General features: G+C 36.0%; 2 protein-coding genes across 2 annotated transcripts; one reads left to right on the top strand and one right to left on the bottom strand.

Annotated features, from left to right (window-relative positions):
* Nucleotides 1-39,578: 39,578 nt before the first annotated feature.
* Nucleotides 39,579-40,754, bottom strand: LOC131856847 (uncharacterized). Its single transcript, XM_059208784.1, has one exon. It carries the CDS (start codon nucleotides 40,752-40,754, stop codon nucleotides 39,579-39,581), a length of 1,176 nt encoding a protein of 391 aa, XP_059064767.1.
* A 5,106-nt stretch (nucleotides 40,755-45,860) lies between these two features.
* Nucleotides 45,861-49,989, top strand: LOC131031140 (phospholipase A1 PLIP2, chloroplastic). The gene is made up of 6 exons (XM_057962180.2): nucleotides 45,861-46,217; nucleotides 46,472-47,359; nucleotides 47,621-48,289; nucleotides 48,580-48,639; nucleotides 48,832-49,248; nucleotides 49,375-49,989. The coding sequence occupies exons 1-6, from the start codon at nucleotides 46,161-46,163 to the stop codon at nucleotides 49,834-49,836; spliced, it is 2,553 nt and encodes an 850-aa protein (XP_057818163.2). The 5' UTR covers nucleotides 45,861-46,160; the 3' UTR covers nucleotides 49,837-49,989.
* The last annotated feature ends 22,100 nt before the right edge of the window (nucleotides 49,990-72,089 follow it).

The raw sequence follows: 72,089 nt of genomic DNA, 5'->3' as shown, positions 1-72,089 counted from the left end.
ATACTATGGAATATAAACTCACGACACCTTAGTATTATATTTTGTGAACATACAATTCTTATAATTTTTTTATAGGTGGATATCACCCATACCAACAACAATAATACTAATGTAAGACACACGAGTCATGTCCTCCATCTCAATAAAAAAATTAAAACACTTTTATATAGATATATTAGTCCCCACTAAAATATGGACACCACAATATAAGTTATCATGTTAAATCTCTCCAATGCTAAGATCACAAATAGATGCTTCAACCCAACTAGAACAAGATTTCATTGTATCTCTTTTGATTTTGATTTCCAACATATATCTGGAAATCCCTATGTCCATCTCAAACTATACTAAAATTTGAGACTTCAAATTATAAATAACATCCTAACTATTATTTCAAGTAACATATCATCAATGAAACATGAAATTTAATTGAACCAATCATCATCCACCTTTGATAAATATAGTGATCTAATTTGGACTTAAAAAATTCCAAACCCAACAAAAATGAGTCAAACTTATGATACCACATCCGAGGAGACTATTTGAGACCATACAAAAAAAATTCTTACAAACCAAAGTTTCTTTACCTCTTCCCACATAGTGCTCAATAAATGTCATGTAGATCTCTTCCTCTCATTCATCATGCAAGATTGTTGTATTCAAATCCAAATGTTCTATCTCTAAATCAAAAAAGTTGTTATAAATAATAGGAACCTAATAGAATTTAGCTTAGCAATTGAGAAAAAATATCACTAAACTCTATCCCCTCAATCTAGAAATAAATTTTCATAACTAACCTTTCCTTCTACTTCTCAATATTGTTATTTGAACCAATCTTTCATTTGAACATCCATTTACAACCAATAACTTTTTATCCATCAAGAAAAGGTACTAAGTCCCAAGTGCCATTTTTCTTCAATGCAACCATCTCATCGTTGATAATCATCCTTCAAGACTCACAATCATCCATACTCATCATATCCTTCATAGCTCTAGACTAATCTATATTAGTAATCAAAGAAAAATTGTATCTCCAACCAAGAGGATTATTCCTATTTGTCTGTATCTATGATATCTCCTCACACTATATCATATTATCCACTAGAGATAAACAACATACACACCCATATCATTCAAATTTCTTAGTCATAATACATTTAGTGTCAAACAAAGGATATGTATAACAACATTGATCCCCTATACATGTCCAACTAGTAGTCCAATAAGAATTCTTCAATGGAAAATAATTCAAGTGAGAACCATCTCCAAGTTACATCTTCTCACCATCAAATTATTTGTAGAGAACCATTTTTTATGGGAGGACATTTGGAAGGAATCACCCGATTCAATCAACTACAAGCCTTTTGATGAAATTATTACCAAGGCCATGACAAAGGCATCTGTTGGATATTAGAGTTGTTGGGATATGTTGTTGTCATTGATGTCAACGTATTCCTGTGTTGCAGAGAATTGGTTTATTGCAAAGAGTTGTTTTGGTGATCTACTGCAAATGTGTTGATGTAGTTTAATGAGTTTTGAGATACTTATCTCTAGTTGATTCAATATGAGTTTCATGATGCTATGAGTTGATCTGGTTGAGTTATGAGGTCTAGTATGTAAACTGGTTTTTCAGTATTCTATGTTGCAGAATTGTAGTATTTGATCCATATTACTTCAGAATGATTATATCTTGTGTTGTATATTTTGGAGAGTGTTTGGGACATTCATGTGTGTCCTATGATCAGGTGGTTCATGATTTGAAACTTTGCAAGCATATCTTTTAGTTTTTCAATTAGTGTTCTTGAACTCCGGTGATGTAATATTGTTGAATCTCGTTATCTGAGCTATTGTGGTGATTGTGGTGGAATTCATGTTGCTTGTCGATGTTCTCTGATCATGTGTCATGCATTTTGGTGGTCTGTGTTGATCATGGTGCATGTTAATGAAGATTTTATTGGTTCAATGGTATTCTTCATGTTATGCAACATATTCGGTGGTGCAGTGTGTTGCAGATGATCTTGGCGAATTATTCAGTGGTGTAGCATGTCCGAGGATTCAATTTGGGTTCATACTATGTCCTTGTCGATATTGTATTGGTCTGATTATGGATTTATGTATCGTATGATGTAATTTTGTAATTAGGACTTATGTTGTGAGCCAACCTTAAGGGTAAGGTTGATGAATTATATAAATAAGTGTTGTAATCATGTTAGTTGTGTGTCTACGGTTGGTTCTATGATCTGCAAGATATTTGTATGTGTGAATGACTGAATCTATCTTTGGGTGGTGGAGAAGAGAAGAGAAGAGTTATTGTGCAAACAGTGTGTTTAACCGGAACTGTACTCATGCATTTGGAGATGCTATTCTTTCAGTTCATGTAATTTGGATTGTTGTGCGATCTTTGTAAGGTAGTGATTCCTCAGGGTTGTAGCCCTTCTTGTTTTTGAGTAGTGAGATCTAGGAAGTGTGCCTGAATGCATGTGCATTCCCCATTGTAATATTTACACATACTATTGCAAAGTATCATCTTATTGTGTGTAGGTTCCCACCGTGGTTTTTCCTTTAACCAGGTTTTCCACGTCAAAAATCCTTGTGTTATGTGTGCTCTTGATGTGTTTTTCATCTTTGTTGTTGTTGGTCTTAATAAAATCTAAAGTTAAGGTTAATTTGGTTGAGTTTGGTGAAAATTGATTCACCCCCCCTCTCAGTTTTCCTGCATTATTGCTGCCTTGCTATCAACAATTGGTATCAGAAATAGATCCTCTGGAAAGAGCTTGACCGCTCGAGGAGATCCGAGATGGTAGTTGTTGTTTTTAAGAAGGAGAGTTTGAGATTAGATGGAACTAATTACTCTATATGGAAGCATCGGATGGAAGTTCATCTGAACTGTCTTGGAAAAGATTACTGGAAGATTACAAAGAGAGCATACATTGTTCCTGCAAATGGTCTTGTTAAAGCTGATGAGATCAAAGCTATTGAACATAATATAAGAGCTAAGGAAGCATTGTTGAGTGCCCTGATTGATGCAGAGATGACTAATATGATGGGTTTGCAGACTGCAAATGAGATTTGGGTGAAGCTTGAAACCCTGTATTAAGGAGATAAACATGTGAAAGTTGCTAAACTATAGAGCTTGAAAGGAAAGTATGAGATGCTGAAGATGGGAGAAGATGAGAATATTACATCCTTTATGGCTAAAGTGAATGATCTTGTGATGAACACCGGATGTGCCGATGGAGTCCTTGAAGAAGATGAGATTGTGGCGAAATTATTGAGATCCTTGTCTCCTGCTTATAAACATAAAGTTGTCGCTATTGATGAGATCCAGACTATAACAACTATGACAAGAGATATACTGGTTGGTAAGCTTGCTTCTTTTGAGTTGAGTGAACTTGGTGAATCACATGGTAAAGCTAAAACTACATTTAAAGCTACTGTATCTAAGAAGAAGAAGAAGTATGATCCGAGAGAAAGTTCAACTAGGGTATCTAGATATGAAAGAGAAATGAGAGAGATGGAAGAACACGAAAGAGAGCTAGAAGAGCTTGAAGCACTTATTGCCACAAGATTGCCTAAGGGAGCCAGTAAGTATGAAGGGAGGTTATCCTTTGAAATGTTTCTCATGCAATAAAATCGGTCATTTTGCTTCTAGGTGTCCTGGAAGAGCTAAAAAAGTGTCCAAGTATGATAAGCCTTACAAGCCTAACCGAAAGTATAGATATCAGAAGAAATGTTATTATATTGTTGATGAAGGTTTGACAGATGAAGAGTCCGAGAAAGGGAATTTTGAAGATGGATTTGTTTTCATTTCTATCAAGGAAGATGATCCGGTATCTGCTGAATCTACAAGCTATGTTGTTGAAGAGAAAGATTTGGCTACTAAGATTGATGAGAAAGATGAATGGGTGATTGACAGTGGTTGTTCACATCATATGACAGGTGATCTAGGTAAATTTGTGAATATGGAGAAGTATGATGGCGGTGTAGTGAGATTTGGAGACAATAAAGCTTGAGTAATCTATGGTAGGGGTTCTATTTCTCTTGATGGTAAGCATAATATTGATGACATTTTATATATTGAAGGTTTGAAGCATAATATTTTGAGTATTAGATAGATCATTGATAAGGGATATTATTTTCAATTTAAGAATGAGAAACATAAGATCCTAAATATCTTCGGTATAGAGATTACATCAGGTACTAAGACTAAAGGTAATATCTTTCATTTGAATGTTTTTGAGAAAAGTTGTTTGATTGTTCAGATTGATGAGAGTTGGTTGTGGCATAGGATAATGTGTCATGTTAAATTTGACAACATGATTAAGATTAGTTCTACTCAAGTTGTTAGAGATCTACCTAAGATTGTGAAGCCTCTAATCCGGTATGTAAAGAATATTAATTGGGAAAGCAAACAAGAATTTCATTCAAAAGCAAATTGTATACATCTAATGGGTTATTAGATCTTGTGCATACTAATTTATGTGGTCCTTCTAGAGTGAGAAGCTTGCAGGGAGATAGATACTTTATGTTGTTGATTGATGACTATTCTAGGATGATGTGGGTCACTTTTCTAAGGGAGAAATTTGAAGCATTGGAGAAGTTCAAAATATTCAAAACTAAAGTGGAGACAGAGACATGATTGAAGCTAAAGTGTCTGAGGTCTGATAGAGGTGGCGAATTCACCTTCAATGAGTTTAATTCCTTTTGTGAAGGGCATGGAATCAAAAGATAGTTATATGTTCTAAGAACTCCTCAACAGATTGGAGTTGTTGAAAGGAAGAACATAACAATTTTGGATGCTGCTAGAACTATGTTGATTGAAGGAAATGTTTTGCATATCTATTGGAGAGAAGTTGTTAGCACTGGTGTATACATGTTCGACTAGGTGGATATAAAAGGTGATTTTGGTAAGACCTCTTATGAACTATGGTTTGGTCATGTTCCTACAATTAGATATTTCAGAATCTTTGGAAGCAAATGTTATATCAAAACAAATGAGGATATAGGAAAATTTGATGCAAGATGTGATGAAAGAATCTTTTTGGGATATTCTACTAAGAGAAACACCTGCCAGTGTTACAACAAGAGACTGAGAAAGAGAGTGGAAATCACAAATGTGAAGGTTGATGAGAATCATGAGAAGCAAATCAGAGCATGCAGACATGAGTTTGATGATCAGGATGTTAATTCAAAGAAAGTGCAGACTAAGAGCATGAAGTAGAGTGATCTGGTAGAGATGGAGATAGTGAATGCAAATGATGTTGCTGGTGAAGAAGTTCAAGAGCTTGAAAATAAGGATAATCAGAAGACCCTAAGGTATGTAAAGATTAAATCATTCAGAAAAATAGATTATTGGTGATAAAAATAAAGGTGTGATGACTAGGAGAAAGATTGTTGCTGAAGAGACATGTTTGATTTTTAAAATTGAGCCTAAAGATGTTGTTGAAGCATGCAAACATGAAAATTGGGTAAAAGCTATGGAAGAAGAGTTAGATCAGATTGAGAAGAACAAAACATGGGAACTTGTTTTGAGACTTAAGGATAAAAATGTAATTGGTACTAAATGGGTGTTTCGAAATAAGCTAAATGAAGATGGACAAGTTGTTAGAAACAAAGCAAGACTAGTATGTAAGGGATATTCAGAAATGGAATGTATTGATTTTGAGGAGACTTTTTCTCTAGTAGCTAGAATTGAATCTATTAGATTATTTCTTGCATATGTTGCTCACAAGAAATTCAAGGTATATCAGATGGATGTGAAATCAGCCTTTTTGAATGGTGAATTGGAAGAGGAAGTCTACATTGAGCAACCAGATGGATTTTCATCGACAAATGAAAAAGACATGGTATGCAGATTGAAGAGAACATTGTATGGTCTTAAACAAGCCCCTACAACCTAGTATGCTAGATTGGACATGTATTTGATGAAGTTGGGATTCTGTAAAGGTACTGTTAATAGTAATTTACTTGAAGATTGATAATGATGACATTTTGATTGTTGAAGTTTTTGTTGATGACATTATTTTTGAAGGAGATGATGATTTGAGTAAGAAGTTTATTGATGATATGCAAAAAGAATTTTAGATGTCTATGATAGGTGAGATGAAATTATTTCTAGGATTGCAAATTACACAAATTGACAAAGGCATTTTCATATCTCAATCTAAGTATGTGAAGGAATTGTTGAAGAAGTTTGGGTTAAATGATTCTAAACCTGTTTCAACTCCTATGGTGACTGGTTGTAGGATGACAAAAGATGATGAATCTCTAAAGGCTAACTAGACTTTATATAGATCTATGATTGGTAGACTGTTGTATTTGACTCAAACTATATCCGATATTATGAATTTTGTATGCCTTGTTACAAGATTTCAAGTTGATCCTAAGGAGAGTCATGTTACTGTTGTGAAGAGGATATTCAAATATTTGAAAGGGACAGTTGATTATGGTGTGTGGTATCCGAAGGATGATGATTTAACTTTAAATGCATATATCGATGTTGATTGGGCAGGTGATGCTGATGACCAGAAGAGAACTACTGGTGGAGAATTCTTTTTGGGTAAGAAGTTGGTTGCTTGGACAAGTAAAAAACAAGATGCTATTTCTTTATCTATTGTAAAAGCTGAATACATTGTTGTTGCTAGCAACTGTAGTCGGGTTGTTTGGATGAAACAGATGTTGAAGGATATAAGAGTTGTTTCTGATGAGCCTATTGTCATTTATTGTGATAATTCTAGTGCTATCAATATTTCTAAGAATCCAGTGTTGCATTCTAAGACAAAGCATATATCAATTAAGTTTCATTATCTAAGAGAGAAAGTCAGTGATAAGGATGTCAGAGTGGAGTATGTATCTACAAAGGAACAGATTGCAGATATCTTCACTATGCCTTTTCCTACAGAGACATTTGTATATCTGAGAGAGAAGTTAGGGGTGATTGCCCCTCCTGCTATGAACTAGATGCATTGAGTTGCATCAATCTGGTGAACTTCATAGTCTTATCCTATTATCCAGATTGATGAGTTGGTGCTACTGCTCCGGGAAAGTAGTTAGTGTGTGTTTCAGTTGTTCAGATTTGTGAGTTTATCCTAAGGGGGAGAGATTTTCCTTCTTAGAGGGAGAGATGCATAATTTGTATATATCTTTTTCACTATTGTCAAAGGGGGAGAAGAGCATGTGAAAAACCCTGACGCATTTTTTGAATTGTTTGTTAAAGGTGGAGTTGATCCTTATGATCTCAGGGGGAGATTGTTGGTTGTTGATTTCTTTCTTTACATTGATTGTTTTTCACATTCATATGTTTCCATCAATACCAAAGGGGGAGATTGTTGGATATTAGAGTTGTTGGGATATGTTGTTGTCATTGATGTCAAAATATTCCTATGTTGCAGAGAATTGGTTTATTGTAGAGAGTTGTTATAGTGATCTGCTGCAAATGTGTTGATGCGGTTTAATGGGTTTTGAGATACTTATCTCTAGTTGATTCAATATGAGTTGATCTAGTCGAGTTAGGAGGTCCAATATGTGGATTGGTTTTTCAATATTTTGTGTTGCAGAATTGTAGTATTTGATCCATATTGCTCTGGAATGATTATATCTCATGTTGTGGATTTTGGAGAGTGTTTGGGACGTTCACTTGTATCCTCTGATCGGGTGGTTCATGATTTGTAACTTTGCAAGCGTATCTTTCAATTTGTCAGTTGGTGTTTTTGAGCTCCGGTGATGTAATAATATTGAATCGTGTTATTCGAGCTATTGTGGTGATTGCGATGGAATTTTTGTTGCTTGTTGATGTTCTCTAATCGTGTGTTGTGTGTTTTGGTGGTGTGGGTTGATCGTGGTGTGCGTTAATAAATATTTTATTGGTCTGGTGGTATTCTTCATGTCATGCGACATATTCGGTGGTGTAGCATGTTCAAGGATTCAATTTGGGTCCATACTATGTCCTTGTTGACATTGTATTGGTTCGATTATGGATTTATGTATCGTGTGATGTAATTTTGTATTTAGGTCTTATGTGTTGAGATGACCTTAAGGGTAAGGTTGATGAATTGTATAAATAAGTGTTGCGATCATGTTAGTTGCATGTCTGTGGTTGGATCTATGATCTACGAGAGTATTGTATGTGTGAATGAGCGAATCTATCTTTCAGTGGTGGAGAAGAGAAAAGAAGAGTTATTGTGCAAGTAGTGTGCTTAACCAGAACTGTAATCAGGCATTTGGAGATGCTATTTATTAGTTCATGTAATCCAGATTGTTGCTCGATCTTTGTAAGACAGTGAGCCTTCCTTGGGGTTGTAGCCCTTCTTGCTTTTTAGTAGTGAGCTCTAGGTAGTGTGCCTGAATGCATGTGCATTCCCCATTGTAATATTTACACATACTATTGCAGAGTATCATCTTATTATGGGTAGGTTCCCACCATGGTTTTTCCCTTAAGCGGGTTTTCCACATCAAAAATCCTTGTGTTATGTGTGTTATTGATGTGGTGTTCATCTTTGTTGTTGTTGTTGTTCCTAATCAGATCTAAAGTTAAGGTTAATTTGGTTGAGTTTAGTGAAAACCAATTACCCCCCCGCTCTCAGTTTTCCTGTATTGTTGTTTCCCTGCTATCAACAACATCACCATCATCTTGAGAATATTTTATGGACTCATAATTTAGATAATTCTTCTTTTTCTTTTCTCCTCCTTGAAATCTCTTATGAAATACCTCTAGGTTCATCGCAATTCCAATACTTACTTTTCACATTTCTACTATATTTGGATTTGACACAAAATTTGGACTAAGATTTGTCCCTTTTCTTATCCTTACCTTTCTTTTTCAATATTTCATGAACTAATAGGAACTTCTTGGCTGATTTGAATTTTTTTTGTATTTCTTCTAAAAGTATTGATGTCACTACATCTATTGTGAGATTACAGGTAGTGATCTTGATGATCATCACAAGGTGATCCCACAAGTCTAGAAAAGAAAAAGAGATCGTTATGTAATGATTTTCCTCATCCAATTTCACTTCAACAAAGTGAAGTTAGACCACAATCATATTGAACATGTATTCATGTGCTTAGTTATTAAACTACCATCCTCCATCTTGAGGGTATAAAACTTATATCTTATAAAAAAATATTCATTGGGGATGTAACATAATATGTTTCTTCAAACTTGTTTCAAAGGTCTTGTGTGGTGGATTATTCATGAACATTCAACAACACTTAGTCTACCAAATAGAGTCTTATGAGGCTCTTCACTTTTTTAATTGATATGTCCTAGTTAACTGGTGATATTGCAACTAATTTAGATATATATACTAGAACCCATAGATCTTTATCAAGGAGCATATACTCCATCTTAAGCTTCCACTATTCAAAGTTAGTGCTTGAAAAATCTTCTATCTATAACCAGGATGTGCTTGCCATTTTTCTTGAAACAAGATTTTCTTCTACATAACTTCCCCTCAATCAAAGGCTAGTAAAATAATCCCTACCTAGAATCCTAGGTGATCAAGCTTTGATACTAAATGAAAGGAAGCAATATGTACAAAATACTTCATAGGATAATCTTTGAGAAAAAATGTATATATATTTTAAAATATATTTTATAGTTGTATGATATGGTAATCAAGCATTCAAGATGATAGAAAGGTTCTTGTTTAAGGAAAAAAAAAAACTATAGATCCTTTTTCCTAGAGTAAACCCATATATAACTCAACTAAGATCATACAAAGTGATCCTTAGTATTAACAAACTTAGTTACCATAAAAGTCAAGAGATTTGAGGTAAAGCGAGTGCATTAAAATAGCACACGTCAATGGTTTTTGTTGCAAGATTGTAATCTATTCTTTGTTGGATAACAGAAGAAAGTGGATGACTGCTTCTTTGTGGATGTAACCCACATTGGGTGAACCACACTAAATTTGTGTTATTGAGAATCATTATTTTTGTTTTTTATGTTACATTATAATTAATATTGTTTATTGCCCCACTCTACCTAGATCCTAACATAATTGTCATGTATTTTTACCCTAACCATCTAAGGTACATGTAAATAACCATTTGCAAGAAGTTATAGATCACAAACCTCAACAATTCATACAAATTGAAAGAAAAATATAGAATGATGAGCATCAAAGTTGATCCACAATCGTCCAATAGTTTCACCTCAACATCTGACACAAATAGGAATACCAACACATTTTCTAATTATTTAAGATGATCAATGTACAATAGTGTCAAATAGGAATAATAATTTATTGAATATATTTGGTCTTTTTTAATTTTATGATGGCCATAAATTTGGTGAAGGCCATAGAGATATGTGTAGATAAAGGTCAAGTCAACCAAATGATTGTGCACATTATTTAAATATATCATTTAAATCCTTCCCATTCATGGGATGATAATCTAACACCAAGATAGCTACAATTATTCTCTTCATGACTCCATGTGGTATAGCCCATTCTAGGTCCGCCTCTATGAATTGGAATCCATTGATATAAAAATACTTGTTGTAGTGCCCCTCCCTAATTCATCCCTTATGATAGAATGTGATAGATACTTTTGGACTTGTTCATGTTCTTGATGCCTCTTGTTTCATTCTTTATATTGATATTCCCTTTGACATTAGTGGATTCCTTATGATTACTATGACGATGTTGACTCTATACTCTGGTTGATTATTGAAGTTAGGATTATGATTAGTTTCATGATTATTACACTATTTAGGACATGTGCTTCATGTTTATTTCTTATGATGATTTATCTCGTGCTGATCTCGTGCTAGACATTCCATATTAACAGATGAGACATTATAGCGTTATGTTGTTGACAATATATTTAAGACTATCATGATGAGAGACTTAGGATTGGTGATTTATATGCACTCATTATGCATGTGAGGTTTATATTTGCTTATGATGACATGATTGTATCTTGTTAGTGCTAACCCCACTTCATGATTATTGGATATGTTGATGTTATGATTGTTGTGATTGTCTTACAAATATATTCGTGATAAGAGACGATGTTATACGACTCGTCACGAGCATGATATGACATCATGATTCTCTTTCACTTGTCTGATTATATTATTATATATGCAATGTATACGTTATCTTGTGGTAACGGTGGTTGCAGGATTGCAGGTACTAGACATCGACTCCACCTAGTCTCATAGGTTTGAGTGTGTCTTTAAACACAATGGCAAGTTGATCGGAGGTGACATTAGATCCTATTCTACACTCTAGATTTAGCTGGTATCCTTTCAGTTTTTGGTGTCTTGGCTAGTTGCTTTGTTTAGTGTCATGTGGCATTTCATGTTACTCTATGTTGGATTGCCTCAAGGAGTTGTGATTATCAATTAAATTATTAATTAATTAATTGGTTTATATAGATTATTAATATATTAAATTAAATTATTGGATGACATTGATATTTAAATATAATTGTGTATTTAGTTATTGAGGGTTGTTATTTATCAATGTTATTTTGCGAGTTATAATATTTGGCATTTATAATTATGCATGAACAATTATTTATTTATTTATTATATTTTATATGTATGTGGAAGATATTAATGGTATTGAGTTTAAATTATATTGGCTAGAGCATTTATATTTATCCGTACATCTAATTATTTATTTATTTATATTATTTTTGTGGTCTAGCATTTATTGGGATTTTGATTTATTTATTTTATTTATTAGCCATTTCTATTTTATTTATTGGTAATAGATTTATTTATTATTTATTATTGTTTAATCTTTTACCTATTTATTAGCCAATAGGGCCGCTGGAAACGTCAAGTCTCACGCCGTTTTTTCATCTCGGCTAATTTTCCCGTTCTGCGGTGTTTGCACAAATTTTCGGTTCCCCGTACACCACGTTAGGGTTTCGTACTGCTTCATGTGTTTATATCAGTTGTGTTTATGAAACCGTGTCCTACCTGTGCGTTAATCTCGATGCGTGAAAAGTAGTGTCCCACCTCATATAATGGATGCTGAAATACGAAACGTGTTGCAACTCTAGAAAGGAATGACACGAAAAACACATTGGCCCCCATGGACACTTCCGTACTCTTGCTCTCCACAGTCGAATTCCACAACAATGTGATAAAAATCTCTCAGTTGCCTTATGAAATAAGATTGAAAGTTGGGGTACCCAATCCCTTACAACGAAAACTCTTCCATATTTGCTGGCCAATGCTCGAACTCCTGCCATTCTGGCATCATAGACTCGCTACCCAGTTATTACTGTCGGAGCAGATTTTACCCATTAAGAGATCGAGATATGGGTTTAGAAAATCTTCCATGGCTTCAAAGAGGGGAATCAAATGAAGAGGATAAGTGTGACTGATTTTAATGCTGCCAGCATCATTTTTCCCCCATTTAAACTTTTGGATTTGTTTCTTTGAATACATGTCTACCAGGGTAGTTGCAGCTACATCATCTGACAAAAATCCTCTTCCCTTTGTCCTGTGATGGATGTCCACACCCAGTTCCAAAGCTCTGATTTTGGCACAGAGAGGATGTTGGCAAGGATCGTAGAGTCTTGATTTACACCTGCCAATTACATTCGATTTGAAACATTCTAAACCCTCAACAAATGCATTTTGTGAATATCCTGTAATCGAGCACTGTACGAGGCCACATTTCTTTGAGGCATTTTGTCAAACAGTTTAGGTGCCTTGTCTATGCTTCCACATTTTGGATACATGTTTACCAGAACATTTCCAACTATGATATTCTCATAATAATCTTTGTCTATGAAACTTTCATTGGCATGGCTCACATCGGTTTTACCAAGCCAAAATTTGTTTGCGGTCAGCTTATCCTCTCTTCTGGTTCCTCCTCTTTTGTGTGCATGACAGTTTCTGATTTGCAATGACAGTCAAATCCATGGCAATGGTACAAAGAATGCCAAAAGCCTGAATTGGTTGTGTGAGATTTCTGATCAACATAGTAACAATTTATTATCAATTTATATGGTTTCTAACAAGGAAAAAAAATGCAAGGGAAAAAACGTTGTTGTAAGTATTATCATAAAAGCACTTGAATAGAATTTTTTAGTCCCCAAATTTTAGTGAGCTTTGATAACAACTATTTCAATAGAATTTTTACTAAAACTATGCCCTACAAATTTAAATTTGAAACCTGAATGCAGTTCGTCCTCCCAAGAAATAGCAGAACTAGCATAGAAGTAACAGGACATTCAGGGGTTCCTCCCAACCTTGTGCAAATTCCATTTGAGTATCTGTACCACAAAGTTTTACATCCCACCTCTAGCTCCTTGGACATTGCAGAACCACATTTATTCCAATTCCGATCTCATTTATGAATTTTAGGTAAAATGCTGGAGGAATACGTTGTAGTAATGTAATGAAAATAACATATAAATTTATTATTTTATGTGTATATATACAAAGGATAGAGATGGGTGCATGAGCATTGCTCTTACCAGTTTTTGTGCAAAATCTCCGAGCATAAGTTTGAAGAAATAGGAAACCCCATCAAGCCTTTCTTTGTGTTTGCCATGAATTGTAAAGCAATTCTTGGGGTAGAATGTGCAGGGTAGTAAAGATCCCCCACTTCTTCATTCTCCATGGAAAATGTAAATGCAAGGGTGGTAACACATTCCTGTCATTCAAAACCTTTCGAGATAAATCAATGAAGCCAGGAAAAACCCACATAACTATGATCACATATATTTGTCTTGACATGATCATTCCCTCAAGATTTATCATCAGTAAAACAAAATATGCAGTATAAACATAAATCTTGATAAGACATAAAAGCCCATAGAAGACATAAATAAGAATAAGAAAACTTAGTCTGCTAATAGATTGAATTATGAAGAAAACTTACCTGAGGGGGAACTTTCAAGTGTTTGGCAGTAAAAATAAGGGGTGACACTTGCAGAACCAAGGCGCGATGAATCATCAGATACAAATTGGAATTATTCTTAGAAAAGATAAAAGAGAGAGATGGGAATCTCGATTACATTGTGGCTTCTCAAGGCAATGCCACAACTCACAAAGTAATTAGCCAGAGTGCTTCTCACGAGCACAGTTATTTTATAAATTGCAGTCCTCTTTTGTCTACATATTTTAAAATAGATTCATGAGGAGTACAATTTCCAAATTTTTAGTCAATTTTCCAAAACAAATAATTTGATTAAAAAGTAGACTATCTAAATTCCATGATAGTATGTCAAGAAATTTTCACTAGTCGACCATTAGAATTACAAATTCCCTTGTGATCTAGGTGTGTCTGTTTTTTAAAATTATTTTGAATTTTGGGAACTACTTAGACCACACACTAAGCTTATATTTCTAGAATTAAAAAAGTGTTAAATACTCAAAGTCGACTAACATTTTCTAGGCTTAATATGTTATAATGTGTGTTGTCACACTAAGAATACACTTCTAGTCTTAGAAGTGTTAAACACTCAGAGTTGACTAACATTGTCTAGGCTTAATATGTTGCTTAGTATGTGTGGTTTAAGACTGACCTGAATTTTGATCTAGAGGAATTTTGTCAGATGACGTAGTTGCCTCTGCCCTATTTGACATGCTTCCAAAATGTGGAAGCATTAGAGTTTGTTTGAGAAGATGTCTCAAAGAAATGTAGTCTCATAGAATGCCATGATCAAAGGATATGTACAGTGTGGATTTGTTGAAATTGGCAGGTGTAAAGCCAAATTCCACAATCTTTACAAACATCCTTCATGCCCATCCCAAAATGGGAGCCCTGAATTAGGGCATGGACATCCATGAAAGTATAAGAGATCGAATAATTTCGTCAAATGTTGTAGTTGCAACGACCCCGGTTGACATGCTTCCAAAATGTGGAAGCATAGACAAGGCGTTTGAATTGTTTGACAAATTGCTTCAAAGAAATGTGGTTTTATGAATTACAATGGCTGGAAGATTTTATTCAGATACTATAGTTGAAAATGTTCTGATAAGTCACATGTATCGAAAATGTGGGAACTGTTTGACATAATGCCTCAAAGATATTTATTCATTTTTATCATCAATTCTTCTTCTTAATCTTTTACAGATGTTGAAGAATGATGAATATATGTTAATATATGTAAATTATGCACATCAAAGAGAAAAATATATGCTCATTTTTATCATCAATTCTTCTTCTTGATCTTTTACACATGTTGAAGAACGACGAATACATGTTAATATATGTAAATAATGCACATCAAAGAAAAAAAAATATGCTAAAAAATTATAGAGAATAATGTACATTCAAAAGATGTTCAAACTAACATGATTGATTGTTTGAGAAATTTAACACCCTCTCAAGGAGCCCACAACTGTCTAATGGCAGCTCTGCTCTCTCATGGTGGGTCTTCTGAAGAGTTTTTTCCAATGAAAGAAGCCTATTTTTTTCTTGAGTGTATCTCAATTTTATTTGAAAGCATTGAGCATCAACTATTTGTATTAATTATATAATCATATTTGAAATGTAATTTAAATTGTTCTTTGTAATTAAATGTCGGATCAAAATCCAGAGTAAATATTTTTATCACCTAGGAGGTAGATTCTCCATGTTTTCTATTATGATTGTTCAAGATATGCATCTTAGTACATTGGAATGTAGGTTTGTTGTCCTCACTTCACATGATGTATAAACAAATAATAGAGAACATTTAGATAATATGTAGATTCTAAAGGAACTATTTTATTTGAAATGTTTGTGGTACTTAATCATAAGAATAATTCATTTCAATTATTTTAATGATTTCATATTTTAATATTGGATTATATTTTTTTGAAACAAATGACAATATAATGAATTTATATATAAATTAATGATAATATAGTTTAGATTTTTATTATATATTACATTTTTAAAATATGAAAATGTAATATAATTATAAATGAGTAGAGGCAAAAATTTAATATTTTTAAGAGAAAATAATTTAATTATGTGAATATTTTTTTAAAATAATAATATTGATTTTTAATTAAAAATAAATTAATTAATTATACATAGAGTTAAACATAAAAAAGAGGTTTTGATTTAAGTTAGGAAATATAATTATCAAATTAATGTCTTGCTTTGTTCAATATAAATTAATTTTATCAATTTCATATTAAAGCTTTAGGAATAATATATAATATATTTTACATAAATAGTGTTTAAGTAGAGAGTAGTGATTACTTATTTATTTAATAATAACAAATATTTAGATTGCTTAACTGTTAAAAACAATTGGATCAAGAAGTGCTCCACTTATCAAAATTAAAACTTGCTTATTTAATTACATTGAATTCATTTGTTGTTGATTGTGAAATGTCTTCTTTGTTGTTGATGTGGATCTTTTGAAGATGAATTTGTCATTCATTGGAGTTTACATCAGTAGCGGTTCTATCATATTCATACTACATTATTAGGGACACCAATCACTACCATTTTTTATGATCATATTCTTGAAATTAGCACAAAACAAATCTACTTAGTGTAATCAATATTCTAAGTCAATTATTTACATACATCATAAAAGCATTTTGTATTACAAAAACATTAGTTTACCCATTTAAATTAGAAAATGAATCCATTCATTTCTAGTTTATTCTAAATAATTACTCCTAACAAAACAGTGTTCGTTACTTCTAACTTTTACCCGCCCTCGAATTTATCACTCGAAACATATCTTGCTATTGGCGTAACCATTGCACCTTGTTGTGGTGCAAGCGCTAGTTTATTCATCATTTACCTTACCCTCTTTAATTATTGGCTATGAGATTTGGGAATTGAGATAATATTATTTTATATTATCTTTGTATTGATTTTTGAGGTGGTCGGTAGAAATTATTACATTTTGGATTTTTTTGATTGGCTGGGAGATTGTATAGCTTTGAATTCAATTTTATAAATTTGGTTTTCTAAGTATGTTCGGGAGTTCTTTTTTGTTGGAGAAAACAATTTCATTTCCTGAAGATTTTTCTTGGCTTTTAATTTGGATTGGAGCTTGGTTGAATTTTTCGTTGGTTGTGGATTGGATTGCACTTCTTTGAATTCTTTTGTCCATAATTTCAATCTTCCAGGTTGGTGGAAATTCTACCTTCTTCATTTTGCTTCTGAAAGATTGTCTATGGGGATGAATTTGGGTTATGCTATGTGATATATATATATATATATATATATATATATATATATATATAGTTGGGATTAATATAACATTATGATTTTATTTTTGGGAAGGGGATTTTTGGTGTTTTGTTGTGAATGGTTTTTGCTTCTATCTTCTTGTGTATTATCGCGAAGTGATTGCACGACTGTTTTGGGAGTCACCAGTATCCTTGATTTTGTTGTGCCTTTGGATACATTATGTTAAGATTTTTTATTTTTTTTGGAAGGCTTGTTGCCTTGCTACTTGTTCAGTTGAGGAGTTTGTATTTGTGGATTGTCGGAAGAGCTTCATGTATTGTATTGGGGGATATATGTGTTGATTGGTTTGTTACTTCATAGTTCTGAATTATTCATTTGATTTTTGGCAGTATTGCGCTTGTTTGGGTTGGCCTTGGTGTCGTTTTTATGTACTTAATGTATTTTGGACTTAATCGTGAATTTTTTATCTTCGTTTTTTAGTATTTTATCGCCTTGTTGTGAATGTGCTAAAGCATTTGGCATAAGCGCTATTTTATCTAGCAAATGCACTACCTTATCGAGTATATGCGCTAGCCTATATTGTACAAGCGCTACAGGACTGGGTATATGCGCTAGTCTGGTTATTATAAACGTTGTTTTGATTAGTATGGGCATTGAAATGTGTGTTAGATGCATTAAATTATTGAGCATAAGCATTAGTATAGTTATTATAAGCGTTGTTTTGATTAGTATATGCGTTGAACTATCCTGTGAATGAGCTGATTTATTTGGCAAATGTGCTAGTCTGTTGTCTTTTCATTTCTAGGTCATTTTTGGCTTTCTGAGGTGTTTTTTTTAGTCTATATTTTGTACCAGAGGTTGTTTTTGCATCCTTATAATTTCCTAAGATGGCTTATTTGATCTAAAATGGATATTTGGGTATTTTTAATGGTTCCAGCAAGATGGATTTGCCTTGTTGTGTATGATTGTAATACCGTATGGTTGAGCAAGAGGGATCATTCCTTGCTCATGATTATTGATTACTATGAGGCTCTTAGTTACATTATGTGATTTGGCATACAACATTTTGGTTATTGATTCAGATACTATTTTTATGTGGATGTTCTTATGTGGATTTGGAAGAGCCTCCTTGTTATTGTTGTTGTTTACCCTAAGGTCTTGGAACATGATTAGGGGGAGTGGGATTTCATTTGATGATCGGGGTCATGAGAGATGGGTTGCCAAGAGGCTCCTTCTAAGGATGCTTGGAGTCTACACCACTAGGAACACATTGAAAGTTTTCTTATTTAAACAAGTGATAACCATAATATTTAATTAGGATTCATCTAAACAAGACGATAAAATGGTTTTTGGTGCTCCATTTCATAGCTATGGAGTGGAGACTTAGGATGAGCTTGGGAAGACCATGGAGACAATAAACCGAACTCCCTTGATTCTCTCATAGGTTGAGACAGTTTTGCATGACTATCAGGGGTAACAGGTGGAGATCCTTTAATCAGGTGGAGATCCCATATTTCTTCCTTCTATGTGAGAATAGTATGCGATGTCACTCTTCCCTACATGTCTCCTTGTTCCTTATGCCTTGTTTGTTGGATAGCCTCTAGGATTTTTATGGTTTTGATTTATCCTTGTGATACGATTTGGACTATTTCTCATGTGGTTATTTTCCAGTTGTGGTTATTGTTATGTTATGTCCTTGGTTGGCAAGTGTCAGCCCAGGTCTAGAGTGTGTGGGACCTTGTTTCATTCTCTAGAGCATGGGGGGTGGTTCCTTATTAGTTCCACATGGTTGGGTGGTTTGATGCCTTCTTCTATTGGGATGTTCTCTTCATTGGATGTTTGTGTGCATGGATGAGGATTCTTTATCTCTTCAGCTTGTACTTGGAATCTTGGAGCAAATTATTATGTATATTTGTGAATGGAAAACATCATTGTAATCTTATGTACTTTAGATATTATTGATGAGGCTTGAGACTATGATTCATAATTGGCTTTGAGCAAGACATGTAATGTAATTGAGATAATGATTCTTGTAATTAGAGAATATGGTTTCATGATGGATTAATTGATGTTGTTAATTGTAATAGGAGTTGTGTATATGTAAATATTGATGTGGTTGTCCCTATTGAGAAATGGATTATGATAATGCTTAGAATGGTTATGGATGTCTAGCGGTTGAGATTATTGAGTAGGAACATTTGGATTTGGTGCATTAAAATGAATCTTCATAATAGTTGTTTACTGTGCTATAGTTCTATAAGAAAAAGATAATGTGGACAATGGATATTTTTAATGAGTTATATTCCATGAGAGCATAACGGTTTAGCTAAAAGGTTACTTTCTTATGATCTTAGTTGAAATGAATATTAGGATTAATGTAGGAAAAGATGTGGTCATAGAGTTCTATGATATTGTTTATTTTGTTATGCTAAGTAATGACATTGGGATACCCTAGGGAATGTGAATCTATGTGATGTAAGTTATTTCCACTTGCGTTTTTATGTTCATACTTAACTAAATGTAAATGGTTGTCAAGAGTTACATGTGTTGTATTAGTTCTTTAAAAAAAAAATCTCTATTTTCTTGGATAGTTGTTTATTTTCTCTAGGGTATTTTGGCGGGCATTACACTTGCCATATTGGATAATGCACCACCCATGCAAAAAATTGACTTTGATAAAAATATTGAATTTGCCAAAAAAATATGATGCATTTAATAATAAGTTAATGAGATCTCACAACAAATCAATAAGGTGCAAGTATGAACTAAGTAATAGGGGAAGAGTACCAATAGATAACATAGTTCCAATAACCGTCACCTTATTGCCATGTTGACCCCCCAAAACATAAAAAAAAATTGTCAGTACATAAATATAAAAATATCAGTAAATATTTATTTTAACACCAATACATGTTCACAAATGAATTAGTAGTTGACAACAAAAAAATAAAAAAATAAACAACTACTGGTACATTTCCTATTTTAATACAAAACAACTTGCACAAATAATAAACATTTTTTATTTTTTTAAAAACTTAATGTTTACATTTGCCACTTTATGCAAGTGGCTAAAAAGTAAAAATGTACTCGAATTACAATTACATAAGCATAGCTATTGGTGCATTACACATGACATAAAACAATCAAATTTAGACTTCTTAGACACTCAAGTGTACATTCTTCCAATTATCACTTCACAACTCCATGCATTAAATAGATCTGCATTTGGTACCTTCATTTTCAACAACTGGTGTAAGGCTCCCCACTATCCAAGAATTTTCATAAAATCAAATTAAAAAAACCAAGTTTCATTCAAAGCATAGAAGAAAATTGAACAATTCAAAGCAATGGAGGACTGCATATTTAATATGACATGACCGACAGTTTCCCACAAAAATTCAAATTTGAAAATAGCTAGCTACCACAATCGAATGCATTGCACATTTGAATTATATTATAAGACATAATTTTCCATGTCACTTTCATTACAATCCAATTCATTGCATATTCCTGAGCTCTGCAAATACCCTCTGCACATTCCTTATTCAAGGGTGCACATTCAGGTTGGTACACACATAATAACTAAATTCCCTCTGCAATCAACGTTAAATGTTATAATTCTTTCAATTGAAATTACATTGTTTTCAATAAACCAACATTTCTTTCAATATAGTCACTGTAAAATATATTAATAGCCATATCGTATGTCCACTGATGGTTTATCTCCTTCGTAGCTGCATTATGCTTTGTCTATTGATGATTTATTTGTGTGTGGTTTACAGTTTCATTTCAATGCTCTCTTACAGTTTAATAATGCCAAAATCCTCACAGAGAATGACAAAACAATTGAATATCTCTTCCTTTTCTTTGAAACCCCTTCATTATTTATCATTTCATTTTATGGGTGCACTGTTAAATGGTGTCTCTCTATTTATAATGCCAAAATCATTACAGAGAATGCAAAAAAAAATGATTATTGTTCATAATTGTTCGAAACCCCTTCATTATTTATCATTACAATAATGTGTATGTCTGATACTATTACTTACACTGACTATATATTGGCTATAAGGTTGTTGTCTACATATAAATATGTGTGTGTGTGTGTGCCAACTACATTGCCCTTAAAACTTTGGGAAATGAAGATTTTTTGAGGCATTTTCATTGTTTGCTCTGCCTTCAATTTGTTAATATATTCACTATAAATAATATTATCAGGCATATAATATATTACTTCCAATAAATTTCATATGAGAAATACAACAACATCATTCAATCATTAGTCATTTGAGAAATGAATATGCATCTTAATACTATATCAACAATATCCAGTTTTTAATCACATCACAGTTACATCTTTCACTCATGCATCTCGTGCTTCTAGTTTCTCTCCTTGTTAAATAATGTTTCAATTTTTGTACCTATGTGTGTGTGTGTGTAGACACACACACACACAACACCATTTTATTTTGTTGAAACATGCATGTTCAATGATGTAATTGCTCACTATATAATAGAATATCAACAATATCCAATTTTCAATCACATCACAGTTACATACTTAACTCCTACATGGTTGTTTCGAGTTTGCTGGGTATATGGTTATTGTCTATATTATCAGGCATACAGAAATAGAGACACATTACCATTTTATTTTGTTCAAAGATGTTCAATGATGGATTTGTACTCATTGGTACCTACAGAAATTAATTTGTTTTTTATCATTTATCTCAATGGCATTGAGGGTTTCATTTCAATGATCTGTCTCTCTATATATATTTATATAGGCACACACAGTTGCATTTTTTCGTTGGTACCTTATCATTGCAGGTTCACTAAACATAATGGCACGAGGTAGAAAGGGAAACAAATGTGTTAGACGACAAACAATTAGAGTCACTCCTAGGGTACACTTCCCTGCTAAAGATAGTTTGTCCAAAATGAAGATCCACCGACTCCTATTGTACATGACCATTCACCTAACAATGCAACTAATGTGGAAACTACTAATGTACATGACCATTCTATTGCAAATTGTAATCTTATTCTAGAAACACCACAAGTACAGGTGGCCTCAAAGGTTCCCAAACCAAAATGGAGCATATCTGACATGAAAGAAGCAATATCATGCATAGAAGACAAGAACATTTCTCTTAGAGGCACATCAATAAAGTATGGTATCCCCATTGCCTATTTGAGGGCATGGCTAATGGGAACCACAACCACGACTGTGAGGGGTCCACGCACCATTTTATTAGCAGAGGAGGAAGATGAAGTTGTCCAATGGTGCAAAGACATGGCTGAAATTGGTCACGGTCTCTATATCAATCAACTTCAAGCAATCGTTGCCCAAATTACCGAGAGTAGGCCTAATCCATTCAAAAATGGGATGCCAGGGAGGTCATGGTGGGCAAGTTTTATACGAAGGCACCAAATTGGGCCAAAGGTGTGTACCACACCTAATTTCCAAGAGTAGAGAGTGGATTACTATTATGGCATGTCTGAGTGCATGTGGTTTCAACATTCCTGAATTTTATTTGTTCAAATCTAAGAGGCATATCCAAAACTACATTCAAACTACGAGCCAGGAGCATGCATGACAGTCCAAGAACATGCATGGATGACAAAGGAGTTGTTCTTAAATTGGTTGGAACATTTTGCACGTTCAGTCCCTAGTGGAGTTTCACCCTCACGTAGGGCCCTACTGATCTTCGACGGTCATGGTAGTCATGTAGCCTTCAAGATAATTGAAGAAGCAAGGCAGATAGGTATAGATTTGGTAACCCTTCCTTCTCATACAAGCCACAAATTGTAGCCACTTGATGTTTCTGTATTCTCACCTTTCAAGAATTATTTTAAACAACAAAAGAGTATATGAATGTCAAAGTATCCACAAATTGAAATTGGAAGGGAAGAGTTGTCAAATCTTGTGAGCAAGGCCTTTGCCCAAACATTAACACCGACTAATATAATCAGTGGCTTCTGTAGGATAGGGATTTGGCCACTTAACCGATCCACATTACAGAATGATATGAGGCCAAGTGAGGCATTTGAGGTTGCAGTTAATATACAACCAACTGTTGGAACAAAACATGATACCACTTCAAAGGATGAAGAACCAGAGTATATGGCAGTGGAAGCTTTCTTGTGGTTGGCTAGTTATAATAAGGAAGACATTCAAGATTTTGTAGAACGCCATAGCGGAACATAAGCAACGATTGAGGGTACAAGTTTGACACCACAAACTACCAAATCAGGTCTGCCCCCACAAACCAGCCAACCAAATGAGGGTTTGGAAAGTACATCAACAGACATGTCTTTGCCAACACAAGCTAACATACCAGACTGGACCCAAGAAGCAACCAATTGTGATGATGTAACCCTTTCCATGCCAAGTCTGCCAGAAATTGGTCCAACAGATGTGATACATTACTTGTAATGCCCACCAAAGTACCCCAAAGAAACTAAACAATAACAAGCAAATGAAGATAAGTTTTTTCTTAATTAACATCTTATAACAACTAATGCAACACATAACATCTCCATCTATTTACATTCATTAACCAATTAACCAATATGAACATACATCATTGCTCATTTCATCAAATAATGCAAGCGAAAATAACATAACATCATCGACTTTTCCCTAGGGTACTTCAACATCATTACTTAATTCACCACCATAATAACACACTACACACATGATAGGTATATTTCATCTTCATTTAATGCATCATATTCTAATTCCCTAACCATGAGATATGCAACCTACAACATTACTTATTCCTCATGATATGCATAATTTCCTTTCTACCAATGCATCTATATGAATCATTCATCTTTACTAAATCCAATTAACATCTTCTAACATATTCATCTCTTATCTACGAATATTTCTCTTTCAAGATTAATTTACATTCTGACTTGCTTCCTAACATTCCATGAAATAATTCAACTGAAACATAATGCAAATCCATTCTATTCCAACCATAATCCACTTATATCCATGATTCATAAGATCACATCTCTACAATAGTACAATTCTAATTCTAATGTTTCATTACAAATATGACTTAATTCTAATTCTAACAACAATTCATCTTATAAATACAAGTACATTAAATACATCATGAGCATAGCTCTTTCTACTACAAGAATCCATCTACTATATACAAGAATATTACATTGCATGGATCCCATCTTATCCATTACATAAATATGCTACAAGGTACATCCATAGTCCATCATGAAGAAGAATCCACATCCACCGAAGAAGAATCCAAGAGAACATCCCAATGGCTAAAAAGCACCAACCACCCAACCATGTGGAACCAAAGGAACCACCCCCCGTGCTAGGAGATGACAAAAGGTCCCAACACACACTCTAAACCTAAGCTGGCACTCTAACCAAAGAGACTAACCATATAAGGACTCTCGAGCAAGAACTCACAAAATACAACAAGAATGAACTCCCAGAGGCATAAAACTCGTCAAGACATAAATGCATCCAATAGCATAATCATAAATCATAAAGGGGAAACACATGTAGGAGTGGAGTGTCATCACATGCCATCCTCAAAACATAATAACATAAGGCACTAGCCTGATGGACATGTGGAGCCATCTCAACCTATGAGAGACTAAGGGAGGTTAGTTTACTGTCTTCACAGCCTTCTCATGCTTATCCTAAAACATCCTCCCTAGGACTAAGTCATGAGGCTCAAATCAATTTATCATCTTATTAATTAATCTAGCTACCCAACCCATCAATTATTAGGTTATCACTTATTTACAAATCATGGTAAACTCCAATATGCCCTGGTGGTCTAGACTTCATGCATCCTTACAAGGAAACTCATGCAAGCTTATCTCTCGTGACCTCAGTCATCACAAGGAAGCCCACTCCTCCTAACATGGCCCAACAATAAATCACAAGAGGCTCTAACCAAAATAAACACATAAAAATAACACTCAATGCAGCCAATAACTTCCACACATACTCTCACAACATATGCAAGGCTACAACAACATCAATATAGCAAAAGGAGCCTCTTGGCCAGCAATAAACAAAGGCATATCAAGCCATCAAAAGCTTCCATCAAGTCAAAGATACTATCACATCAAGGCCAACTCACTTGCTAGTCCAAAATAGTATTATAATCATCTCAAATAACAATGGATTATCAATATGGAAGAGGATCCATAACATCCACAATGACATAAATAAATAAATGGACTTAAACCATCAAAATACATCAAAACTGATCAAACCCAAAACTGGAAAACATTAGTAGACCTCAAGTAAAGCCTATGGTACAAAAATCAACTCGGGACAATACCTCAAAAATGACCAAAATTGAGAAAACATAGAACACAAACATTTTAGCGCTTTTATCTCATAGAACAACACTTCTGATAGATAGAACAATGCTTTCATCCCATAGGACAGCGCAAACATTTCCAGAATCGTGCATACATATTCTAAGACAACGCATGCATTCCAAGATTCGTTCTTACGCCTTCTGAGACAACGCTTATGTTGTGCAAAACAGTGCAAACACAAAACAGAACAGCGCTTTTACACATTTAAACAACGCTTTCACTGAAACAACGCATTTACATATTTCACATGGAAAACTCAGAAAACTTACGGCAGAAAAATAAATTCCAAACTTAAACCAAGGGGCCCGAAAAACACATGAATAGAGACGCCCAGAAACAAGGAATACATAGGTATAAACAAGGTAAATAAATTCAGACTATAAATCAAGATTCAACCAAAATTTCTTCACGACAATAGGAATACATAACCACTTTAAACTCATAGAGAAACCAATGAAATCAAATCCAAACACTCTCAGACTGAAAGACTCACAAAGGGGAAAAATATCCATTCAAACTCCCATGCAAAACAAGAGATTCAACAACCCAAGCTTATACAAAAATTTGACAAACCACGAAATGGCATTCCCAGACAACTAGAAAATTATTCCTAGCAACTATATAAAATCCCAAATAATATAAGGTTTCCTCCCCAAATATTAATCTCCAAACAATATTTAATATCGTAATATTTCAACCCAAGCCCAATACACTTGCAGACACAATGCATACATAGAGAAACCTTTAAAATCAAAATGCAAAAGTAAAAGAACTCCAACCTGCAACTTGAAGTGATGGAATGAAGCTGAAGAAGAGCTCCCACAAGCCAAACCAAAATCCAACCAAGCTCCAGCCAAAACCAAGAGTAAAAGAAATCCAAAACCAGGGAATAATGCTTGCTGGAAAAATTTCTAGAGAATCGCCAACCCGAAAACCATCACGGTAATGAAAATAAAAAGCAACAATAACCAAAAACCCTAGCCTCAATCTCGGCCAATCAAAATATTCCATTTTTGGAATATATTTTACCAACCCACCATATATTATAATTTATTCTCCCATTTTGAATTTAACCAATGAGAGTAAAGGGTAGGTATAGTAAATATAAAATATACTTATCCAGCTAAGTGGGAATGTTTTATTATCATTTCAATTTAATGTGTTCATACACCCCACTTAGGAAATTAAAGTCAAACTATTAAATAAACATAAGCTATAAATAAATAATCCAAATGGGGATTAAAATTAAATAAACCAAAAGCTAATGAAATAAATTAAAGAACCAAATAAATATAAGATATCAAATAAATACTAAACCATAGAAAGTCAAATAAATAATTAAATGATCAAATACCATTAAAGATTAAATAAAAAATAAAAAATAAATATTAAACAACAATAAGGCTTATCAAATATAAAATAATCATAAAATCAATAAACGTTAATTATCAAATAAATATAAATGTCAAATAAATAAAGATTCAAAACTAATAAATTAAATACATTAAAATAAAAATTACTAAGTATAAAACCACACATCAAGAGCCACATAATTACTCTAACATAATCAAGTAAATTGACCGACATAAACTGAACTCACAACGCCAAGAAGACCAAGCTTACTGACATGGCGAATTATGTCAAGATGCTGACTACTTACAGTGAACAACTTAGACCTAGAGTATGTGAGGCGAACTCATGCCATCTCCGAACCACATAAGCCATTGGAACTAAAGACACGCTCAAACCTGTGAAGCTAGATGGAGTCGATGTCTGGTACCTGCAAAGTTCTTCAACCACAAAACGACAATACCACATATACATATACATATATAAAACAAGCAAGTGATAGAGAATCGTGACAACACATCCTGCTCACATTGAGTGATGTGGAATCATCTCTATCACGAAGACAATCAAACAATAGTTAAACACATCTCATAAACATCTCATCAAATGTAATCATGAAGTAAGGTTAGTGTAATCGTAATCATCATCAAAACCATGATAAATCAAATCTATCGATAATCCATCACATAGTGAGCATATAAAATATATCGAGTACATATATCATCAAATCACATGATCAATCATGATAGTACCAACATCCATATAGATCATCAAAATGGCATATGCCCAATAGTGTTTAACATCAATAATAAGTAACTAAAGCACATGAGTAATCATCATCCAAATCATTAAGTATAGTATAGATAAGTCTATCAAGCATAATATAAAAGTTGACTCTAGTCAAGCTAGGCCAAATCAAGGGTGGACACTACATGTAGTCAACTGGGAGCAACAAGATGGTGCTGATTGTGAAGATGAAGTTCAGATAAGTGAAGACGAACCTGAGTTTGTACCATGTAGACAAGAGGATAGGCAGCAAGTGCCAAGGCAAATCACTAGATTCTTAAGACTTCCAATGCAGAGAATAAATCAATCTTCACATGGAGGTAGAAAAGGGGTGCTACATCTTAGTAGCCAATCACAGATCTTGACATCTGATGAGTACATTCAAAGGGGAAAAGATAAAGAGGCTGAAAGGAAAAGAGATGAGAATTGGTAGAACGAAAGAAAGAACATATGAGACAGAGGAAGGCACAATGTGAAGCAGAAGCGATAGAAAAGGAGGCTACGATGGTGGGAAAATAGGCCAAAAAATTGTAGGATTCCCAAGACAAGTTTATTCAAAGACAAGAGAAGGAAAATAAAGATGCAGAAGCAAAGCTTGAGAAGGCGAGGATGAAAGTTGAAAAGGCAGCCAAGTGTGCAAAGAGGATGAAAGATGTGGCCACAGTCGCAAAACCTCTACCCATCTAACACCCAATTCTCACGGAAATGATGAACCTCTTGTCCCCAGCCTTTGCATCTATTAATACTATGCAAGTTGGGATTGCACCTAGATCCTCAGAAACCATGCAACTTACTTAAGGTGTAAACTAGGAATTGCTTGCACAAATAGCAAGTTGATTACGAACCCCTCCCAACCAAGAAAACACCATTGTTGGGCCAAACCCTAGTAGGCCATAGTCTGTGACACCTCTTCCATTTAATACCCATATGGAGAATTGATCGAGTATGTGATCAATTATATTTTATGATCCCTCCAAAGAGCAGATTTTGATTTTCGATAAAACCTGTGATGTGATTATAGAATGTTAGAGTAATTGGGTCTTTACTTGATTAATTAAACATTATTTGTTTAATTCTTTAAGTTTCCAATTATCTTTTTACACTTAAGCTAACATTAGGTGCATATAATTAATTATTTTAATTAATTATTATGTGCAAACCTAGGGTTTTCCCTTTTTAGGGTTTCTTGACCTATTAGAGGTTACTTTTTCTTTTCATTGTATTATCTTTTCAATATACATTTTTTAGTGAATTGGAGCTCTCTTTTTTGGAGAATATTTTTCCTATGTTTTTCTTGTTCTTCAGATTTTGCTTCATTGCTTCTCCTTGTAACAGGTTATTCGGCTTGCAGAAGATCTTCAGGCTACTGTGGGGTTGTATTTCTCAACTCCTATATGGTATCAGAGCTTAGATCTGTAGCTACCTGTTCCTATTTTTTGAGAATTTTGGATTTGAAGCAGATCTGGGGTTTCAAGCATTTTTTGTGTGCTTAAGGTTAAGGTTTTTTTTCTGAGCACTTTGGGCCTAAATGGACCTTACCATCGTGCTTAGAAGACCCAAAAACTCCTATAGTCATATAAAATTTGTCCATTTTTGACCCCTAAGCATCTGGGTGATTTTTTTCTCCAAGCCAAGCCGTACGACCCTGGCATGCAAATCGAGAAAAAAAATTGCAAAAAAAAATTGCCTTTTTACGGCATGCAGGCCGAATTGTTTTGATTTTAGGGTACCAGACCTGACAGTCCGGCGTCGTACGGACCTGTCAGGCCGGCCCCACTAACGCCGCAGGCCTCTGGCTCAGGCACTAGCCGCTCCTCGCCACCGGTCGTCCGTGACGTCTCCCACCGGCGACTTTCCTCCGCTCCGGCCGGCGCTCCGACCGCTGCTCCCGCACCATCGGCAAGCCACCACCGTCGGGCTACGCCACTTCCACCATGCCACTTAGCCTCTGCACCACCTGCGCCCGGCCCGAGCGCCGCTCCACCTCTGTGCCACCTCTGCCCGGCCCAAGCCCCACCTCCGCCCGTAGCACCACCAGCCCCTCCTCTCTAGTCTTTTTGAGAGGGGGTTGGTTTTTTGGGCCTAGATCGTGCATCTGAAGTCAGATTTTGGCAAACGAATAGGTGTTGGAAAGGCGATTCCGAGTCGGACCTCGTGGTGGTGGATTTTTTTCCTGGATCTATTGTTTGACTATGTTTTTTACTAGTCAAAGTCGGGCTTCTTTTTTGCAATTCCGGGGTCTTAGAATGGGCAAACAGACTCCGTTTTTCGAAAACGAATAGGCGTTGGAAAGCTCTCAGCATGCTCTATTCAGATTTGTGATCTTTTTTCTCAGAATTTTCACCAGGTACATGAGATATCAGTTTGAAGTTTTTTTGCTTATGCACTACTTCCTTCTCAGTACTATGTACTAGGGTTTGGGTTTCTGCATTGTGGGGGGGTGTTTTTTTCTCGCTTTCTGTCATTTATATCAGAAATTAGGAACACATAAACTCTCAAAACAAACAAACCCTTCTGCATCTTCTGTATATTCTGAAAGATCACATAATAAAAACAACCAACAAGCAAGTGCAGGTGCAGAGTTCTTTTCTTTGTTCTCATGGCAGATCCTTCAGTTGAGTTGTTGACTTTACACAACTATCACACCTAGAAGCCTCGCATCACAAGGCTTCTCAGGTCATGAGGGTTGTGGGCTACATTGGATCAGGTTCAGCCAGACCTTCACTGTCCTTATGAGGTTCTTATGTACCGGAACAAGCTGGATGAGGCCATGGGTTTGATCGCTTTGCATGTCTCCGACAGTCTTCTGTTTCACCTTGATGAGTTGCTTACTCCTCAGGATATGTGGTTGAAGTTTGATTCTCTCTTCGAGAGGGTCAATGAGATTCGGGCATTACAGATTGAGGCAGAGTTGACTTCATTGTTACCTGATACCTTTCCCACTATTAAGGATTTTTTGAACAAATTCAAGACTACCAGATCTGTTCTTCAGGGATGTGGAAAGAACAAGACCGATACAGAGTGCATTCATTTGATTCTTTCGAAGCTTCGGGGTCCTTTTCAGTTTTTTGCCTCTGCTTTCTACTCCACCATGGATGGTTTGGGTACTAATTTCACCATGCCTAGCTTTGATGTCTTTTGTGAGCACTTGTCTCGTGAGCAGTCTCATCTTTCTCAGTTGGATACGCTCTCAGGTTCCAAGAACAAAACATTGGTTGCTCAGTCCTCTAAGGAGAAGGACAAATAGAAGCAGAAATCGAAGCAGAAAAAGCCTTCTACAGGTAGTGAGAATTCCTCCAAGCCTGCTCCTAAGTCTGATTCAAAACCAGTTCCTCCTAAACAAGGGAAATCTTCATAGTCCGGTGAGTCTTCCTCCAAGACTAAGAAGAAACATCAGACACTTGCAGTTTTTGTGGAAAGGACGGACATCCAGTTTCCAAGTGTTGGAAATGATTAGAGGCTTTAGAGGAAGCCATGCAGCAGCATCACATTTCCTCACCTCAGGTGTCTTCTCCTTCCACAGGGAAAGGTCATGCTCTCACTGCTAGAGCTTCGACCTCTAGGTCCACTTGGATTCTAGATTTTGCTGCTTCTCACCATATGACACACACTCAGCAGTTGGTTACTTCTCTTGCCTCTTGTGGTATTTCACAGATTGCAGTGGGTGACTCAGTTTAGCTTTCCGTCTTGGGTTCAGGTTCTATCTCTTTGGATGGGGGTACTCTACAGGATGTTCTGGTTGTCCCTGACATCTCGACGAACCTCCTGTCCATTTATCAGATTTGTCACTCTGGCTCTAGTAAGACAGTTGAGTTCTCACCACATGATGTGGTTATTTGGGACCTCCATGACCCTGATTTGGTTGTGGCTTCTGGTAGTGTGGATTCTGCATCTCGTCTCTATAGATTTGACAAATTTGAGCCCTCTTCGGGTATAGGTTCATCTCTCATAGCACATGCAGATTCAGTGAGTAAGATTTGGCATGAGCGATTGGGCCATGTCAATTACAGATATCTTCAGCAGATTAGCACACAGGCACTTACTCTTGGGCTCCCACAGATTTCCTGCATTGATGGTGTTTGTCATGGTTGTGTTCTTGGCAAGCATCACAAAGATCCCTTTCCGAAGGGGAGAGCCTCTCATGCTTTGGCACCCTTGGAGTTGATTCACAGTGATCTCATGTAATTTCCCACTCCTTTTTCAGGGGCCAAGTATGTACTCACGTTTATTGATGACTTCTCTAGATGCACATGGGTGTACTTTCTTAAGTATAAGTCTGATGTCTTTGATTCATTTTGAATCTTCAAGACATTTGTCGAGAAGTAGTCTGGCTGTTCTATTTGGCGGATACGTACAGATAATGGGGGGGAGTATGTGAATCAGGCTTTCAGAGATTTTTGCACTGAGCATGGTTTGCAGCATCAGTTTACTGTTCCCTACACCCCTCAGCAGAATGGTGTCACTGAACGCAAGAACAGAACTTTACGGGAGATGGCGAATTGTATGATTCAGTCCAGGTCCATGGATTCATCTTTTTGGGCTGAGGCAATCGATTGTGCCAACTATATTCAGAATCGGATGCCTCACAAGGCTATTCGACATATGACTCCTGAGGAGGCTTGGTCTCATGACAAGCCTGATGTTTCCTTTTTTCAGGTATTTGGTAGTGAGGCATGGGCCTTTATTCCTGATGCTCAGAGGAAAGCCATGGAGCGGAAGAGCCGACCTCTCATTTTTGTTGGCTAATGTGAGGATGTTAAGGCGTACAGGTTGTTTGATCCTGATTCTAGAGAGGTCCTGTTTCGACGGGATGTTCAGTTTGATGAGCGTCTTCCCACAGTGGATACCCCGACTCCTGTGTCTACTCCTCTGCCTACTCTGGCCACTGCACCACTTCAGGATCTTTTTGAGGATGATTCTGATGATGGTGTTGATGATCCACCATCCCCACCCCCACCATCCCCACCTCCACCTGCTCCACCTCAGATGCCCAAGTGGGCTCGCCTTACTATTGCAGCGGCAAGTCCTCTAGCTGGTGATCCTTCACATACTCGTCGCACTCATTCTCACACAGTGAGTTCTAGTCTTTTGAGTCATGCTATTTCAGATGATCCTCAGAAGTTTTCCAAGGTGACAGGTCACCCTGAGTGGGATTGTGCTATGGAAGAGGAGTATTCTTCTTTGATGAGGAATCATACATGGGATCTCTGTCCTCTTCCTAAGGGCAGAAAGATGGTTAGGTGTCGCTGGTTGTATCACACTAAATATGTTGCTGATGGTTCCATTGATAAGTACAAGGCACGTCTTGTTGCGAAGGGTTTTTCACAGGTTGAGGGTATTGATTACTCCGAGACATTTGCCCCTGTCGCCAAGATGAATTCCATTCGCTTTGTACTCTCTCTTGCAGCTTCTTGATGTTGGCCTGTTTTTCAGATGGATGTGAAGAGTGCCTTCTTGCACGAGGATCTATAGGAGGAAATCTACATGGAACAACCTCAGGGATTTGTGCAGGATAGTTCTTTGGTTTGCAGACTTCGGCGTTCATTGTATGGTCTCAAACAGGCCCCTCAGGCTTGGTATGAGAAGATGGACTCTTTCTTGCTCTCCATTGGGTTCTCCCACAGTCATTCTGATCACACCGTCTACATTCAGCTTCTTGAGGGTGACATTTTGATTCTTGTGATATATGTTGATGATCTTCTCATCACGGGTAGCTCATCCTCTATGATTCAGCATATTCAGCGTGCCTTGATGGATCAGTTTGAGATGACAGATCTCGGTCTCTTGCACTATTTCCTTGGTCTTCAGGTGATTCAGTCTTTTGATGGGATCTCTCTCTACCAGCAGAAGTATGCTCTTGACATGCTTCAGTGCTTCAACATGCTTGATTGCAAGCCTGCTCCCACACCATTTCAGTCAGGGGTTTTGACCACAACTTGTCCCACTCCTTCAGTCGATTCTACACTTTACAGGCAGTTGGTTGGCAGTTTGTTGTACCTGACTCACACCCATCCTGATATTTCCTTTACGGTTGGTCTTGTCTCTCGATTCTCCCATGATCCTCATGAGAGTCATTGGCAAGCTGCCAAACATATTTTGAGGTACATTCAGGGCACTAGTTCTCATGGCATTCATTATACATCAGGGGAACCTCACATTGTTGGCTACACTGACTCAGATTGGGCTGGTGATGTCACTGATCGGAAGTCTACTTCCGGCTTTGTTTTCTATCTTGGCTCTGGTCCTATCACATGGTCTTGCAAGAAGCAGACTGCTCATGCTTTATCATCTACAGAGGCTGAGTACCGCTCTGTTGTGCTCGCTAGTCAGGAGATCTTATGGCTTCAACAGTTGATGACTGAGTTTGGTTTTCCTCCTAATAGTCCCACTATTCTTTGGTGTGACAATCAAAGTGCTATTCATATATCCCGCAACCCGGTAGAGCATCAGTGGACGAAGCACATTGAGCTTCACATGCATTTCATCCATCAGTTGATTCAGGATGGTGTTCTCATTATGGAGTACATTCCCACTTCTGAGCAAGTTGCAGACATCTTCACGAAACCTTTTGCATCGCCGCGCTATCTTCAGTTGCGCTCTATGCTTGGGGTGAAGGAAGTTGTCCTTGGGGGGTCTTTATGAGGCCTTCCTTCCTTCTTCTTCTTTCAACATGTTCTTTTATCTCTTTTTGGAGAGGAGTTTTTTCCCACTGGGTTTTCTGCTTTGTCTCCGTTTCATAGAAATTTCATTGTATTTGGGTACCTGATCAGGCCTTGTTGCCGGGACCCATCTTTCATGCTTTCAGTAGTTGTTCTAGGTTTTAGCTTCTCCCTAAGTCTAGCTTAAGGGTGGGTGTTAGAGTAATTGGGTCTTTACTTGATTAATTAAACATTATTTGTTTAATTCTTTAAGTTTCCAATTATCTTTTTACACTTAAGCTAACATTAGGTGCATATAATTAATTATTTTAATTAATTATTATGTGCAAACCTAGGGTTTTCCCTTTTTAGGGTTTCTTGACCTATTAGAGGTTACTTTTTCTTTTCATTGTATTATCTTTTCAATATACATTTTCTGGTGAATTGGAGCTCTCTTTTTTGGAGAATATTTTTCCTGTATTTTTCTTGTTCTTCAGATTTTGCTTCATTGCTTCTCCTTGTAACAAGTTATTCGGCTTGCAGAAGATCTTCAGGCTACTGTGGGGTTGTATTTCTCAACTTCTATATGGTATCAGAGCTCAGATCTGTAGCTACCTGTTCCTGTTTTTTGAGAATTTTGGATTTGAAGCAGATCTGGGGTTTCAAGCATTTTTTGTGTGCTTAGGGTTAAGGTTTTTTTTCTGAGCACTTTGGGCTTAAACGGACCTCACCATCATGCTTAGAAGACCCGAAAACTCCTATAGTCATATAAAATTTGCCATTTTTGACCCCTGAGCATCTGGGTGATTTTTTTTCTCCAAGCCAAGCCGTACGACCCTGGCACGCAAATCGAGAAAAAAAATTGCAAAAAAAAAAATTGCCTTTTTACGGCATGCAGGCTGAATTGTTTTGATTTTAGGGTACCAGGGCCGTACGACCTGGTACTGGAGAAAAATTACCCCCAGATGCTCAGGAGCCAAAAATGGTCAAGTTCAATATGACTATAGGGGTTTTTGGGCCTTCTGAGCATGATGGTGAGGTCTGTTTAGACTCAAAGTGCTCAGAAAAAAGGCCTATCCCTAACTACATAAAAAAAAATTCCTGAAACCCCAGACCTGCTTCTAATGCAAAAATTATCAAAACAAGAACATATAGCTGCAAATCTAAAGCTCTGATACCATGTGAGAGTTGAGAAACACAACACCACAGGAGCCTAAAGATCTCTACAAGTTGAATAATCTGTTACAAGGAGAAGCAAGGAAGCAAATAACAGAAAAGCAAAACATAGAAAATATGCTCAAAAGAATGAGAGCTCAATATTCACAAAATGTATAATGTGATAATAGAATGATACAAAGGAAAAGAATCCAACCTCTAATAGGTCAAGAAACCCTAACAAAAGAAAACCTAGGCTTGCACATAATAATTAATAAAAGAATTAATTATTATGCACCTAAAGTTAGCTTAAGTGTAAAAGAGATAAAGAGAACTTAAATAATTAAACAAATATTGTTTAATTAATCAAGTAAATACCTGAATAATCTAACACTCCTGCCCATTTCCTGACGATTCCTCTGTATCAAATGCGGAAGAAATGTTATTGGCAGGCTCAAAATACAACTTTAGGATGCTCTCCCTGACTCCTCGCAGTTCAAAAATTGCATCCGCCATGGCATGGATGTTCACTAGGTTAACAAATCCTTGCATCAAACCAACACCTTCCACCCGTGACTCTAGGATATCCACTATGGGAGTGATTATCGCTCCATAAACAAGCCCATCACACCAATGACGATCTAAGCTCAAGGAACAATCCACCAGGGAGATAATTGCCCCACAGATTTCTTCCTCCAACATGAACATGTTGAGGCATTGTCACTCCAGAGAGTTCCCACAGTTAACACAGCTCAAACCCACAAAAGGCGACATTTTGGCTATCCAATCATAATACATCTGTCTCTATCCCGTTCCTCCTTAAATAGAATGCATACTACTGGAGACATCCAAACTCTCATTCCAAATAAATCTTATGGGATCCGCGGATTGCTCTCTTAACTACCATCACATACTTCGATCTACCAGAGGTATGACTAACTCGTACCTGTCACCGCCACTTTCTGCAGACTGGGAATCACGAGGAGCCGAAACACAGTTCTTATTTCCCTTTTAACACTCAACTATGCCACCTATGGTCTGGTTCATGAGAGGCGTTAACATCAATCAATGTCTAACCAACCCCCATACGAGTCAAATCTGGGATCTCATTTAGAATGGCTTCCAAAACTACTTTGTCTGCATCCTCTTTGTCGAATATGATTGCACTAAGATCCTTATCAATCCCAACATTGGGCAAAAGATCTGCCACCTTATTTCCTTCCCTAAATGTATGTTTGAGTTCAAAAGAGTTAATAGATCTCAGAAGCTTATTAATATAAGGTATCCACTTACCTAGTTTCCAATTTTGAAAGCTAGATTTTGAAATACCATTAATAATAATCTGTGAGTCTCCTTCAATGATGACTTTGTCATACCCTTTTTGAACACATAAGTCAAATCTAGCCGCCAATGCCCTTATCTCTGCTTCATTATTTGTGGCAAAGCCCGAACTCCCAAACAAGCCTCCCATTAGTTGTCCCGAGGAATCTCTAATGACCGCACCAATACCTGAAATCCCAGGATTCCCTCTACTCGCAACATCAAAATTCAGCTTCACCCAATCACATTGTGGAGGAATCCATCTAACAAGCTTCCTATTGGTTTTGGGAACTGGAGGGCACCCCAAATCCTAGTCCTTGAGCAACCAATTGCATTCCATATCCCTGTCCCAGCTGCAATACCTGAATGATTTAACTTTGGGGGGCTTTCCATTAATCACTTCTTAAATTGCATCCTTGATTTTGAAAATCACCTCCAACAAAAGACAAGATTCTTTGAATATCCTCTTGTTCCTCTCCTTCCAAATGTGCCAAACTAACAAAATAGGGGTAATCGGCCACAATCCACTCTTCAAATGACCTACTTTGGGCCACATAAGAAGGAAATCTTTAAGGAGCTCATTTTAACTGAAAAGAACTGCAATTTTATCCACAAGCCAATCCCAGCATGCATCCGCGAAGGGACAATGAAAGAGTAAATGATTAGTTGTCTCTTCACTCCCTTTGCACATAACACACCAACTCGGTCCTGAAATCCCAATATGCTTCAATCTATCACCAGTCGGAATTTTGCCATGTAGTGAAATCCACATAAAGGCTCCAGCTTTAGGAAGACCAATGTTGTTCTAGCAAAAGATAATAAGGCCACTTGCTTCCTCTCAATCTATGACGTTGAATCTTGTACCCCAATTTCACACTATACTTACCTGATTTGGAGGCACACCAAAATATGGTGTCCTCCTGGTCTGACTACAAGATGCATCTATTTTTTAGAAGATCTGCCAACTTCAAACACAACATTCTCTCTCCAATATCAATAGTTTTCCACCCCAACAACCCACCATTACTCAAGCTGTCATCAACATAATCTTTAACAAAAAGGCCGACCTTGCTTTCATCCTCTTTGACCCATTCCTGTTCTGCAAATAAGTCACCAAGCACTTGCTCACCTTCCCATGATTCGCACCAGAACATAGCCGTCTAGCCATTGCCAATGTGCCAAGAAATATGATCGGTAATGATGTTCCTGCAGTCCCACACAAAATTTCAAGTCGAAGAACCTCTAGCAGCATTGGCTATGGTAAGGATCCTATTCAGATTCTCCAAATCCAAATATTTCCTTCTAAAGAGTCTACACCATAACTTGTTTGGACGTTCATACATTTTCCAAGTCAATTTCGCCCCCAACACAAGGTTTTAAAGTTCCGTCTTCCTCAGCCCTGCTCCACCTTCTTCCTTGAGAAGGCACATGGTATCCTAGTTGATTAGGGGAATCTTCCTCTAATCTTTGGCACCTTCCCACACAAATTTCTTGAGCAAACCATCCAACTTCCTCCTAGCCACACGTGACATCTTGAAACAAGACATGCTGTAAATCGGAATAGCCGAGAGGACAACTCTGATCATAGTCAAACGTCTCACTTGCGAGAGCCATCTGTCTTCCACTTATCAGACTTCGATTGGCATGAATGAATCACATCTTCCCATATATGACTCTGTCTGTAACTAGAGTTTATCCGAACCCCTAAGTATTTGATGGGGAACACCCCAATTTTAAACTCTAAGAAGTTTGCAATTTTGGTTTGAAGAGGTTTGCTGGTGTTGAAGAAGAAGACCTGCGGTTTGTCCCTATTCATCATCTATCTTGAAGCTTGAGTGTAAATGTCCAAGACATTCTTGATTTCTTTTGCTTCTTTCATGGAAGCTTCACCAAACAAAATTGTGTCATCCGCGAATTGCAAATGCGTGATGGCCTCGAAATTTTCATGCACCCTGATGCCTTTCCAATAACCTTCACTATTTCTCCTTTTGATGAAATTGCCCAACACCTCTGCCATTAGGACAAACAGAGAAGGGGAAAGAGGATCCCCTTGGCGCAGCCCATTTGTGGCCTCAAAGAATCCACCAACCGCTCCATTTACAATCATAGAAAAACTCATCGAATAAATACAAAATTTAATGCAATCAATCCAATCTTTAGGAAAGCCAAATTTATCAAGAACACAGACAAGAAAATCCCAAACCACCTTGTCGTAAGCTTTTGCAACATCAAGTTTAATGGTCATACCTTTTTGTTTGCCTTTCTACATGGAATGCAACACCTTTGCTACCAAAATGATGTTGTTCGCTAACTCTCTACCAGGTGTGAAGCCATTTTGGTTTTTAGAAATTAAATTAGGCATAATTTTATTGAGTCTATTGGCCATAGATTTCGAAATGATTTTGTATATCGTGTTGCACAACAAGATAGGCCTAAAATCCACCATGGTTACACAATCTTCTTTCTTGGGAATCAACACAATCATGGTGTGGTTCAATTCTTTAATAAATTTATGATTTTTCCTGAAGTCTTCAACAATAATCCAAATGTCTCTTCCCATGAACTCCCAATAGTTTTGAAACAAATCTGCAGTCATCCCATCCAAACTAGGGGCTTTGTTTGGATGTAGTCCAAACGTCGCAGCCTTAACTTCTTCCATGGTGTAGGGAGCTACCAACAATTCTGCATCCAAACTGGATATCAGATTATTATTAATATTCGCGTCGACAAGGTGCTCAAAATCAATTCCTCCCAATTCAACATTCCCTAGAACTTTTTGGAAATGATTAAGGGCAGTATGTTGTATCTCCTCGTCTAACATCTTCTAGTGACCATTCTCATCCTTGATGGCATTGATCTTATTATGGATTCTTCTGGCTTTTGAAGATGCATGAAAGAATTTGGTGTTACGGTTGCCCTCTGAAATCCATAGCTCCCTAGACTTATCCCTCCAAAAAACTTCTTCTCTTTTCAAAACTTCATTGTACTCCTCCTTCAAATTATTTTCAAGCAGAAATTCCTCCTTATTCATCCCAGCCAACATCACTTTTTGGTTTAACGCTTCAAGTTCTTCCTTTATTCTCAATTTTTCTGAAAAAATGTTTTTGAAGCTTGATTTATTCCAGGCCTTAATCTTATGTTTTAATGATTGAAGTCTTTTAACAAATCTAAAACTAGGGGTGCCCATGAAAGTGTCTCCTTCCAGCCACCACACCTTGAGTTTTTCTTTAAAACCTGGGTCACACCACCACATACTGAGGAATTTGAAGTAGCTCCTCTTTTTGTGAGTCTCCTTCCCGATTGATAAAGAAATTGGTAAATGATCAGAGCCACATTGGGGAATAATGCAAGTGACCAATAACAAGTCCCCTGTCAACCACCAATCTCTAGCAAAAAACCTATCCAGTCTTTCCGATATTTTAAAGAAGTTCAACCTTCTGTTAGTCCAGGTAAATTTACCATTTTTCGGAATAATATCGATAAGCTTATTGTATTCAATGAAATCTCTTAAATCCTCCATCACTTTTGAGCATTTTCTGAGACCTCCTTCTTTCTCATCCACATCCAGCAGAGCATTGAAATCTCCTACTATGATAGCTTTATCCTTCTCAACTAGAGATGCTGGCACTATAATTTCTCTCCAGACCTTCAATTTCTCTTCGGTCTTCGTCGGGCCATATACATTAAAAATTGGAAAATGAAAATTTGTACCAATGCCTTTGATCTCACACGCCATCCAATTCTCATGGGAGGCAATGGGTAACACCTCGACATTTACTTGATTCCATACCACACCTAGGCCACTAGCAATGCCGATTGCATCTTGAAATAAACCATCCCATTTAGAACAAGAATTAATGAACTGCCTAGTTTTATCTCCACCAAGCTTGGTCTCTTGTAAAAGTAACACATCAAGAGTGTGAATACTCAAAAAATGCTTTACCAAGCATTTCTTGTCAGGGGCTGATAGACCCCTGACATTCCAGGATGTGATTTTCATCTCTTACCAAGGGAGAGCCCTTTTCCCTTGGCTTTATTTATAAAATCCAATACACTGATGATGCTTTTTCCCTTGCTCTCTCCTCTCTTTTCTGACCATTTCTCCTCCTACCTCTAAAACCTTTGGCCTTCCCCAACAATGCATTAGCCGACTGACGGATACACCTTGGATCAATGTTTTCCAATTCATCTTCTTGAAACAAATCATCATCCGAACCCTTTTCAAATTCAAATTCGGTGTCTGAAAGTCCTTTGCACGAAGGGGTGATTCCTGGGGTATTTGGGACCACATCATTCTCCCTCCCTACATTAATATTCAATCTCGAACATTCACCATTATCAACTAGGACCATGATCGAATCTTCCTTTCTTGTTTCCTTCGAATTGCAAGAGGCTGTTTTCAAAGGAGTCAAAGGGTTCGTCTCTTGGTTGTGTGTCTGACCAACATCATCGGATCTCTTCCCTTCTTGATTCGTAACCGTTTTTAATGAGTTCTCCAGCTTCCGTCTCCAAAACTGGGTTGGCTTCCTAAGGACATTCCTGGCCTTCCTCACAAACATCTTGCATTCATCCAATCCATGAAACTTGCTCCCGCATCTAGGGCATTGTTTAATTTCTTTTTCAATTTCCACTTGTTGGCGCCATTCACTGCTTGAAGTTAAAAATGTGATTGACTCAGGAATCTTTTTAACCACTGTAATCCTCAAACGAGCATATTTGCAGAGATCGTCCTCATCATCAAAATCTACTTCCAATAGAGTCCCCAAGGTTCTGTCAATCTTTTCCAAAAGATCCTCACTCCAATATTCAATGGGTAAATTGTATAATAGAATCCATACCGATGTAGAGTATACAACCAACGGTATTGGATCAAAGTTCGGGGACCATGGTTGCAGATATATTGCGTGATTATTTGCGATCCAATTCTCCTGATTGAGAATTTGATTTCCGTCTTCGCCATCTTCGAACAAGACCACGAAGAAGCCTTTTGGAATGAATATAATGACAGTGCGCAACCCCCAATTTTCTTCCATCCATTTTTTAATTTTTTTTTTTGACTAGTTCAACCCAATAATCCTCGCAATGACCACTTGATTTTCCCAGAAGAACACATCCTCCTCCAATTCCTCTGTAAAGTCGATGCATATCTTCTCCAAGTTTAGCCTTTTCCCTCCAAGGTCGCCATTAATGTCTAACAATATTTGCAGAGCAGATATTAGATTTTGTTCGGGATTTTGAGTCAAGTTCACACTATAAACCCTCAAGTTCACACTATAATGAAGAAAAGAAAGTGGAGTCAAGTTCACACTATAATGATTAAAAAGCAAATCCATTTCTGCATGTACCAATGAGTACAAATCTATCATTGAAAACCTTTGAACAAAAAAAATGCTATTGTGTGTGTCTACACACACACACATATATGTATATGTGTGTGTGTATGGACAATAACCATATACATATATTTGTGTGTGTGTGTGGACAATAACCATATAGGCACATTAAACTGTAAGAGAGAATTGAAATGAAATTGTAAACCACATACAAATAAATCATCAATATACAAAGCATAATGCAGCTACGAATGAGCATAAACCATCATTGGACATCCAATATGGCTGTTAATATTATTTATAATGACTATATTGAAAGAAATATTGGTTTACTGAAAATAGTATAATTTAAATTGAAAGATTTATAACATTTAACATTGACTGTAGAAGGAATTTAGTTATTCAGTGTGTACCAGTCTGAATGAGTGCCCTTGAATAAGGAAACTGTTGTTGATTACAACAAGTTTTGTGGCTATATGGTTATTGTCCATATACATTTACACATTTATATAGACAATAACCATATAGCCACAAAACTCGAAACAATCATCATTATAGAACATATTATGCTATTGTGCGTGTTTCTTCATGTATACATATACATGTATATATATACATATACATGTATATATATACACACACACATACATATACATGTACACACACACACACACGTGTGTGTGTGTGTGTGTGTGTGTGTGTGTGTGTGTGCATAGACATGGACAATAACCATATAGGCACAAAACTTGAAAATGTATATAACAATAAGACAAACTAAAAGCATGAGATGTAGGAGTAAAATATGTGACTGTGATGCCCGGGCCACTGAAACCATCCAAACCGTAGCACATCCTGGATATTGTTGATATTCTATTAGATACTAAACAATTTCATCATTGAACATCTTTCAACAAAATAAAAATGCTACCATGTGTGCTTGTATAAAAATATATATATAGAAATAGATCATTGAAATGAAACCCTCAATGCCATTGAGATAAATGATGAAAACACAAATCAATTTCTGCAGGTACATAGCTTGAGACATTATATATCGAGGAGATAAACTAAAAGCAGATATTGTATTAAGATGCAATATTGTATTAGATATTGTTGATATTGTATTAAGATGCAGATTCATTTGTCAAATGACTAATGATTGAATGATGTTGTTGTATTTCTCATGTGAAATTTATTGGAAGTAATATAGTGTATGCCTGATAATATTATTTATAGTGAGTATATTAACAAATTGAAGGCAAAGCAAACAATGAAAATGCCTCAAAAAACTTCATTTCCCAAAGTTTTTAGGGCAATGTAGTTGGCGGTAATTCGTGTCAAGTGGCACATAACGTGTATGTGAGAAGGTTGTTATATGCCGACACACACACACACACACACACACACACACACACACACACACACACACACATGTAGACAACAACCTTATAGCCAGTATATAGTCAGTGTAAGTAATAGTATCAGACATACACATTATTGTAATGATAAATAATGAAGGGATTTCAAATAATTATGAACAATAATCAATTTTTTTTGCATTCTCTATAATTATTTTGTCATTATAAACAGAGAGACACCATTTAACAACGCACCCATAAAATGAAATGATAAATAATGAAGGGGTTTCGAATAATTATGAACAATAAAATGATAAATAATCAAGGGGTTTCGAATAATTATGAATAATAAAATGATAAATAATGAAAGGGTTTCAAATAATTATGAACAATAATCAATGTTTTTGCATTCTCTGTAATTATTTTGGCATTATAAACAAAGAGAACCATTTAACAACCCACCCATAAAATAAAACAATAAATAAAGAAGGGGTTTCAAATAATTATGAACAATAATCATTTTGTTTTGAATTCACTGTAATGATTTTGACATTATAAACAAAGAGACACCATTTAAAAACGCACCCATAAAATGAAATGATAAATAATGAAGGGGTTTCGAACAATTATGAACAATAATCATTTTGTTTTGCATTCACTGTAATGATTTTGGCATTATAAACAAAGAGACACCATTTAACACCACACCCATAAAATGAAATGATAAATAACGAAGGGGTTTTGAACAATTATGAACAATAATCAATTTTTTTGGCATTCACTGTAATGATATTGGCATTATAAACAGAGAGACACCATTTAACAGCGCACCCATAAAATGAAATGATAAATAATGAAGGGGTTTCGAACAATTATTAACAATAATTTTTATTTTTTTGCATTCACTATAATGATTTTGACATTATAAACAGAGAGACACCATTTAACAGCGCACCCATAAAATGAAATGATAAATAATGAAGGGGTTTCGAACAATTATGAACAATAATCAATTTTCTTTGCATTCACTGTAATGATTTTGGCATTATAAATAGAGAGACACCATTTAACAGTGCACCCATAAAATGAAATGATAAAATGAAATGATAAATAATGAAGGGGTTTCGAACAATTATTAACAATAATCAATTTTCTTTGCATTCACTGTAATGATTTTGGCATTATAAATAAAGAGTACCATTTAACAACGCACCCATAAAATGAAATGATAAATAATGAAGGGGTTTCAAATAATTATGAACAATAATCAATTTTTTTTGCATTCACTGTAATGATTTTGACATTATAAATAGAGAGGCACCATTTAACAACGCACCCATAAAATGAAATGATAAATAATGAAGGGGTTTCAAAGAAATGAAGAGATAATCAATTGTTTTGTCATTCTCTATGAGGATTTCAGCATTATAAACAGAGAAACAACATTAACAGTGCAACCATAAAATGAAATAAAGAATAATAAAGGGGTTTCGAAGAAAACGAAGAGATATTCAATTGTTTTGCCATTCTCTATGAGGATTTCAACATTATTAAACTGTAACTGAGCATTGAAATGAAACCCTAAACCGCATACAAAGAAATCATCAATAGACAAAACATAATGTAGTTGCGAAGGAGAAAAACCATCATTGGACATCCAATATGCAAGGAGGAAGAGTGCGACCGTTACCTAGGAGCACAGAAGAGCCGACGAAATGGTTGCAGATGAGGCCAACTAATGTTTGCAGAGGAGAAATGGAGGAGAAACGACGACGACTGAAGAAAATGCCACAAAAAATTTTCATTTCCCCAAAGTTTTTAGGGCAAAAAAGATAGTGGGAGTTTGTGCCACGTGGGCCCATAATGCATACGCGGCAAGGGGGTTATGGGTGGTCAACAATTTTTTTGACCACCCATTTTAAACATTTTAATATTCAATATATTTTTAATAATATGCATAACATAAACTATTTAGGTTAATTTTTTTTATAAAAAGGTGAAAAGCATATTAGTTTTTAGGTATTTTATAAATGGATATTGGCCTTTTCGTGTGCAGTTATTGGCGCAAAAGAGGTCAAGAATCGGGCGACACTTTGAAATAATCACTTTTTGACCTTTCAACGCATAACAACCCGTAGAAATCAGATCGTTACTACCTAGAAGCCAAATCAATAGGTTTAAACTGTTCAGTCGCATACGAAGACAACCAAAAAAAAAAATTCAAAATCCAATAAACCGTTTAAGATCTGTGGATGCGCGAACTTAACTATGACAGCTATTGGTGCTCTTCCCCTAATACATTTAAATCAACTTACCACTATATTTTAGCTTGCATCCAATGAATAATATTTAATACAAAATTAGTACAGCCATACTTCACACTTTGAGATGTTGCTTGCAACTTTCCACTCTCTTAGACACATGAGATGTGCAAAGGAGTTGCATGGCAGATAATTGAATGTTCAATTCCTACAAAATCAAATCATCTAAGATATTGATTAAAGAAAATCAAGACAGTCGACAGATTCCGTTTTCTCGGGTGGTGAAGGAAAATCAAAACCTGCGTGAGGGTAAGAAGAGTTTGCTATGAAAATCTTGGTCGTTAGCCAGAGAGTTCAATTACCGATGGGAGTGCGACATCGGGAAAGATCCAGACGAAATGGGTTGGCGACGCGTGTCTGATCCTCCATCTGAATCGCCATTGTCGCGGAGTTCATGTGGATGGAAGAGATAAATGGAGCAAGTATCTCCACAAAGAATAAAAAATCAAAGGTGCCTTTTTCAACTGCAAGGAATTTTAAATTACTCATTCCACAGGAAGGAATTTTAAATTACTCCTTCCACAGGGATTTCTTTGTCCTGGAAAAAAGTATGTGCAAGAATGAATATTTGAGTAAAAATTGAAGAAACTTTGTGATGAAGTTATAGTCTTTCTCCATCTTCGCAAGGTTAGAATTTTGATATAAACGATTAGTGGTTAGGGGAAACATAACCAAAAAACTTCCATGGATGCTTTGGCTTGGAAGATTGGAACAGGTATTGGTGGTGAAGCTGGCACAGGCACAAAATCAAGAGATAACTCCATTGCTAAGAGTGTACCTTTTCAATTGGGATCAAAATGTGAAGCTAAGTTCAAATCTTGCAAAAAACCAGAGTCCTTTCCTCCTATTTCTCCCTTCTTCTCACCTCCGTTACTTTTCCCCGTTCCGCTGAAATTTATTTGGATTAACAAAACGAATGAGGAGGATGTGGAAGGAGGCGATGGACCTGAGCTAAATGCGGATGGAAGTCGCAAAGGGTTCAATTCCTCAACTGTGAAAAATCCCCAAGAAATCGACAAATCCGATGCAGAGGAAGAGGAAGAGGAAGAAAACGATGGGAAATATGGCCTTCTTAGTGCTGAAGATTCACTGAAGGAGGTCGCTGAGAAAAATCCGATAAAATTAAATGCAACCTATGACAACTCGGGGGCCCAAGGCAATCAAGGCAAATGTATCTCACCAAACGATGGAAACGAGCCAGAAAACCCTGATGATTCCGATCGAGCAGGTCATGCCAATTGGGTTGGCAGGATAATAGAGTTTGGGTCTTATTGGAAAGAAGAGAAGAAATGTGATCAAAATTCTTCTTCAAATGGAGCCTCCAGCTCAAAGACAGAACCCTGCCTGCCCCAACAGGGTGATTCCTCCTCCGAAATGAGTGGAAGCAACAGTGACTCCAATCATCCTGACCACGGTTCCAAATGTCAGGATGATTTTTTGTGTTATCTGAGGAAACAAGAATCTATCAATGAAGTCACTTATGACAGGGATTCCTTCTCTAGGTTACTGCATCCAGTATCTTTGCCAGAGATGAAGGTTTACGCCCAGATGGCATTTCTCTGTGACCAGGCATATTCAATTCCTCAGATTAAGGTACAGATGCTTCAAATTCTCTATCTCCATGCTTATCAAGTTTTTATTCCTTGAATAGATCCTTACTGGTAATTACGGATATTTCATATAATAATATAATTACTGAGAGTTTATTACTATTAGTAAAGAATATGTGATTATGGTATTATAAAAAAAGAAATTTGCAGCAGCATACTTTCTTGTCACGTCATGGATAATTTTTAATCTTTGATGTCCATGGCAGTTAGTAGTAAAGACCTTAACTTTCATTTGTGTCCACAGCCAGCAAAACTCTGGAAGCTCTATCGACTCCGTTATGTTACTTCATCCTTGGACAAGACAACTGAAACAATTGCTAATGTTGTGAGCTCGAGGTCAACTGCAAATGCTGAATTGCAATCTTCAATCCCTTCGGAGACTGAAGGAGAGAGCAATTCTAGGAGTAGGGGCAAAGGTGGAAATAACTCTAGGCTATCTTTGAGCCCTAGTGTGGCTTATGAAATGGCTGCATCTGCAGCTTCTTACATACATTCACAAACAAAATACATCCTACCCTTTAAATCCGAGAGAAGAAATCCAGCAGAAAATGATGAAAATTTGAATACTGGGACAAAACAGGATGCAATAGCAGACACAGATAATAATCAGAAGGATAACGAAACTGAGAAGGATGCAGAAGATGCTTCGGTGGAACAAAGAGCACCTAATATAAATAACACTCAACAGAGATATATAGCCTCACAACAAGCTGAGCCTAGCAAGCTCTCTGGCATACCCAAGTCAGAGATGGCTGCAATTGTAGCTACCTCGTCAGTCACTGCTCTAGTAGCTGCTGAAGACGAAGCGAAACAAGCAGCTGCAAGAGATTTGCAGTCATCACATTCTCCTCCTCTTTGTGAGTGGTTTATATGTGATGATGACAGCAGCTATACCCGTTACTTCGTTATTAAGGCAAGTACAAGATGAAAATGGCTTTTAATACTAATTTGCAGTTCTCCATAGTCACGAATATGTTTGCTTTCCAATTTGAATAGTTCCTCTCTTTAATTCCATTTTAAATAGTTCCATTCTGATTATGCTGTCATCCTAGCTTTCCCTGTTTTCTAGGTGTTTCTAAAAGTTTCGTTATCAAGACTGGCTTGTAATCTGTTAAGCATTATGGTGTACAGTACATGGTATATTCTGGTTTCTACGTTTTACAAGACTGTTTTAACTATCTGTATTGCACTATGCATTCACAGGGATCTGATTCATTCGCCTCATGGCAAGCAAACTTGTTCTTTGAACCCATGCAATTTGAGGTATGTGGAAGAGTATCTAGATGGTAAGGCGTGCATTCTGAAACCCTAATTTGGAGATTCTATTAAACTGGTTATGCATGAGTATTCTGAGATACAAAGCATCGTTATTGATTGAAAAACTATATGAATGGCTTAAGCAATGGCATTGCCTGGTTTGCAACTCATGCAGTCTCAGAATATACTGTTTTACAGGGCTTTGAAGTGCTTATACACAGAGGAATTTATGAGGCTGCCAAGGGAATGTATGAACAACTCTTGCCTGAGATTCTCTCTCATTTGAGAAGACATGGGGAGAAAGCACAATTTCAATTCACAGGTCATTCATTAGGAGGAAGTCTTTCGTTGCTTCTAAATTTGATGTTGCTCATAAAGGGGGTGGTCTTGATAACATCACTTCTACCAGTTATAACATTTGGTTCACCTTGTGTTATGTGTGGAGGAAACTACCTGCTCCAGAAATTAGGTTTGCCCAACCACCATGTACAGGCTGTTATGATGCACAGAGATATTGTGCCCCGTTCCTTTGCATGTAATTATCCAAATCATGTTGCTGAAGTTTTGAAGAGGTTAAATTTTAGTTTCCAAGATCACCCTTGTCTTAATTTCCAGGTAAATTTGTAGCTCGCACGATCTTTTTGGGATTTGATCTCACACTTTGTGTACACTGAAACTGCTCTGGCACATGTTTCATTGGGTGGTTAATTTTTTGTGCATGAATTGTATGTTTGAATGCAGAATTTTTTGTATGGGTCCACGGGTCAGCTGTTGATCTTGCAGCCAGATGAGAAAATTTCTCCTCCTCATCCATTACTAGCTTCTGGCTGTGGTTTTTACAGACTCCATCACGTGAAGCAGGATGGTAATGAACATGAGAATGAGCTTTCAGGCACACTTCAAGCTGAAGCTGCTCAAAGTGCCTTTTTGAACACTCCACACCCACTTGAAATTCTTAGTGATAGGTCTGCTTATGGTTCTGAGGGATCCATAGCTAGAGATCACAATTCAATTAATTATTTTAAAGTAATCAACTACATTCTTCGGCAACAGATAAAGCATCTAAGAAAGTTGCGAAGGGAGCAAAGGAGGCAGGTATGGTCGTCTTTGGTCACTGCAGATTCTCCCAAGTCTTCACAGAAGCCCTTCAAAGTAGCTAAGGAGAATAAAATGTCCGAAGATTTAACAGGTACCTGCAAATAACGTGTGTCAAGTTTCTGCAGTCTCATGGTAAATGCTCTTTGATGTAGTTCGATGGAACCTGGATATGATTCAATTCAAATGTTTTAAATTTTTGCATGGTTTATCTGTATTACCTTAAGAATTTCAATAATTTAAACCATTAAGTTGCTTATGGCTGATGAGCACATTATTCTCTGTAAAAAATGTCATACCATGTGCAAGATAGATTTCTTTGTCATGGCGCAGTGATGTTGTGCTGCCATAACACATTCTTTAACAGGGATAAATCCTCTGTATCTGTAAGTAATATATATAGATATTCTTTGTAACAAGCATGAAAGAAAGACCACTCACAAAATTTGGTCTCAATGAAAATACGGCTCCTTTTTAATTTGGTTTTCCCATCAAGAAACATTTGAATTGAATTTTCCTACCAAGAACTGCGAATAATTCAAATATATGAGATTCTCACCAGTGTCGTTTATATATTTATGTGTTAAAGTACATTTGCTTGTGATATTATGATGTGTATTGGGGATATCAAGTATTCGGTTGTAGTATTTTCAACCTTGAATTTATTACATTGGTTTAAAAGGGTAACTTTTGGGTTAAGGGTTTATGATTTTTACTTATTACATTGGTTTAAAAGGGTAACTTTTGGGTCAAGGATTTATGATTTTTACCCTACCCTAATGTGATAGCGGGGAGAGAGACTAGGGAATGAATTTGTGCTTAAGTCAGTCTTGGAGTTTCATGAAGGAGAAGATGAAGCACTGCTCTTCAATCAGGAGAAACCTCAAAAAACGCTAAAGTGTCTTGTTCTCAACTAAAGAAACTCCAAGCATGAAATGGATAATTTGAAAAGAGAAAATTTCAATCTTCTAGTTTCTAACAGTAGGTGTAGATTCTTTAACACTGACGAGGAAAAACGGTTGGTGTAGATTCTTTAACACTGACAAGGAAAAACGGTTGCATTTTGCAAAAATATGAAAGAAACTCAGGTAGATGGTAAGAAAGTTATATGTACAGATTTGAAATTCTACATTGCCACATGTCTGCATCCAGATTTTCCTTATTTTCCATATGGATGGTTAAGATATTGTTCTTGTATTCTCTTGGCTAGAATTTTTAAGAATTATGAATCTTAATAGACAAAAGAAATCAAAGTTATAAAATGCGTTGTTTATGAACCAGGACAAAACCCTCTACAATATGAACAATTTGTAGAGCACAAGGAACAATATGAAGAAGAGCATGACGAGGACTTGCTTGATTGTTAAGGAAGCTCAAACTTTGCGTACTCAAGTATCAAAGCAACATGTTCAAGAAAAAGTCAGATGGGATGAAATAGAAGGTTATGCCCACAAAGGTTTCTTTTGCATATCATCTGCTTGACCATTAAAAGCAATGACCGTGGAAGCATCGCATTGAATACCAAAAGGGCATTAGATATGGATATGATAGGCATCAAAGGAAGAACATAAACAGTTTAAAAGAATTAACCACCATGGGCATACATGATCAGAAAGGAGCAACAACTCTTGAGCATGACCACCATCTAAGATATCATATATGGGTGGATGGATGGAAAGAAGCATGGAAACAGTTGATTAAAAGTTTCAGAAACTCATATTGTTTGGTTTTTCCCACCATTTGAGGGCAATACAAGCTGAGGGTTGAATGTTATGTGCCTAACATCAGGGCTATTTAGTAGTAAGAAGTGACATTTATAATCCATAATCCTGGTAAGTATATTGAGTCAAATGGGTAACTTGTGAGTAAAATTATATCGAGTCAAATAGGTTACTTGGGTGTTAAGGGTTTAGCCTGACTCAATTATATTCCCAGATATAGAGCACTAATTGCATCCTTATTCTCGGATGAGGTGTTGATTTGAATCAGCTTTTCATAGTGGAAAATCGTTGACATGTATTGTTTTTAAGTATTTATTAATTTTTGTCAGTATTTCCTTAAGAGTATATTGAATATTTTGGTACATCAGTACCCTCCATAGGTTGTTCATGGCTGCAGCTATTCTGGCTCCAAAAACGCTAAATTGTACACTATGTTATTGACATGTTAGTCAATCATAGCTGTTGTTTCCAAAATCTACGGTGTAAAACGTGCGACTAATTTGCGTGTTATGCACATTGTACTGCCGTTCTGGAGCCAAAATAGCTGTCACCGTTGTTCATGTGTGTACTTATTTTAATTCTCAGCATATATACATTGTTTGGTTATTTTATTTTATTACATTAAATCATGAATCAAACACCTTTTATGATTTTTTTTGTCTTTGAATAAGAATGACACCTGAAATTAATAGAATTTGTAGCTATAACTACCCCAGTTTTGAGTTAGGGGAAGGGTACCAATAGCCGTTATAGCTAAGCACCCTAAGTTCCTAAATAGTATATCAGATTTTGACGATTTTTTTGTAGTCTTTGTATGCAACTTCATTATTAATAGCTATGATTTTGGCTTCTAGGTAGTTATGATGAATGTTGTGGGCTTTGTTATGTACACATGGGTAAAAAAGTGGTCATTTTGAGTTGATGCCCCCATACATATTCCCTATTGCCTCATTAATCATTCCCTTTGACCACCACAAAATTTGCTCAATTGATCCAATACTTATGCACAAATGCCCCAATAATTGTATGCCATTGGTACCAGAAAAATTGCATAATTGGTTTATATACTAACTTTTTTTCCAGCTACCGAGTATACCAATTGACAGCTATTGGACTACTAGATGATTTTTTAGTGGGCTTTTAATTAGCGAAATCCAATGAACAATGAAACATGAGTGGTAACTAGGCCCATTCCCTCGTAATGTGGAACCTTGTAAGATTCTAAAGCTTGTAACATACAGTAATGCAAGTTGTTGAGAGAGATGGGTGTGTGCATTTCTAACATCAGCCACGAGAGTAAGGATAGTTTAGAAAATAGTGACGTATTAAATGCCTAGAAGAATGTAAACTTGAAGACTACTTCAATGAAGAGAGGATTTTGGACTAAATCCAATATAGTTGACAACACCATGTTCATTTCATGAGTTTTTTGTTCTTAAAACCATAAAAACGGATATAATCCAGCATTATCTACTGAAAACAAAGAAGGTATAAACAATAAATAATATTTAGAGTCTGATAGGTTTCCTTTCAAAGAGTGTCCGTATAGATTTGTGCTTATAGAAAATCAATATTTGTCTTTAAACCTATAGCCATCTAAATTGATTGGGAAATTTAATAGGTAACTACCTTGATATTCTTTGAAAAAAAGACGAAATCACATAGTTCTTTGCATCAATAACAGTTTAACTTGAGAGATGTTTTTGCAATATTTATTTTGAATACAAAATTGGTCTTAAAAATGTTCCATTTCATGACCGTGGTTTAATATTAGAGAAGAGCCATCACCAAAAAATAGTTAAAAGGAAGTCATTACAACTATACAAATCCCACAACAAAAAAACAAAAACCTAGTATTAACACACTACCATTGATCAAACATAAAATAGACTAACCCCCAATGTGCAACAAGTGAAAATGACCTTTATCTACCACCTCTTCCACCAAGGGCTTCACATCATTTGTGGAATGACTTTTGTGATGGCCCATTAGAGAATGAAAGTATGCTCCATTGCAAATCCCCCTCCAACAAGATCAATGCATATGGTCATAGAAAACTAGAGTATTAAAATCATTACAAACTTCAATGTCATATCCCCTTTCAAAAAAAATAGTAAGAATTGGATCAACATTAACTTATTCTATTTTTCTATGAATTAGTTTGTTAATATAGGGAAAATATTGTGTTGGTGCAATTTTAATTTTTTAGGCAATTAAATATCAAATAAAACATCTTTAGCACAAATGGGGGCATTGGATTTTGGAAGCATTTGGGTGTTGAATGCAAAATTTAAAAAGAGTATCTTTGAAAGTTTAATTGATGACGTCTTTTGTCATTTAAAATATGTGAAGTTGGTCATTTGTAGGTATTGCATCTTTTCATATTTTGGTATTGAGTGCTTGTGCTTGTATTATCTTTAGTGGACAAAAACCCATTGGAGTCAGAAGCTTGTGGATGAAAACCCATGAGTTTTAGGTAGTTAGAGGACAAAAACCCTTTTGTTCATCGAGAGTAATCTCACCCAAAGGTTGTATTGTTGTTAAAGGAGCTAAGTGATCTTAGTGGTTTCTAGTGTTTGGTTTGCAAGAGAACAATTGTCACTTAAAGGTACTCCTTGAAATAAAGAAAAACACCATGAGACTAGGATGGCAACACAGAAGTTTGGTACTATAATAATTTACAATTCAATGTAGTGAACAACCCATATTGGGAAGGGTTGATGAATGCATTAAGGTGAGGGGTTTAAGACTCCAACAACTAAATAATTGAGTCAACCATTACTAGAAGCCGTAAAAAATGCAAGGCTTGTGGTTAATGATCAAAGGAAGTATGCCAAAAAAAAAAGAAACTACAACATCTTATTAGATGGATGGACAAATGGATATATAGGACTTTCCTTAACTTTTTAATATCGTCTAATGGCACAATAGTATTCTTAAAGTCTATAAATGTTTCATACGAAGTTAAAAAAGTTGAGACTTTGTGTTATCTATTGGATGGGTGATCCAAGAGGTTGGTGTTGAGGACACTATTCAACTTATCATTGACAATGGAACAACATATGTAGTCACATGGATACTTATTATGGAGAGGCGTCCTACTATTTCTTGGACTCCTTGTGCTACACATTTCTTGGATTTTTTTTTGATGATATTCAGAAGATTGGATGGGTCAAAAATATGATTGAAGATGCTAAATAGGTTACCAAATTTATCTATAACCATACATGTGTCCTTTCTTAAATGAGAGAGCACACAAATGGAAAGGAGCTTGTGCGACCAAGAGTGACATGATTTTCTATCCACTTTATCACTTTGTAAAGTATTCTTGCCACAATTCCTCAACTCATTCAAATGTTTGTGTTTGATGCTTGGTTAGAGTCACCATTTTTTAAAAAGTTGAAGGAGAGAAGGTCGCAAGAACAATTTTTGATAGCTTATTTATCAAAAATGGAGAGGAGTTAATCAAGGTGAGTAACACATACAACCATAAACTTTATAAAAAAATATCTATTTGCTATTTTTTAGGGGTTAATTTTGTAATAATTTTAAATTTGTTTTCTATTTTTTTAGGTGATAGAACCTTTGGTCAAGGTTCTTCGTATGATGGGTGGAGACAACATGCCAATGGGTTTCCTTTATGATTCCATAAATATGCCAAAGAGGCCATTTTACATTTCTATGGGAAAAACCAAAAAAATGGAATCATTTGGTGCATCATTGATCATAAATGGACAAACCAACTCCACCAACCAATGCATGCCCTGGTTTGCTACCTGAACGCAAAGTTCTACTTCTCTGATATATTTAAGGATGATGAAAAGGTCATTACAAGTGTTATTTCATGCACTGATAAGATGGTGTTAAATGTTGAGATAAGAGACAGTTCTTGATGAGTTGGAGGTGAAATTTATTATATCTTTATTATGAATTTAACAATATCAACTATCTAGAAACATTTATTTTACATACATATTAGTTAAATTTCTATATTTCATCTATCTATTTAGGGTCTACATGGATATAGAGGTGAGACTTTTTTTTAAGCTCAAGCAATTCAAATGAGAGAAAAGCATCAACCAAATAAAAAAAGTCCCTTAATTTTTAGATCAATACTAGAAGTAAAGATAAGAATCTTGGTTCTTATATTTACTTAATTCTTATATTTTTAATATTTTTTTGTAGATTTATGGTGGGAGAATTATGGTGTTGGCATGCCAAATCTTATAAGACTAGCCATCTATATTTGCCCAAGCGCTATAGTGATTTTTGGTGTCAATGCAACTATAGCCTATTTGAGAGCATTCACACGAAGAGAAACATGTTGAACCAAGGGTGCCTCAATGATCTTGTCTTCATTTGGTACAACCTTCACCTTTGAACTAAACAGGGATAGGGTATTTCACATGACTCCATCAGCTTGGATGAGATTGATCCTTATGGTGAATGGACTATTGACAAACAAGACGATGTCCTCCTTATTGATGAATATCTTGTAGAATTGGATGCAATGGAGCAAAATCAAGACACTTTTGAAGAAACAATTGATCATCATTTTGATATTGACTTTCCTTCTAGTTCAAGGCCTAAAAAAAAAAGTTACACTAGGAGGGGAAAGAGGAAGATGTATATTGTATTTGGTTGTTATTTTTGACATATCATCATATGCAAACAAAAATAAATTTATAATGTTGTTAAGATTTGAAACTATGAAAATTCTTGGTTTTGAGAGTTGATGATCATATGACGTGTAATGTTTGCATTATGACAAATTGATAACCAAATTAGTTTTTCATGTTCTTCTAATGCATTATTTTTTAATTTTTTTTTGGCAATTATAAGGTTTTTTTTTTGTCAAGTCCTTGTAGAGTTTTTCTTTTTCAAGCCAGTCTCGAGTGTTGTGTCTAAGTCAAAATTTCAAAATTTTGGGCTTCCTAGTCTGAGACAAGTTTGAGTCTTCAAACTATGGTTTCAAGTGCAAATTTGATTGGGAGGCTCAAACAAGATGGCCCTTATGATGTAAATAGTATATATTCAATGAATAATTTGGCTTGAAAGAAGGATGGATGGACACCTAGTGTATGAATTGTTGTAGGTAAATATCTTGTTAACATTACATAATTTATTTAGCCAAATAGTGGTGGGCATTGATACAACAAATTAAGAAAGTCCTCAAACTAACACGATAATGCATTAGCCACAACATATTCCTATAATTTGTTGTAGGTGATCTCATAGATATATACTAAGAACTTTCTGACCAACTTGAATTGCTTTGGAGAGGAGACACATGAGTCCATAAAATACTTGAGACTATAGTGACTCGTTCTATGTAGAAGTATCATCCAACAAGGCAGGGTTGCTATTTATTGACAACACAAAGAATGGTCAACATCTCCTTCTCATAGGTGGAATATGCAAGATTTTTGCAAGTGACAATCTTACTAGTAAAGGCAAGGGATTGTCCTTCCTACATGAGAACAAAAATAAGACCAAAGCCAAATGTATCACTTTCAATGAAACGTTTGGAAAAAACCTAACATAGTAAGAATGGGAACTATGGTGCATAAGGTTTGTTTAAGTAGATAAAATGCCACCTTCAAAGGTGTAGACCATTAGAAGGAATTTTTTAACATGACCACGAAAGGTGCAAAAATATTTCCATACTCTCTTACAAAGTAGTGATAAATACCTTGTGAGGCCTGAGAAGCCTTGAAGGCTCTTAAGGGATTTGGGTTTAGGCCAATTTTGGCTAGGTCCACCTTAGGAATAATGTGCCCTAAATATTAAATCTCTATCTGGCCAAAAAGAGCACTTGGAGTATTTTGCAAATAAGTGATTTGCAAAAATGATTTGAAGAAAGTATTCTAAATGTGACGCGTTCTTTTGAAATGTGATTGTAAACAAGAATATCACCAAAGAAGAGTAAAATAAACTTCTGCAAAAAGGATGAAAAAGATTATTTATCAAGAGTTTTGAAAGGTTGATGATGCAATGTCATAATAGGGAACTTATAATACCCATAGTGACAATAGAAGGTTGATTTAGGAATTCTTTTTTTTTTTTAATGTAAATTCTATGTTATCTTAATCATAAATCCAACATGAAGGAAAATGCACCATGGAGTTCATCCAAGAGCTCATTGATCATAGGAATGAGAAATTTATCCTTAATGATAGCTTTGTTTAGCTCATAAAAATCAATATAAATGTACCAGTACCCATATTTTTGTACACCAAAAGGATAACAGAGGAATAAGGACTAGTGTTTGACTAAATTACCCCTTGGTGTATTAGTTCCTAGACTAACTTTTGTATCTCCATTTTTTTGTAGAAAAGGATACCTCTAAGGGTAGATATTTGGAGGTGTGCTCCTAAGTAGTAGTGAAATGGAACAATATTTTATGTTGCTTGGAGGTAAAGCTTGAGGTAGATATAGGAACACATAATGATGAAGTAAAATCTCTTGGAGGCCCTTATGATAACTTGATGTAAAATAGTTGAAATTTGAATAACAAAAAGTTATGCAATAACTCCATGAGATCCTATTTTTTATAATATTTCCATGCAATTAGAGCTAATGAGACGAACAAATCTAGGGGTGAAGCCTTTTAAGGTATTTTATTGACCATTAGTTGTGAACTACATCCAAAGCTAGTAAAATTCCTAAAACTAGGACCAAAAGTGTGAATTGACTGTGCTCTCGACACAGTGTCACAAATACCCAGGGGGAAAGCAAATATGTCAAATTTGTGGGTGCAATCACCCATAGAAATGTGAAAAACACAACACTTTCTATTACAAGTCAATGTTACACTGTTAACTATCCTTAACTCAAAGCTTTAGAACAAGGATTAACAAAGTAGTCTACTTATTTAACTAATATAGGTTAAATTAAATTAGACTATTTCCTCCTTGAGGCTACTTATGAAAAAAATAGCAAATAAACCCTGTATAAAGTCTTCTATTTGGTTTGCAAGTTTTAAAACTTAGTTTGATAGTCGTGAACAAAACCAAGTTGTTGCAATATGGTAAAGGATCTAGTAAAATTTCCATATGTACTAGGTTCGAATCTAATCAAGAGAAGCTCTATAAATCTAGTCCAACTAGGTTATGAATGGGCCTTCCAATGTCATTTATACCATTGGATTGGTTCTTTTTCCAACTTGAACAAATAAATAGTGACCATGTCCCCAAAATAAGAGTCATGAAGAGTGAAACATTGTTCAAAAAGGTAGATATAATAACCAAGGTTGTATGATCAAATTTTGGAAAGTCAAGTTTTGGACTATAATAGGAAAATTTTGAGTGAAAATTGGAGCTTGTCATGCACAAAAAAAAATGAAAAAAAGAAATAATTTTTTTTGACACATTATTCATATATGTGCACCCTTGCAATGTGCAACTTGCCATGGAGTGATGCATACACCTATGTGGTGCCACTCCTTATGTCATAGTGTAAAAATTAAGCATGTAGGCGTGAAAAGCCAACCATGAGTGAAGGCTTACCAATTAATTGGAACACATAATACTTGTCAACCAATTGACTAGGAGGATGATATGCCTCTATTCGATTAAGATTTAACCCTATGAACAAGAGATTAAGGCCTTAGGGTCATTGTAAACCAAATAAAAAATAATATAGATATTTAATTAAATTCCTATACAAAAAAGACCTTTGATAATTTGAGCTCACTAACCTACCACGTCTTCAATAAATATATCTCCCTAGCCTATTACACTACCCTAATATTTTAGCATCATTAACATTATTAGAGCTAGACATTTGACTAATGTTATGCGATTAACTTGTATGATAATTAAATTATTTTATTTGTGCAATGGTGGTTAGTAGGATAATATTAATAGAGTCATCACTTTTCCTTAAGTAATTGAAAGGGGTGATCTCAACCATTAGAACCCTACACAAATTAAACTAAAAGAAATCAAGATCACCTTATTATTTTAATTTTAAAAAATTATATCTTAAGTTAAAAAGGGGGGGATGATATCCACAATTCAACCTTGAGGGTTAAGTAAAACATTAGCGAGTTTGAGTTTAGAGATTTATATTAATAGTTACTAATGTGAATATAATAACCTTTTCACATGTTAAACACTGATGTTGATTATTGATCCTTAAGAAGGATTTACTATGTTCCCAACAATTAAAAACAAATAAATAAAAAATAATATTACATAAGGTAATACCCTTCAATATTATAAGATAGAGATTAATTTTACTCTATACATTATTATAAAAGTGACTTAAGTTGTAACTTTTGTTGTGCGGGCTAGTCACATGTTCCCCCACCATGGCCTAATCCATATTGATTGTAACTAATTTAAGTAATACAACTTAATAGGTTTAGGGCTTCTAATGGGTTGAGAATTAAACTCATCCATTGGATGAGGTTTAATGTTATCCCTTGAATTTAGGGCATTTTAGAAGAACAAAAGTCTGTTTTTACTTTTTTAAACTTGCTCTTTGACATCAATAATTTAGAATTGCACTTTGACATCAATGATGATAATCCAATACTAACCAAGAAAAAAGACCTTTCAAACCCATTTAGAATCCATCATAATTATAAATTTGTTTGCAATCCCAAAGGAACACTTATCCCTTAATAAATATCCACACATTCTAAACACATGATATCCAAATAAATTAGAACAACAATTAAAACCATACTCATCAAAATAAAGAGAAACTTAGATACAATAAGACACAACATTAGTTCACTAGGACACAAGGTCACAACATAAAAATTCATCAAGTGAAGTGGTTTAATTTAGGGTTATGATAATTATCTCATTCTGCCATTGATAATATGTTTTTGCACATTTACCACAACATCAGTGTCCAATATATACATTCTTAAGGCATCTTAATCATAATAATCATACTTGATTCTAATTTCACTATGATCAAAATTCATATTTCAGTCGGCAATGATTCATATATAGATGATGTCTTAAATCTGCCATAGCAATTTGAATCTACCTTTCAAGAAGAATGTGCTCATAAGAGTTACGTTTAACAATTATTTATTGTATCTAGCTTATGCTTGAATAATTCCATACTATAAAATATTGCTATTAAAGAGATACTAAATGTACATAACCTACCATCTTTATTTACTTGAGATTCACCTTTAGTATGTTTGTTGTTGTCTTCATTTGCACTTGCATCTAACTAGTTGTCAATCCTCCCAAGCCACTTTTGACAATCTTGATGATCCTAGTCCCACTCATGGGTGGCCTCCTCATCAAGAGAGATAAAAACATAAACAATTCATTAGAATAAATCTTGATACGGCATCATTAGTTTGTGATACCTATAAAAAATAATGTCATCCATGTTATATTTTTACAAATAGAATTAATGCATGCACTTCTTGTTGTTCCTAACTATCTAGATGCATTGCTTTTTAAACTACAAAAAAATGCTTTCATTGATTGCCTTACAAAAAGCCAAAAAATTATATTATAATCTAGACCATTTCTACATTAACAAATACATTAGTACTACTACATGTAATCATGAACTTCTATTGGATTGTAATTATAAGAAATGATGGTGGTTTTAGTTACCTTCCAAAATACCAAGTTGAATAGGGAGGCTAAAAAAATAGGTTGCTACATGGTGAGTCTAGTTTGTTAGCTTGGGAGTATAAAATCCTAATAGATTTAATATGATGCAAGTAGCTTCCTAGGGTTAATTTCTTAATAGTACATCGTGACAAATTTCCAATGTTTTCTCATGAAAAGGTTTTAAAAATCCTAAAGGGTCTTTCAATATACTCGAGGTGCATGGAAGCACAAGATAGTATGAAGAGTTTGCTTGATGGCATGGCTTGGAAAGGAAACAATTCCCTTCATTGGAAAATCATATGAGAAATCTAATGATGTTCAAAATAACAAATATTGTCTGTTTATTTAAAAACCTTGGTATATGTTTTCTAGCTTGAAAAATAAAAAACTATTTATTAAAAAATAGAGAGAAAAATCTCAATGTTATTACTATTATGACAACTTTGAAATCACCAACATCCCAAAGGGAACATTGAGAGCATATGGTGGAAAATCATATAATCTTTGAGAGGGAGATGCCAATACAATAGAAATTGACTCTAAAAAGAGTTTTGATATCAAAAGTGAGGAAGCTCATGCAACGGAGTAGCCAAACACAAAATATAAAAAATAATATGTTGGAACAATAAACACAAGAGATATATTGCATTTAATACCAAGATTGTATTACAATAAATTGTAGGCCTCTTTGAGGGGGGCAACCATTTGAGCAATTCTTTTAATAATGTAATTCATGAATATTTATTATACTCTCAAAACCCTCTATTTATACAATTCTACTAAACAAACTATTATCTCCCGAGCATATGGGCTAAACTAATTTACCAAAATAGATGACTTACATAGCATATGCAGTTTGATGCTTTTATTACTACCATCTTAACAAAAAAAAAATTAACTAAGAAAATATTTCTAGGAGTGTGGAACCTATCATCATCCAATGGCTGTATCACAAACATTTAGGATTGTAATTGAGTTCTTCTCCTTACCTTGATTTTAGCTATATTTCACTATCATAATTTGAGAGAATTCTCTTGACAAATTATCACACTTAATACTATGATAGTAGAGTTTTTGGTGGATAATCATCTTTTCACATCCCCCATTTCAAAAGAGTAGGAAATAAATAAAGAAAAACAGTCAAAAGAGGGAAACAAATTAATGGCAAGGGCATGGACACCATGGAAGACAAAGGTTTCCTATCATGCCATTAAGGAAACATGGTGTTCCTTTCCCATCCATTCTTTATTATTGATAGAATTTTAGGTATGACACATCGAAAGGAGGCAAAAAAGGAAATTTTATAGAAGGGGAGATTTTGTGGCAAGGTATAGATGCCCATTAAAGAATAAAAGATAGAGGAGTTTTGTGATGGAAGGAAAAAATAAAGAAATTTAGGTCAAGGAAAAGGGAGGCAAGCTAGAAACTTGTGGCTATTTTTGGGGTTATAAAAGATAGAGGCAAGAAAGGCAATCAAGGAGGGGAGTTTCTTTGCAAGGCATGGATTTTTATAGACTAGCCACCATGAGAGGAGATTTAGTGCCTACGTCAAAAATATCTCCAATACATTCCTAGAGTTGAGTACATCCCTCCTTCACTTTAATTTCCTAAAATATTTAGTGCCCTTCCATGAATCATCCTTTATGATGTTTATGATAGATACTTGTGGACTTGTTTGTGCCCTAATACTCTTTGCTTCCTATTTGACTCTTTATATTGATATACTATTTGATATTAGTGTATTCATTATGATTACTATGATGATGTTGAATCTATGCTCTGGATTAATTATGATGTTAGGGTTTATATTTATTAATTATGGTGTCTTGTCGTGTGCTCACCCTTATTTTGTGATACCATTAGATGTGGATGATGTTGATGTCATTTATTATGTTATTTATTTGCTATGATGTCTTACTATTGTGGATGTGAAAGGGACGATGTCACATCACTCATATATGAGCGGGGAGTGATGTTGCGATTCTCTTTCACATGCTTGTGTATTTTATATATATATATATTGTGTATAGACATTTGGTGTTATACTGAGCATCGACTCCACCTGGTCTCATAAGTCCGAGTGTGCCTTTAATCCCAATGATAGCACTCTTAACCCTATTCAATGTCCTATGTGAGTTCCAGTGTTCTTGTTCTAGAGTCATCTTGTTAGGATTTGAGTGGTTTTATGTATGTTTGATTTTATTTTATCTCTTTGATGGTTTTGGTGTTATATGTAGTTGTGTTAAATAATAAATAAATTATAATATGTACCTTAGGTATGAATGATTAATTATGTGGGGGTTTATTAGTGGGTCTCATATTATATTAGTTATATTATTTAGCATTTAAAATTATTTATTTATATTTTATATTTGTGGGAGATGTTAATAAGTAATTAAGTTTAAATTAGTATTTTTATTTGTCACAATTGAGTGATCTTTTGTTCGAATTGTGGGTTGCTAATTTGGTCCTCAATGCAAGAGGAAAGTCTTGTTTTGCATTTTAGTGTGATTTGGGGAATGATTGCAGAGTATTTTTGGTAATTTTTGGAGGTGGCTTTATGTGGGGTGGTTTTTGGAAAATCTAGATTTTGGAGAAGGGTTTTTTCGATCTGCATGTGTTTTGGGGTGAATTTGATGAGGATTTGAAAGGAGAATTCGTGAAGATTTGTAAGGGGGTTTTGAGGAATTTCTTTCGAGGCTTGGATTGCATTTTGGAGGATTTCTGGTTCATCTTGAGTCATTGTTAGAGTGTAGTTGTTCATGTGGGGTTTCGCTCGTTCTTCGTCTTCATTGTCCATTTTGCTTCAATTTCCAGGTTGGATTCATATGCAAATTTGTTTTTATACTTTGAAATGAGTTTTGGATTTGAAAATATTGCATTCTCTGTTTATTTGATGTTATGATTTCATTCTGAGAAGATATTGCATTTATTGTTGTTAGATTATTTGTTTGTTGGGTTAGGTGTTTTCTATGATGCTTTCTACAATGTTGTTTTTGGATTTTTTCATCTTGGAGTTTTGTTTCTTGTCACAGGTTTAAAAAATTTACATTTTTGTGTAGGAAATTCACCCCTCTCAAATGGGTTTCAGTCATTTTTTGCAATGTTAGTCATGCTTCTGTCACAAAAGCACAGAAACATAGTGTAAATGCACCATTTTATGTTGCATATGCACCATTTTATGGTTCATAATAACTGAAAGATGTTGTAAAAGAACAATTCATGAAACAAATGTGCAATTTCACAGTTTTTGGTTTTCGAGTTGGGCTTTGGACCTCCTATTACTCCAGCTAACTTCTAAAGGCTTGTCAAGGTTTTGTTCTCAATTATTTCAGTTTTTTTGGGTTTTGTAAGGTCTGATTTATGTTTGTTTCATGATTTCTCATATTTTCTTACGCTTGGTTGTTTATTTGTTCAATTGCATTTCCTTGGAAATGTCTTCATCGATATACCCGATTGGAAAGAATAAGAAGGTTGTAAGTTTGTATCTGATTCAGTCTTTGATCTGATTTATGTATGAATATATTGATTTGAATTTGTGATCATAGTCCCAATCCCATTCTTTGATGATTATGAATTGGTGGTTGTGCATATTTTGTTGATTCAAGACTTAACCTCCTTGTTGATTGGGATCTCATGGAATTCATATTTCAATTTATGAGATCTTTACTTATGAGATGAGGTTGTGATGAATCATTATGTGTACCATGGATGTTATGAGGTTGTTGTTCTCGTCTTTTTTATACCCATAGGTTAGTGGTGTCTAGGTTCAAATTAGGGGGAGTGGCTCTCAAGTGGGCGGCGGAGCCCTAAAGTGGCTGCCATGGAATCTCATTGAGAGTTGGATTAATCAAGTGATAACATTAAATTAAATGAATTAAGGGATGGGAAAAACACACATTAACAAGACGGTTTTTGGTGCCCTACTCATGGTCTGGAGTGCTTGTTTATACTCAAGATGAGATTGGGAAGTGTTATGCCTTGCATATCTATTTTCCCATTAGTCTCCTTGCGTCGAAATTTGGGTCCCTTTTGTCTTTTCTTTGTTTTTGTTTTTTTTCCCTTTGTTCTTTTTTTTGGTTTTTGACCTCAGAACTACGGAGTTTCGAAGTCCCGAGGTCCCTTTGTTCTTCTTTGGTTTTTGACCTCGGAACCCCGAACCCCTGGAGTCCCGAGGTTTTTGAGTCTTCTGCCTCGGAACTCTGGAGTCTCGGAGTCCCGAGGTTTTGAGTCTTCTACCTCGAAACTCCAAAGTCCCAGAGTCCCGAGGTGGAGCCTCCTTCTGCTTGCTTCGGAACCCCAGACCCCTAGAGTTTCGGGGTGGGGTGTTTCCTTTCTTGTGTCGAGCTCAGATGTAATAACCCACTTGAACTTAATCCAAAAACTATGGACTACCATTTTGAAAATTGAAATCCATTATATAGAAAGGGAGTCATTTTCCCACTACTAAAGGAATTAATTGATTCACATATTCTTTTTTTCCATGCAAAAGTGGGGGTTACATGCATATTAAATTTTGAATTTGAAACTATTTCATGCAAGACATATTCCTTACAACTTGTCATAGTGGTGGTTACATTTGACCATGCATTTTGAATTTGAAATTCCCTTCTAGAATGCTCTTATTTCTCCTACACCATGTGCTCAATTTAGAATATTGAGAGAATAAATAATTTCCCAAACAATTTATGACCTCACATGCGAGTCACCACTTATTAATTCTTCTATTTAAAATAATTCCATACTTATTCAATTTTTTCATCTCTAACTAACATTACTCATAACATTAATAATAATAATAACAACAACAAAAACAACAACAACAACAACAACAACAAGTCCAATCAAGATAAAAAAAGAGGGTTATGACATCGGAACCTCGGGACCTCGGAGTCCCGAGGTCGTGTTTAAAGCCTTCATATGGGTGGACTTGGAAAGAAGTATAAATAGGGATGATGAACTTTAAAAGTTTATTTGTGCATTCAGAACTCCTCCTCCCTAGCTCCAAGCCGCGAACCTCCGGACTTTCGAGCTTTCCTTGGCATTTTCAGGCATTTCAATTCACTAGGTTGGTGATTTTTCTTGCCCATTTTGGTGGTTTGTAGATTAGATTTTCTTTCCTCATCGTTCTTTTTGTTGGTTGTTAGTTTTTGTTTTTTTCTTGTTTTCTTTTGCGTGCCCTAGTTTTTTAGCCCGAAACCCCAGAACCCTAGAGTTTTGAGTAGTTGGTTTTCACACGCCTAGAACCCTGGAGTTTCGGGTAGCTGTCTTGACCTGACACCAGAACCTTGGAGTTCCGAGTGACTCCCATTCACCTAACCCATAACCCTAAAATTTCGGATCACTCCTGCTTTATAAGCCCAGAACCCCAGAACCGCTGAGTTTCGGGTGATTCCCGTTCAATGAACCCGGAACCCTAGACCCCCTGAGTTCCAGGATTCCCTTTTGCAAACAACCTGACCCCAGAACCTCGGAGTTCCGGGGCTTCTTCACTTGTCCCTAGCCCGGGACCCCGGGACCCCGAAGTCCTGAAGTAATTCAACTTTTATGATTATTATCAAAGACTGAGGATTTGTTTTCTGCTTGCAGGTTCGAGTGGTTAGATGGACTCGTCCTCTAGAAAAAGAGGCAAAGAAATTGATAGACTCCTAGCCACCATGAAATATCATTATCAAGGACATGTCTATGTTTCAAAGTTAGATGATCAAGTCAGATGGGTCACGGATACCAAAATCGGCCATATAGAAATTGAGGATATCAAGGCTCAATTAGACAAACCTAGTCTAGAGGCCACCCACAGGAGAATCAAGAGATCGGGCCTAGTTGAAGCTACTGCCTTTCCAATGTCATTGCAGGCACAAGAGTTCATAATGACCATTGCTCCATTTTATAACCTAGAGACTAGAAAGTGCATGGATGCACAAGGAAAAACAATCATAGACTTGTCTCCTAACATGCTCAGGTTCGTTTTTGGCATCCCAACCAAGGAGGAGATATTTTTGTTAACCACAGAAGAGGCCTTAAGGGCATGGAATGACAAAATATCAGCTAGTAAGAGGCACATGAATACAAGCTGGTTGGAAGAAGAAAGAAAGACAAGTCTCAAGGCAACGAAGATCCTGAGGGCGGATTTCAAAGAGCCCCAAAGAGACTTAATCATTATGCTTAGCAATGCATTTGGCAAGCCTGATTGCAAGCATTTTCATCCCTAGATGTTCCAATTCATGAGCACTATTTTAATAGGGAAACAATACTTTGATTAGCCATAGATCCTCTTCGACAATATCTACAAATAGATGAAAGAAGTTCAACATTCCCAAAAGTTCTTTTTCACATCATATGTCATCTGGGTAGCTGCTAGAGCTGGAAAGTTTCTAGGGTTATAGGTAGAAGGTCAATTGGGAGAGGAGGAAGGACAAAAGAAGGTATGGGAGTATTATTCCCAACTCACTCTAGCCAATGCAAAGGCTCATTTCAAGAGAGTTAATGATGCCTTCGTCTTACCAATAATAATCAAATTAAGAGGAGATGCAGGATATCAGATTAGCCCAGAGGCCATGGCTATCATCCGAGAGTGGGCATGTTGGTTCATCCAAAACCCACGCTCCACTTACATCAGGGTTAGTGGATTCACAAGGAACCCAATGTTTTTGCCCCGATATTGCAATGATAGGATAATTTTTCTAGAGTATGTAAGGCAGCTTATGGGCCTCCAGTCACTTTTGTCATCAAAACACAAGGCAGGTATCGATTTCTCAGTATCTATTGGGTACTTTGCATGTTCTAAAATACAAGTAGCAAAATTAGCAGAACAAGAGCTTCAAGATTTGAACTTGAAGGAGTATGATCATGCTAGGGAGTTTTATGATCCCTATGGGAAACTTAAACAAGCTATGCCTAAGGCATATGAGGGGCACAAGCCCAACTTGGAGGACTTTTGGGCCAACCTGTAACGCAATTTTGAGGTTAGGGAGAAGAGTTATAATAGGTTATATGTGCCACAGGTAAGAGATTTTAGAATTGAGACTAACATCCCTAAAGACCTTAGGGGTGATGGGGACTTACTTGATCTAGTTTATAGGGAATTAGGGATAGATAAAAGGCCCCTCTCCCTGATAAAGTGGTCTGCAAGTGAAGACACAAATATGGAAAAAGTTTATCAAGTGGTCATCAATAGGACCAAGCAATGGTTAGGCCAGAGAGTAAGGCCCAACGTCTCAAAGGTGAAACAGAAAGAGTCCACTTCAAGGGTACCTCAATCAAGGGGCCATAAGGAGTACGCTCGGAAGACAAGGTCAGCCTCGAGGCAAAACACGTCCACCAATCCAGATGAGGAAGACAAACCTCAAGAAAGTACTGCAGATTTAATCAAGAAACTCCAGGAAAAGATGAGGGGGTCTGAATTGTTAAAGAAGGCAGCGGACCTAGGAGTGACTAATGGATTGGGAGCGGTACCACTTGCCAAAGTTCTCCCACCAAGGATGACTATAGGGAAAATTATAGAAGAGGTTACCCAAGAGCAAGAAGAAGATATAGAAATTACTAAGGATATACCTACTCAACCACCTTCAATAGATGCCACACATTCTCCAGGCACCAATGCCCTTGTACCACCATCAGTCAATATACCTGCAAGGCAGCCTATTGTGCAAGGCTTTAGGTCTACCATTGAAGGAATGAAAGTTAGAAACATCGAGTCGGATTCAGATTAGGAGGAAGAAGATCTTGAAAAGCAACGACTGCTAGAAGGCGAGCAAGAAGGGGATGAGGCAGGAGACCTATTGAATGAAAGACTAGTTCTAACCCCTCAAGTTCAAGAGGACCTCCTCAAGGATATAGTAGTCGGGCAAAGGGAAACAAAGACAGGTGAAGAAGAGATGACATATAATGAAGAGGTCAGTGGCAAACTAGGAGAGTTACATAAGCAACAGACTCTCCAAACCAATCTAGCTCGCCAAGTTACCTCACCTCAAGATCCTAGGCAAATAGAAACATAAGTGAGAGACGAAGTAGAGGAGCATGCAAAGGTCCATGTTACGACTGTGGATATAGTGTCACATCAAGGTGACAAGGATGAATATATACCGCAATGGCTAGAGTTTACCTTTGTGAAGAAAAAGAGAAAAGCAGAGCTCCCTAAGGTTGCTCTACAACAAGTAATCACCGAGGAGCCACCAAAGGTTAAGAAGCTAAAAACTATTCATCATCTATCAAAAACTGGTTCCGGTGAAGTGATTGTAGATGTGGTAGTCCCATCCCAAGCCGAGGGACAAACTTTCCCCAAATACCAAATATCCCAGATAAATTTGGGCAAACAAAACAAGTGGGGGGAGCTAGATACTTTGGAGTTAGCCACGAGCGTCGTCAGAGGGCGTGTAGAAAAGGAGCATACTTCCAACATGGAGCTCAAAGCGCAACTAGGGAAATATAAGCAGTTGCTAATTGAAATGAGCAAACCCCTGGACTCATGCAGAGATGATGACCTGCCTTCTGCCGCATCGCTGCCAGAGGAAGAAGTAAAAGCATTAATGGAGGTGAGATGGGTGGCTGCTGCAGCCAAGTCATGGGCCCAAGTAAATGCAACCAAGATAAGATTATTTTTGCAAAATACTGTGGAGATATATCGTAAGGCAGCACCGGCAGGCGGAGCTTTGGCTTCATGTTCCATGAAATGGGAACGAAAGTCGAACATTTTCAATAAACAATTCCAAATTTTGAAAAAGATATTGCAGCTAGGGCAATAGATAGTAATAGAAGAGGACCTTTTAAGGGGTGACAGTTATGAAAACTTGCAGTCATATGTGTACATATTGGAGCTGAAGATTGAAATGCTTCAGCAGTATATCAAGGATATGACAGAGATTTAGGACCCTCTCCTCGGGGAAATTTTGTTGTATGAAAGTTTTGTAAAGAATATGCTAGGTCGTTTTGGCCTCAGATTAGCTAATACAAGAATAATGGAGCCGCAACAAGTTTTAGACCAGTGGGATGCATATGAGGCACAACAACTAGGACCCTCGACCCAGTTTGATATCACCCTCATGGACAGGTATACATATCTGATTACTCAGTGTCAGGAGGTGGCAGACATGGTGAAGGAGTTAGATGAGGGGAGAACGCATGCAGACGAAGTTTTGAAGAAATATAAATTTAGAGTTAAGCATGTAACTGATCCTCCAATTCAAGCAGTTGCATGTATAGTAGATAATTATAGAGATTTTACCAAGAAATAAGGAATAAACGCATAATTGCTAAAGATGGCAAATCTTTTTCATAAATCCTTAATCTTGTATTTTCAGCTGTAGCTCCTACTCAAGTTCCAATTTTGAGAGAAATTCCGCATAACTACAAAAAAAATGGCTTACTTAGCTGGGTCTTCATAGTGCTCATGCAGTCCCCATTTCGTAGTTGTTAAGTGGAGTGTCAAGGCAAAAACTTGCAAGTTAACTGCGACTCCTAGTTTCAGTTCTTAATTTAGGTTAGGGTTATTTCCTAGATAAATAGGGCAGAGAACTTCTATAAATTGAGAAGTTGGATTTAGTTGTAAGGGTCCCAAATTGATGATTTGTGGCCCACTTAGATATTTTTAGAATATTTTGCTAATTGTTAAGAAGTTTGAGTTATTTTTGTTATACATTCATTGAGATTAATATGAGAAGCAACTTGTAGATTGCTTGATCTACGTCTATATTCTACCAAACTGTTCTGTGCAATCTGGTAACTATTCTGTGTAATCTTTTTGTCTATCACTTTATGAATCATATTGTGCACGTCATTGGTGTATGAGAATTATTGTGATAGGCCATATTGTTGATGAATTTATTTCCATAAACTTGTGAAATTGATTATTTTGCAGGTTTTCAGAGGTCCATTGTTTAATGCTAACTAGGATAATATTTGATAATATCTTGTATTGTAGGGAATTACTTAAGTAGTTCATTAAGTTGTTATTATATTGGTTTTTATTGGTATTTTCTTGTTCCCCTTTACGCTTCGCATTTTATTTCCCAGAGAATCTTAAACCATAAAAACACAAAAAAGAAAGGAAGTGCAGTTATCCACAACCAACGAGATTTAGTTTCAACTAGTAGGTCCCTTAACAGGTGCAACCACATCAACCATTGGGATACCCATCACCGTCGTGACCCGACTATAGAGACCTTGGGGTAGTGAGCTTTCCCAAATTCATTGCTTTTCAAGAGAGGTGGTGAGTGTTCACATTGGCTACCTGACTGTTGGCGGGTGTGTCAAAAATAATCGTCAACAGAAACTAGCACTAGAAGGAGGGCCTAGACTCGTCCCCTCGCTGGTTAACCACATATGGTACTTCCAAGAGACAGATTGATGCCCTTTACCCAACCTAACCTTAACAATGAGCAAGATGACATTCTTACCCAACTATACGACTTTGGTTGGGACAGTACAAGAGATTATAATGATTGGTTACGAGTACGAAAGTCTTGGACAATGAGGGACAAAAGGCTATACGTATAGAAGTACAGGCACAAAGACAACTTAATCCTCAGGTGAACCCACAATAAAATCCACAACCACCTCCTCAACCAGAGATTTGAGGTATTGAGTTGGATTGTATATCATCTTTCTCTCCTGAGAGATTCCACTGAGTCCTTTGGAGTGGTTCTTCACCATCCGACTTAGTAGAGTTAGGACCTGCCACTAGGAGAAAGAGGAACAAAGCTAAGAAGCAACGCTCAACAACCTCACTAGTACAGTCATCCATACTCAACGTAGAAGATCAACTGATTCCTAGTCCTCAGCCTATCGTTGCACCTTTTGTGACTCAACGTCCACTGTCACTACCTTCAACGACCTACTTTAACCAAGACACCACACCACTAGGAACCATACCAGGGGGTATACATGACCTACCTAGAAACCTGGATAAATTTTGTAGAAAAGTTTACTATTTAGGGGGACGAACAGATGATGAACATATTGAAGCATTTAAAGATGTCATTGTTTGTAATTATATTGAACACCAAGATGTAGTATGTAGGCTCTTCCCATATTGACTTGGGGAGAT

The sequence above is a fragment of the Cryptomeria japonica genome, chromosome 7 (assembly GCF_030272615.1).
Source record: "Cryptomeria japonica chromosome 7, Sugi_1.0, whole genome shotgun sequence".
Classification (NCBI taxonomy): Eukaryota; Viridiplantae; Streptophyta; class Pinopsida; order Cupressales; family Cupressaceae; genus Cryptomeria; species Cryptomeria japonica.
Note: the sequence above shows the minus strand (reverse complement) of the source record. Positions and strands in the feature narration are given on the sequence as shown.

What these genes read in the sequence shown, in the direction of transcription:
- LOC131856847 (XM_059208784.1), bottom strand. Translation starts at nt 40,754, where the DNA reads ATGAAAATCACATCCTGGAATGTCAGGGGTCTATCAGCCCCTGACAAG.
- LOC131031140 (XM_057962180.2), top strand. Translation starts at nt 46,161, where the DNA reads ATGTGGATGGAAGAGATAAATGGAGCAAGTATCTCCACAAAGAATAAA. An exon ending in CAAAGAATAAAAAATCAAAG is followed by an intron (nt 46,218 to 46,471) that starts GTGCCTTTTTCA and finishes TTGGCTTGGAAG; the next exon opens with ATTGGAACAGGTATTGGTGG. An exon ending in CCCGTTACTTCGTTATTAAG is followed by an intron (nt 48,290 to 48,579) that starts GCAAGTACAAGA and finishes ATGCATTCACAG; the next exon opens with GGATCTGATTCATTCGCCTC.